The following is a 72,089-nucleotide window of genomic DNA, read 5'->3' as shown; positions in this document are numbered from 1 at the left end:
ACTAGATTACCTAAAGCATGGAACCAGGGTTAGGAAGGAGTATATAGCAAAACAGAAACAAAAAAAAAAAAAGACAATATCTACATTTAAATGAGAGAAAGGTAGAAATGTATGGTTAATAAAGACAATGTGTCATTCCTTGCTCTCCAATTCAGAGTAAATAAAATAACTTTATTTTACTTCCAACATATCAATCAAACCATTCCATGAGTACAATGACACCCTATTGTTTCTTATGGCTTCCAAAATGAATGGGAAGTTGTGTATGTTTTGCTTGGCAGAATTGAATCTTCCCCTCAAATCCCACCAGCCAGGTCTCAAGACTTACCTTTCTCTGTCAGAACCCCCTGTAAATCATTATTTTTCATTTGAAGGATCTCTCTGAAACCTTTCCTGCACTTTTCATTCCAGGCATCCTCAAGGATGTTGTGTGTTTTTGGAGCACGAGAAAGTGCTGTCTCTTTTCAGACTCTTTTGCTGTCCCCACCCAGAAGCCACTAGCATTTCTGAAGAAAAGTTGGAATACTTCCTGCAGCATCCTTCTCCTTCTGATTTTTAACTGCATGGGAATGTGAAATGAAGGCATGCACCAAGACCAAGGGCATGGCTGGAGTTCAGCTCCTGGGGAAGGAAGCAGCAGGTGAGGCTTCTCATTGCTTCCCCACACACTTTGCTGTGTTTACAGAGTTTGATTCATGGCTTTGTGGCTCCACCATATCAGACCTGACCGTGAACACAGGCTGCTAAAGCCTTATGAGGAAGGAGAGGAGCTGCTGATGTCCTTGGGGATGTCCTTGAAGACTTGACACCTCCTTGACCACAATGATGCTTACTCGTCTTGAAAAATGTCCCTCTCAGAATGCCCCAAATGGACACTGGATGGCAACAGCTCCCATTTTCCCCAAAGGGGAGAGGTGAGCACTCCTTCTGCCCAACTCAGTGCCTGAGGATCTGCACTTTGAGCTTTTCTGGAGCTTTTCATGTATCTAAAGTGATGTTAAGGAGAAACTGAATTTTTTCTCTGAGTCATACTCAGACAAGTTAACATAGCACTTAACAGACTGTGCCATCTATTGTGCTACCCATGCTCAAAAGTCAAGAAATGCAGAATCCCCTTTTTCCCAAATCTTACACAGTTAGAGCAGAAAGGCAGGATCTGTAACTGAATTTCTTATCAGAAGTGATCTGCTTAGTAATAATTTCTGACGTGTTGGACTTCCGTGCCATTGGAAATTCTTACTTCCATTTTCATAGGTGATTTAGACACATCCTTGTGAAACAAAATAGTGGAATTCATTGCCATAAGTACTAATTTGTAAATATTATCATTCAAAAAACTAATACAATTATCACATGAACAGGAAACAAAGGCCAGCCCAGATCCATAAAGTCTTCCAATTTCTGCATTTCTGTGCTTTAATCAACATTTATGCAAAAGAAATTAGATCTACCTAGTGGTTACACATTTAGCAGTCTGTCCTTCTTAAAACATTTCTTTTAATCCAGTTCACTAGCAAATAAATGTTAAAGCCATCAACATTGCTTTTACACACTGTGGTCATGCTCCTGACTTCTCTGCTTGGCTTCATCCATTTGTAGAAAGACACAATAGAGGAAGGAAGTTGTTAATGTAATTGCTCAGTCACTGATGAATGCCACTAAAACAATAAAGTAATACTAAGGATTAAGGAAAAGGACTCTGCAGTAATGTTGGTTCAGTGTTTGTGAGATGGCAGGAGAGTTGGTGAGATAGTTCTGCCAGAGAGACTCTTGGGATGTTGTGGCCTCTCTTTAAAATTTAGTTTAGCAGCAGTGGATGCAGTTGCTGCACTTGAGTGGGTCTCCTAGTGCCATAGAGTATTTGGTGTCACAATACATTTATTTCAACTACATTTATTGCATCCAAACATTTCTGTTTAGTCACATTGGAAAAATGTGAGATTGCTGGAAGTCTTCTGTATGCTCATTTCTTCTTCCAATTTCTCATTTGCTTGAGGCAAATGATTTTCTGAGAACCTTAAATGTGACTAAAGATGCAATAATTCTTCCCAGAAAAAGCAATAATACCATCCAGCAGTATCACATTCCCACTTCTTAATTACAGTTCTATGCTTTGGTTATTTGTTGACAGTAACCAACATGCACATAGCTCTGCATAATTATACCACAGGTTCATTAGGATCCATGCACATATATGTGTTTGCCATTTGGAACTCACATCCATCCAAGCCTGACAGATCATGTCAGTGAAAATAAAATTAGTCTTAAAAAATGAAATCTAGTAAGCTATGGGTAAAAGCAATTGAAAATTTTAGAGAAATTGGACTTTATGGAGATCATCATTTTTCCACACTACAGAACACAAATGTTCCTAATATAAAGTTGGAAAACGTAAAGTAACAACTGAGGTAGAAATTGCTGTATTTGTATAGGTTGAAATTTTGCTCCTGGTATTTCTCAATGTCAATTGCAGTTAGTTTGGACAATGTAACTTTGGGTGTCACATTGGGATTTAACATCACTTTTCTCAGAAAAATTTTTGCAATCAACAACAAAACCCAGAAGTGTGAAGTTTAATGGCTATGGCCTAGAGGTCATGAGAGACTTTACAGTGATGCCTAATTTGAAATGTCTTGTGCAGCTGTAACTGTCAGGGCACATCTTTAGCAAAAGACTCTAGAGACTCTTACAGACCAGACAGATTTTGCCTCAATTTAAGCATTTCAATGAGACATTTAGGAAAGGGGTTTGGTCATCATAGTCTCTTTGTTAGAGTTAATGAGGACAGATAAAGACATGCAGAGGGAGAATCAGTTGTTTAGCAGATTGAAAAAAACCTGGCACGTATCTGGAGCTGAAACACCCTCTGAGATGCTCAACTTCCTCCTGTCTATTGACTGGCACCTGAAGTGGAGAGGAAGGAATCCAGCCTCCAGAGCACCACTACTTCCTAAGCATCCTCCCCAGTGTAAATATTTCAGTGTCTGTGTCAATTCTGAGTTCTGCTTATGCTCTTTGGCAAGCAGCAGTTTGGACCCTGCTCCCTCCCTGGTCTGGAAAACTGCAACTCATTTCTCTGAAAAGTGACCTCATCACCCGTAACTGAGACTGCAGTCACTGTTTACTCCTTCCACTGAGAATATATCACTGTGCAGACACTAATGCAGAAAGGAGAAAAAAAACCCAAAAAATTACAAAGATGACTGGCTTTGGCTGAGGTACAGCAGCATGAACCTGCACTGGGCTGGAGACAATGCCTTGAAGCTAAATCCAGAAGTTTCAGGAACCTCATTGCCACCCAGCTGCTGATGTTTCACGCCCATTTCCTTTATGAGTCTGCCACTTTACCCAGTTAGGACTGGATATTGACATGGTGCAGGAATCATTGGGGAAAATAATCACCCAGGACCTGATGCACCAAGGACAATGCTGTAAAAAAGGGATGTAGAATATCTTTGCACATAGCTCTTAGGTGTATGACAGTTCAATGTGATGGATTCATCTGAATTCAGCCAGTGAGTTGGGAAGATAAAATCTACAAATTAATCTTCTATGTGTTCTTATGTTATTCTCTTGTTCTAAGAAAAAACCTTGGTAAATTGAATTTTATAGGGTTCTTTTACTATTCAAATTTCAGCAACAATTATAAAAAGAAGGGGAAAACATGATAGATAAATTTCAGCAGTACTATGTGAGGTCCCATTTCCAAATTACAAAGAAATGTTCATTTGGAGTAGGATCATGAAATGTAACTTGTTATAAGCTTCCTGGAAAAAAAATGGTACAGAAGAGATTTCCATTTAAGGACTTTGCAGGATATGCCAGCTGCTATTTTCTATCTGTACTGAACAGCTAAGGAATGCTAAAGTAAAGCCTTTAAGTATGATCACAGTTTAATTTAATTTTCTGATATTTATTGAATGTTGGCCAGTTACTAAAATCAGAATTTTTAAGTTAACCTATCTTTTTAAATTTCAAAGCCTTTTTTGATGAAGCTGATTCTGAATAATGTACCTGCTGCTAAGACAGCTCTTGTTTAGGGCAGTGATTTTTAAGAGCAGGAAACTGAAACACTTTCAAAGCAATCAGGGCACTTTCACAGATTCCCCAGGGTTTCTTGGAAATGTCTTGACTTGAATGAGCTGCTCTGAGTGCTGGTAATTCATGGATCTAAAGAGAGGGCTGTAAGGTAGTAGCTAATATTAGCCAAGAAAGCTCTGTGGTATCCTTATGTTTGAACCATGAGAGTCCCAAGAGAGTTCATAACATCTGCCTAGAACTCTAACAAGGTTAGCTCTACTCAAAGCTCACTCAGCTTTTTTCAAATAAATCATGACATAATGGTAAGTTAAGTATTCCACTTCCCCAGCTTTATGTGCAAATCACCAAGTTCAGCTATAAAACTATCATCTGTTTCCAGATACTTAACATTTATTTTTCCTTCCATAATCAAGAATTACAATCATAATAAATAAAGCTCAGTTTACTCTGCTGTTATTCCATGGCATCCCAGTGATGGGAAACACAAGCAAGCAAGGTTTTATTGTCAGATACAAATGTCCAACATCCCTTTAAACATCTCTGTGTACGTGCACTTCCTGTGGGCTGGATAAACCCAGCTAGTAAAACTGCTGCTGTAATGAGCCTGGGGTGTAAAACTCAACAGAAAACATATTTTTATTGAAGTGAAATGGAATTCATGTCTGATTATGCTGTCTTTCTAAAAAATCACTACCGTGATATGCTCTGGGGAATCTCTGCAAGGCTTTCCAGGCTATAAGAAAATAAGCTATTGAAGTAAGAATAATAAACAGTTAATTAACTGCTGCTTTTGCATGGCAGCTACTGAATACTGAAATGATATGGAATTCTCACAAGCCATATTGTCAACTTTACTGGTTTTGGAGGTTTTTTGTTGGGGTTTTTATGGGGTTTCATTGTTAATTTGTTTTGTGTTTTTTGTCTTTTTTTTTTTTTTTAAGGTGAGCATTGTGAACTTTTTAAAAGCAAATTCAGTAAGAGTGAAGCACAGATGCTTTATGGGCAGCTCATTGTCCATAGTGTTTTATTCATGCTTGGTTCACAGAATAATCCAATAACTGTTTCCTCTCAAAATTTTTTAGATGAGTAAGAAATCATTAAATGGATTTCAGAAGAGTGTTTGTAGTAGTTTTTGGGGTTTTGTTAAGTTTTTCATGCCACCATTCATTTGAAAATTTCTCTAGAACAGTTTCTGAAGACAAAAGACTTAAAAAAAGAAGGTTTTAATTGCTTATGAACAATGCTAGAACCAGGGGTGCACTCTTTTTAAACCATGCTGAGATTCAGATTGATCTTGTCAAGTTTCAGCACTAAAATTTATGTATGCAGCCTCAGTCAGCAGGGCAGGCTCATTCCACAGTGAAAATAAATGGAGAACTCCACTGGGACATTCGTTTTGTGTATTCTCAAAACCTATCTTCAGACAGATCAAATCATCTCTTAGCAGTGCCTGTATCTTTGGACTGATGAAAAAGCAAGATTTAGTGGTGAATTTAGTCCAGAAATCTATTTTAACCCACAAAAGTCCTGCCAAAATGAATCCCACCCTGAATGAGAATCTAAGTGTCTTTGTGTGTTTCTGATCAGAAGTTCAATATTTTATGTATCAATGAGATATTTCTGAAGACTTTCTGGACTTCAGAAATAAAGACATTAACCTGCTCAGTTCTGAGTGTAACCTGGATGTGTGCTCCCATCTTTTGGGACATAATTCTGAAAATCAAAACCCATGCACAGGTATGAGGTTCACTTACCTTAAACATCTCAGTTAAATACCAATAGTTTTGTTTTATATGTACTCTAATTTAATTATTTTAATGCAATTTGGTAGGAATAACTACTTCTTTGGTAATTATGTTCAGAGAGATGGTTGCAGCTACTGCAGATGTACCAAAATTAGTTTTAAACTCTGTGCTTTGGGTTTTGGTAGTAATGCACTAGCAACAGAAAGGGTGTGGTTGGAATGAAATAATTTTACTTTTTCTCGACTTTTGCAATCCTTTTCCTCTTTTCCTGTGATACAGAAGCAAGGTTCATCAATCTAGTAGGTACTGGAAAAGCATTAGAAATATTTTTATCATTACAGAATTCAGTCGCTAGTGGAAATGCTTCAGAAATTGTGAGGGGTATTATTATGTTTTGAGAGTTAAATCTTGCATGTGTTGCTTTTTTGTAGTCAGGGATTTTTTGAAAAAAGCACACTATATTGGTGAACTGACTGATATTTAGAAGATAAGCTGTCCTAAGAAGAGTAAAAATGACATATGAAAAGCAAAAAAGCAAAAAAGAAACTGCATTAAAAACAATATGAGAGAGAAAAAACATTATTCATTTAATGGAGTGACAACTGGCATTCACTTGTGATCTAGTAAAGCTGAGGTGCCTCTGTAGTAAGAGAAGAAAGTAATTTCTAAAGTTCAATTCAGTCTGAAGCAAATACCTGGAAGAGTTTAAATAAATTATGTTACAATTTCCCCCCATAGACTGCAAATAGAATCCAGAGTGACCAGCTCAGCTATTGACACCTATTAATAGAAATGCTTGGAGTTAGGTGAGACAAATCCTGCCCCAACAGTCTGCAAGAGGATGTCTTTTTTCCAATCCTCTTTTTCTGTCTCTCTTTCTATCTCTGGGGTAAGATGGAATTTCTGGGAAATCTGGACTGTCATAAGAAAGGAAGTTAAAACTCCAGCAAAAACCTTTGGGTGTATAAAGAGCCTATGAATGTTTAGGCCTCAAAACACCCTTACAAAACAGAAATGGATTGCTTTTGTTTCCTAGGATTAAAAGGATAATTATTTTCATGCATACCTAGAACCAAATTGTTGGTTAAATCCTCTCAAACATCCGTATGGCTTTTAGAGGGAAATGATTAGGCAGCCATGCTGTGCTGCAGACAATGATTGTTAGTTCCCTGGAACAGGAGGAAGCTGTTTGAGGAGGTGAAGTCCACACTGGGTTACCACTGTGCAGAGACACCATGAGTGAAGGAAATGCTTAGGGAACCTGGATCCCAGCCTCACTGCACAGAGACAATAACAGGGCAATGAGCCCAGTGCTATCCTCAGTTATACAGGGTAACAAAAACCAGCCTAGCTCAATGATTATGGGCTTCCCAGGTCTCCTGCAGGAGGGAAAGGATCATCTAAAGACCAGAGGAGAGTTAAGTTTTACTTGACTTCTGGACAATTCTGTTATTCCCTGTTAAGTCATTCTGGGAATAGAGTGCTTCCATAAATTAGCTTTCCTGAAGATATGCAGGGTCCTACATAGAGGACTGAAATGTATTTCCCTTTTTCTGGATCATTTAACTGTTATGAATCAAGCAAGAAAGTAAAGTTACATTCAGGAAAGGGTACATACTGTGCTGCTGCAACTTCCCAGCAAAGAGTTAGGTAAGTAATAAATCTGTAATCCAGTAGTGATGCTGAGAAAGGGCAAAGCACTGGCTTGTTCTCTTTCAATGATCTTATTTCATAAGGTAGATTGACTTTATTAAGAATAGAAAGTAACTTTTTATTTTTCTCTTTAACTTTGTAAGTTCTCATGTTAGTCCTAAAATATCTGTTCTTCCAAATCTGCTTGCTGAGAGCTGCACAATACCAATATACACTGTGTTAACAAGCCATCTGACCTCTTTAAATATGTGCCTATGTAGTCTAATAATATTAAAGAAAGGGATTCAAATACAAATGATAGACTGTTTTATATCTATAGAGAGAGAGAATCCAGTCATTAGGGATGGGGAATATGGGGAAAGACACACGGCTGTGTAGGTCTGGATTAGGAAACAGGTTCCAATTGCCTTTGATGCTGTGGAATTTATTTGCTTTGTTCTTGTAAAGTCATAGGAGAGCTGGTAGGTAAGAAATATAAATCTGTTTGAACCCCCAGAAATACCAGGTGTAGGGGATTAAAGTAAAGCTTTTTAAAAGTTCATATCAAGCAGACTCTATGAAGCACATAACTCCGATCTATTCTTCCCTGGGTAAAAATTCAGAAAAAAAAAAAAGATGCAGTGTGTAAGTACAGAAGGTTTACAATTTTCCCCTCTGTATTCAACATTTAAATTGGATGGACATGAGCCAGTGGCTGGAAGAGAAGAAGTTACATGGGACAAGTTAATATGCATTGGCACAGAGCTTTGTATTCAGGCCTGCTTGCATAGCTCCTGCTGTTGTTATTAAAAGCTCTGGATATCCATTATAAGAGTCATGTACTTTAGCAATCCATACTGTGGAGAGTTTTACTGAAACAAAATGATTACTTTCTTCTAGTAATGACTTTTCTAAATGCCTTTTTCTTACCATAGCAAAGTTATTTGAAAAATGTGATTTGTGCTGCAACTTCAAACCAAAGAAACAGAGATACATAAACAAACAGACTTTTTTATTTCTCCTCCATTTCTTTACAACTATAGCATTTAAGTGGCTTTAAACCATTGCACCAACTGGCTGCTTGGGGTGCCATTTCCATATTTTATATCAATAATGAAAATAAAAATATTCTATGCTTTTTCTGACCACAAGCTGAATACTAGCTGACCAACATGAAGGTTTGTTTGTTAATGCTTTGCTATTATGAAGTTGAAAATATTCTCTTTTTCACAAATTGGAGTACCTATGGTTGGATCCATTCTCCTTTTCCATTCTATGTCATCTTCCTGCTCCAATATCACTGTGTGGTTCTGCAGTTTGATTCTGGTCATGAGGCTGAGTTTATCTGTGCATGGCAATCCTCCAGTGACAATGATAATAATTATTGTGATCATGGTTAGATATGTACACAGGAAACATGTAACCAAAATAAATACTTTATCTCTCTTTCTTTGGAATAAAAATAGGAATTATTTCTGTTGTTTTTGGAAAGTAAACAAAGATTCTGACTTGAAGACTGAATTTAGGGTAGGAGTTGGCCACCACTTTGTTACAGCTCGACTTCTATATAGGAGTGAGGGATCTAAGCCTCTGCTGAAGCCCATGAAGATCTAGTCAATACAGTCAAGAGGGCTGAAGAGGGAAGGATGTCACCTTTGGTTTTACTTTTGTTAAGCTGTCTTCACTGATGTTTTTCATAAAACTTTGCTCCCTTTCTCTGTTATCTGCTCCCCCAGACATCCTGCCAAGCAGTGAGGCAATGTAGAGAGACAGTTTTGCAACAGACTGGATGTGCCCACACATGAGATGGCAACACCCCCCAGCTACTGCTACCACCTCTCTCTCTCTCACTTGTTTTCCTGCTCCATCAGCTCTGATTGCCCCCTTAGCAGAGCTGAGAAAGTGCTGCAGAGAGGAGCTGAACCGAGGGGTCAGAGCTGGGAGAAGGTCAGGGCTCAAGGTCCCACAGTACCGACCTCCAAGACCCACAGGTGGGACCTGGAGGGATGCAGCTCTGGATCCCTCTGTACAAACAGAGGTAGCTCACCCTCATTCAAAATCAATTTACTTTACTCGTGCTATCTGTCAGGAGCAGTCCTGATTTGTGCCATGTTTGAATCATAACAAGGCATTTCTGAAAGAGAGGGAATTGACGCAAATCAAATGCTTGTCAAGGATGTGAGAAATGAAACACTATTTGTAGCTACAGCACAGAGCTTGAACTGGTTTAGATTCCCCCCAGACACTCCTTGAAGACTTGAAGACCAAGGCAGCACACAATGCACACTTCAACATGCACCCAAATTGGTCATGAAAATGGCACTTTCTTTTTTTTTTTTTTTTTTTTTTTTTTTAAGGTTGGATGAAATTAATTGGTTCAATTAAAAATGCATTCAGAGAATGTAGGGGTTTTCTTCTTTTTTCCTGTCCACTGTCAAGTTGGGAAAAAGGGAGAAAAAGGATGAGCACACTGGTTTTTCAAAGAAGTAAAGCTTAAAAGAACCTTTGGGGATAAAAAAGGCAAAAGAAAACATAACCATAGCTTCAGAAAGAATCAAATGAAATATTTTTCATCATTTCTTGTGACTGGAACTATTTGCTACAGCAGTATTCATTGATTTAATTGTTCCTAAATTACATTCATGGAAACTGTTGTATTGGTCTGAAAAAGCCAACAGAAACAATTTTGATAGTTAAAGGTTACTATTAAAATGTCTTCTGGGAAATTATTTTCTTGAGTTCTCATGGTTGTCTGTGGTAATGTGGCAAAATGTCTGGTGCATGTGGGAATCCAGGTATTAAGACTCTAGTTGTGTCAAAATTCCTAACAAAATTACCTGCTTCACTTAAACCCATAGGCATTTCATTTACAAAAGAGTTCATTTTTTCAATGGCTTTACATTTTGTGTGCAAAATATATTCTTCAAATATGGATAGTAGCACCTACACCAAGTGCTAGTTTAACCTGATATTATTGGGAAATATGAAATTTCCTTCCCATCTGTTTCATTGGAAGCTCCTGCAAATTCTACTCCCTGAGAAAATTTTGTCTGGGAATTGTGGCTTGGTCTTTGCTAATTTAGGTTCTTGTTAGTGCTCCATGGGGCCGAATCACTGTCATGTCTGATAAGTTTCCCTGTTATTTGTGGTGGATATGTACATAATCTAGTTTCACCTGGGGTAAAGATTACATTATTTATTGCTGCTTCTAAAGTATTCTGGGTGCTCAGAGTTAAGTCATGCAAAAACAAAACATGAGAACTGAAATCTTGAAATCTTTCCAGTATGTGTTTGGCTCATAGAAAAAGATGAGAGAAAAAGGGAAAACCTCATCGTTCAAAGTTTTGGGGGTTTTTCCCTACAATTCCACAATATTCTGTTTATTTTAGAATGATGCTTAACTCTGTAACCAGAACAAGTGGTACATGGATGTACTTGCATTGCTCTAATTCTAATTTAAAAATGTTTAGAGATGTATATTGACAATTATATTCTGATTAACAAAAATCTTGACAAGCAAAATTGATGTAAGCACTTTTCTATCCTTCCCTGATTATTTTTTAATTTTTTCCTTTACTACCTTGGTCTGATCTCCTACACAGAGTGAGGAACAGAAATCATCTCATTTTCCTCTGTTCAGCCTTAAAACCTGATTTGGCTGAGATAAAATTAGCAATGGGTAAGGATTCAATATATTGAACACTGCTCTCCTCTTCCTGGTGTTTGGCTGGTCTGAAGTGGCAACCCTACTATTACTGCAGTGCTTGTTTCATCACGTCTCCTCAGGTTTCCAGAAGCCTCCTTGCAAAAATCACAAGAGTTCTTTGCATTTTCTGCATGCATTTTGTTAATTATACAAGTGACAGAAGTGAAACTGCATAACCAGGAAGCATCAGCTCTGTGAACTTAACAGCAAACTAGGGAAATTTGCAGAAACAGAAGAAAGCTAAGAGTGTTTCAGTCTATCCTCCACCATGCTGATGATACATCCAACCACAGCTTTCATACATATTTACCTGCACTATTTTCATTACTTTGTTCCTGTTCAACAGTTAGGACTTGGGCAAAACAAATTAACAGTGGGAGTGAAAGGGAAAAGTGGAGCTAAGTCTCAAAATCTATTATTGTCCTACAGAAAAAACTTGAGCTCAAATCCTTTTTATGGACTTGTTGAGTTTCCTACTTTGCAAGCAAGATCCTCATAATTTACATATGGTGATCTCTCATTCATAGGAAAATATCACACATTTGTGCAAACCATACTAATGGCAATACTGTTCTGCCAGTCCATATCTTATGTGTTGAGGGGGTTTTGTTTTTCCTTCCTCAAACTGCCACATGCTTTGGTGTTCTGGATGGAGAAATGGGAGAGTGGTTGGAATATTCACCTATTGTAACAGTCATTCTTCACTTTCACATGAATTCCCTACAAGCAAAAAGTTATTACATAAATTTACATGTGTAAAAAAAGAAGGAACTGTAATGGTCACTTTCTCTTGCCTACGTGCACGCTGACAGTCACACCAAAGAGCTCCACTGGCAGCTGCTGTGACCCAACTTGTGCTCATCTATTCCTGTGTCAGAGCCATTGGGGCACTGAGACTCCCTCTGTCCTGCTTGTCAGAAGCCAAGCAATGTGCAGCCAATCACAAGAGTGCAAGAAACACCTGCTTTTCTTTTGCTAAAATGTAAGATTTTTTGGCACACAATTTTAGCTTGCACTCCTGACTGCTCTGGGAGAGCACAAGGGAGTCCCTCACTACATCAGTGCACACTGAAAGTCACACCTGGTGCAGGTGGAACACATGAATATGAGCTCTGGCACAGGCCAATCATGTATATCTTGTCTCATTTTCTAAGAAAACCACATTTGCTCCAACACCATTTACATAGACTTGTGGTGTGTGTGGGTGCTAAGACAACAGTGATTCAGAGTGGAAGGCATGAATCAGTTTACCAGTGCAGATACATCTTTAGTCTCCCCTTTTGTAGCACCAGAATCATGAAGAAAACTCCCTGATGCATTGCAACCACCTTCACAGAATGACAAATCACAGAATTTCAGGATGAGTGAGGTTGGAAGGGACTTCTGGAGTTCATCTTCTCCACCCTCTTCTGTTCAAGCAGGGCCACACAGCTGCCCAGGACAGTTTTTTGTAATATCTCCAAGGATGGATATTCTACAGCCTCCCTGGGCAACCTATTTCACTGCTTGACTACCCTTACAATAAATAGAAGTGTTTCCTGATGTTCAGATGAACCCTCCAGGGTTTCATTTTGTGCCCACAGTCTCTGGTCCTGTCACTGGGCACCACTGAAAACAGCCTGGCTCTGTCCCCTTTGTATCCTCCCCTCAGTTATTTACACACATGAGAAGGATCCTCCTGAGCCTCCTCTTCTCAAGGCTAAGCAGTCCCAGCCCTCTCAGCCTTTCCTCATAAGCGAGGTGCTCCTTGCTGTCACATAATTGAAATGAGAAACACAAAGAACTGGAATTCACTAAGCATATGTCATGAGATTTTTTTGGCTTAAAAATGTTCCTTCATTTGTAGACCAGCCAAACACCAAAGGATAGTAGTTTTTAATTAGTCCAATTCATTTGCTCAGTAGTTCGAGTGTATGAACAAGATGAAAATCATCTTTCAAAAGGTTCAGACAAGGACTCTGTCTCATTGTATGATGTCTGTCTCATTTCAACAGAAACCTCTTCTAGAACTTCCCCCTGGCTACATCTTGTTGCTCTAGTCATTATTTTTTATAATCTAGTATTTCAATACAGGAGGGAAACCCAGTGATTTTTATCCTTTGTTATTAAAACACACATGGGATTTGTATTGGATGCAGACAGCCTGGTCTTTATTGCTCATTCTGGTTTGTGCCATTAGGAGAAACTCTTCTCTGGCTGGTGTTGCACTGTGTCCGTTTGGGCTTTGTTTATTTTTCCCTTCTCACAGTAATGACTACTGAATATTGAGACAGAAAAATATAAAGCAGTTGCAGACCTACTTTACAAAAGGAGATCATTGCACAAAAGAGGTCAGCAGTGGGACATATTGAGGCCACTCTCCCATTCTCAGCATATAAAAGAATGGTCTTCTCTTAGATATTCCCTATTCTGCTTCAACAGACCTACTTCATATCAGGGTTTTCTTATCAGAAAAGATATCTTGTCTTGATAAAGCTGTTTTGGTTAGGAGCTTTGGAAGGCTAAAGAAAAGGTGGGTGTGATCTTAGTGTTGCTTGTTGCAACATTTTTGTGGTAAATCCAGATGCAGGTGTGTGTGTGTGTGTGTGGGAGTAGCTTGTTGCCACTGCTTGTGTAAGCTGTGGGAGGGAGTGGAGATCAATAAATCAATCTCACTCATGTCTGTGGTCTTTTGTAGGGCCAGGAAATCTAGCCAGATGCAGCTATAATGCATCCCAGGTACCTCCTGGTTTGTGTGCTGGAATTCAAGTCAGACTGCGGTTAAACGGTAAAATAAAGCTTTCCTCCACAAGCAGACATTTAACCACTCTACAATAATTTTGTCCCAGAGGGCAGCTTGGCAAAATGCTATTAATGAGGGAGTGTAGCAACGTGGAGAGCTTCCTGGCACAGCTTCTGAATGCTGGCTGGTGTTACGCAGTTGTAACTGGAGCTGTTTGTAAATGTTGTGGTACAGCTCTGTTCCTTTGCTAAGCTAAATCTGAAATCCTCTGGTCACAACATTTGTTGAACATCTTCCACCAAACGCAGAGTGTTGACTTCTTGCCATCTGCTGCATCCAGTGGCTGACAGAGCTGCAGGCATGGATGTCTTTACCAGGGAATCGATCCAGGATCTTGGGTTGCTGGAAGTGTTGTGTCTCTGGGTCTGCCATGGGGAACACCAGAGACAGAGGGACTCCAGGGACTCTGGGACTGGCACACACCACTGGGGTGTTTAATTTAGGCATATTCAACTTCAGACAGTGAGCAAAGGCATCAGGATAAGGGAATAACATCATCAACTCCAAGGGAAAACCCAGAGTCCACAACAAGGTCTGTGGATTTTTTCCTTCTGGATTGCTGGGGATGGGTTTAGGTAAAATAGCAGCTAGACAGGGGTTTGCACCCCCTCCAAGTCTGGAGAGGAACCTGTACTGTGTGTGCATGTAAATCTTTGCAATTTTAGTGGGATTCCATTCAGAATTGAGGACTCCCCTGTCATTCAGTCACTACTAAACGTATTTCAACTGTCTCTGGTTCAAGGCCATCAAATGTAGCACTAATTTGCATTGCAGCTATCACTGCAGCTGGATTTCCCAACAGGATCAGACTTGTTAGCAAAAGCAGAAAAGGGCAGAAAATTCAGTTACACTCAGCCTGTAACCTGAGTGAGCTTTTCTGTAATTGCTACAACGATGAATTTTCTTGCAGTTAGAATGAGTGCAAAATTGTGAAGGAAAAGATCAACAACAAAACACACAATGCCATAAATGCACAGTTTGATAGAAAAACAGGTATATTACATTCCTAATTCTTTGAATTATCTGTGCATTCGCACTCTGGCTGCGAACTTTGGGCACTGTATACTTCAGGAGTCTTGTAAGATGGGTTAGAAAGAAATATTGTTTTTTCAAATGTAATTCTCTGTATTGGATAGAGCAGTGAACCTCTCCCAGTCACATCCATGTTGTAATTCCTGTATTAGTTACAGCATGAATATCACTTGCATTTTTTTCATATGTTGAAGATTGCACATGTTGGATAATTTGCCACATCTTTCATCAAACTTTTGCAATGATGAATTATTTATATTGTTAAAATGTAAATTTCTAGTCTGAATTTGCTTCTGGCTGTTAGATCTCACACATGCTATTTCTGATCTGTGAAATACATACTGTCAGAGGTGTCTCCCTTCACAGCACCTTGAGATACCAGATCTCAAAACAGCAAAATACCAAAGGAAAAGGGCTCTTTTACTGTTTGTGGTACATGTACCTTGCAGGCTGATTTTTCCTCCTATCTTCATTCAGCAGCCTGAAACCCTTCCAGCCAAAGCTGTCTATGAACAGCAGCTCTCAGCAGCCTTGTACCTTCCCTGACTTCCACTGAAAGACAGAGGCAAAAAGAAGCAAGTGTGAAAATTAACTCTCTGGACATGTTTTTCTCCTCACCTCATCTGCAGAGGGAACCTGGTGAACTTGGGAGGCCAGGCAGCTTTTAGAAAGCTGACTATAAGCGTGATGGATCTCTTTTTACGTGACACAGGCTGTTCAGAGGACAACTAGTACTTAGATACCACAGTGATTGGCACTCTCAAATGAAAATATAGGGAACAAGCCCAGCATGCCTAAAACCCTTGCTTTCTGCTTGTCAGCTGTGACATTTTAAAGTGCCAGCATTGTGAGTGCACTAGGGAGGGTCGTGGGAACCCTGAAATGTCTGGCTGCAGCCAAACTGAGTGATCCATCGATAATTTGCCATTTTTAAGGCTCATTTAAGTTTCCATCTCGGATCTCTCCAGGCCCATGCAGCGCTCAGAGGGCCCTGGTTCAGATGAGCAGCAGCATCACGGGGTGAGCCCACAGCACTGTGAGGGCTGACCACAAGCACTGAGGGATGTGTGCCCACTGGGGTGGCTGAATGAGAGGGAAGGGTTGGCACTGGAGGGCTGAGGGGCCAGATGTGCGCCTACAGCCCTGAGGAATCCAGGACAGGGGCGGAAGGAAGGGACCCGCCGTGATCCGCAAAACCAGGCACTGACCTCATCGTGTTTACAGTGGAAAGCAAATGAGAAAGGAGAAAAACAAGGCAGCAGCCTTGTTATGAGTATAGTTTTTAGTGTTGTGCATGGAAACACTGAGGTGGTGAGGGACTCTCTGCTGGCATTTTGTGGAAGGGTTTGGTAGTGTCTCAGTGTCTCTTTCTGTATCTCCTAGAACACAAAAATAATGTTGACTCCAACTATTTTCTAAAGCATCTCTGTAAGATCACTCTTCAGTGAGGCATTGTGTACAAGAGAATGGCCAGGGATGGCCAGGGCTGGGTGGAGTTCATAAAATAGTGGGCAGCTGAGAGAAAATGCCTGATTCCAGAGCCTTGGAGAAGTGAGCCAAAAACTTGATGGAGCCAGACCATAGCTAAAGCAAATCTGCCTATTGTCACCACCTGCAACTAATTTAAATTCTGAAGGCCTGCTGGGAACTCAAGGCAACCCATCAGCTTGACCAAGGCACAGAAAATATATCCATTTGTTGTGCATGCTTTTCACTTTTTTAAAGTTAAAGACAGCATCCAGAGAAGCATCAGTCTGAATCCATGGGCTGCAAAGCAGACTGGACTAGAGATCTCACAGAAGTCCCTACAAATGCTGCTGGATTTCTTTATCACTGGACCAGAGCCTGAAGATGCCTATAAGCTGATGATTAAATATGTACACAGGAGCCAGGCATCTGGGTTTTGTTCTCAGCCAAGGTAAAATGTCCCACAATTTTAGGTGAGCATCCTGACTACTGCACTATTGCACTCACCTACAAGGGGATAAAATCTCTCCCCCTTCCTCAAGTTTCTGAATTTTCTTTTTGTGTTTAGCACTTAACAAAGTACTTGCTTTCAGCATCTCCGAATTTATTACTATTTCTTGAATGAACAAAGTCCAATTTACAAACTGCATTAGTTCCCCAAACCCACATACTGAGTGAATAAATAAATTTTAGTGTGAGAGAGAGCAGAGCTACTCTGCTTTCAAACAAATTGTGGTGACACAGGCAATTCTCCATGGAGCCACCTCATTCACTGCTTTGTGAATAATCTGTGGATCAGACAAACTTTTCCTACAGTAACTCAGAATTTAGGTTATGGGAGTATGTAGTTGCTGCTTTACTTTTTTTCCTCATTGCTATTTTATTGTGCAATATCCTTTTTCCTTTGTATAAACATAACAAGTTGTCCGTTGTTATATTTAGATAGTCAATGCTCCTGAACTTTTACTCAGAGAGTGCTTGGCATATTGGGCTCTTATTTCCACTACACAGATATTTCCTAATACAAATGAGATCCTCAGCACAGCTGACAAATGCTATTTTTCTATTAGTGTAATCAAAAAAAGTCTAATTATGGTGAAAATAAAACAACCAAGACTTTCCTAAATGAAAAGACAGCAAGTTTGCTTCTGTGCTTAGAGATGTTTTCCCAGCTGCAGATGGGAGACCAGAATCATCGTCAAAGACCAGTGGCAGCATTGCCCTGCAAATGCAGTTTGCTGTGCAGGAGAATCATAGAATTATTTAGGTTGGGACAGACCTCTAAGGTCATAGGGTCCAACTGTTAACCCAGAACTGCCAAATCCACCTCTAAACCATGTCCCCAAGTGCCATGACTACACATCTTTTAAATAACTCCAGGGATGATGACTCAACCACTTCTCTGGGGAGACTGTTCTAGTGTTTGACAACCCTTTAGGTGAAGACATTTTTCCTAATATCCAATTGAAAACTCTGTAAGTACTTTATGACTGTGGTGGTGGCTACTATAGGAAAAAAAGATTTCTAGCTGAGAGATGTAGGATTTCTAGTATAATCAATGTAAACTAGTTTTCTTACTCATACATTCTCCATACTCTGAGAAAGAGCAGTATAATATTAGAAGCCCTGCTTGGAGTGGTACTGGGCTGCATTTTTTTGTTTATGGTCTGCTCTCTGAGATTTACAGCACGCTCCAGGCCGGAGCTTGGCAGGCTACAAACACCAGAGTTAAGGCAGGGAATGGATTTTTATCTCTGAGTCACCAGGACAGGGTGGGTGACCACAAAGCCCTGTGTCCACCCAGCCATAATGCTGAGTCAGGAGTCAGCTCGTGGCACAGGCCTTGCACACCCCCAGAGTGCTGAGTCTCAGCAAAAAGCTGAAAGAAGGGGACCCGAGTGAAACCACAGGAGGAGGCTCCTGCAGCCAGCACAAAGCCTCTGTGTGACACAAACAAGGAGGGCAGAAATCACCAGTAGGATTAGAGATGCATTACTTTACTTCAAGCGCTTACTGTGGGGGGAAATGCATGCCAGGGGAGTAGTAAGCACAAACACACAAAACGTGCTCCAGTTGGCTTTGTAAAATTAATCTCTCAACACAAACATACCAGAGCTATTACAAATTGTAAACCCTGTAGTGTGCAGGGCTTTTCCAGCCTGTTTACAACCTTCCTTTTTTTTTTTTGGCAAGTGCAGAGAGATGTGAAAAACCAGCGTTTAAATCATGAAATGAGCCACACAAAGGCAGAGACTGGCTGCTGTAGCTTTCAGCTTCATGGAGAGCATGACAGCTGTGGTTGAATGGGTACTGAACAAATACTGCTTCTTTCCTCTTTCCCAGTTCATTATTTGCTCCCAGCCCTCTGCCATACCTTTATCTGTTGTCTCTGAATAATAAATAAATTAATAAATAAATCTTCTGCTTTAAACCTGGACGTGTTCCTTCCTCTCATTCATAATCCATCCACTCAAGTAGATGCACAAGAAAATGAGTGAGTGAAGCATGGGCAGAAGGAAGCCGTGCCAGGAAAAGGGGAGCAAGTACTGAAGTCATGGGGTTAGCAGAGGAAACTGTAACAGAACACCAGTCTAGCTGGCCCAGTCTTTCAATCACTCCAAAGGCAGCTCATGGCATTGGTAAGAGGTACTGGGATTCCTGGTAAGAAGCCAACATGCCTTTGTGATAACAAACTTACAGTGAAAAGCTGGGTCATGCCCCGATCTGAGCCGAACTACAGACTATAATCAGTCCTGTCTTTTTGGATGCTGCAGTGGTAGTTTAGGATGCCACTGCCTCTTTCTGTTCTTTATGAACTCTCTCATCAAGCTGGCTATCCTTCCCACATCAGTAAATGCCACACAAACATCACTTACACTGCTTATTACAACCCTCAAAGCCACTTGGCCTGTTTTGCTCCTACCTGATCTTTTACCATATCTCAGTTACAGAAATGATGAACATAGGTCATGGGCAGTCACAGGCAGCTCAAGGTATTTGCTAGACAGCTTCAGTGTATTTGCTAGATCTACCAGAGGACATCTGAATGTGCCTCAAAATCAGGACAAAATTGCACCTGGCCTAGATGAAAAATGTAGTGTAAACACTGGGGTTGAGAGATGTCCATATCCACAATGTAAATCCAAGAGCTCACAAAATATTTTAGGCAGGTCTTTAGAAGTGATGTTTTACACTTGGAAATCATGAAGGCAGTGCATGATTGGTGTTATACTGCATCATTCACTTCATTCCTGTAGGATGTGTGGTGTTCATTCAATGTAGGTGTGGATTATGAAGAGAAGAAACTTCAGGAAACAGGTCCCACTCACAGACCAAGATACTCAATTTTGATGCCTGACTGTAGGTTTTGGACACATCCCTCTCACCACTGGTGATCTAGTACACATTGACCAGGAACTATTAATATTATGGAGCAGCTCTCCATAAAGTGCACACCTTTTCAGTCACCTGGTGAACTCTACTGGCATCACTAAGCAATTAGGATCTTGGCTTGGTCAGCTGGCTACTCACAGGAAGGTGATGTTATCTGTGGTGCTCCAGGGATCCTGCTTGTTCACCTATTGTCTGTCACTGTCATATTTTCTGAAAAATCCTCTTTGTCCAGGATTTTCTCCTGGCAAGCTGAGAAACTTCAGCTTCTCCTGTGTTTGCTGCTCTAGGATTGGTCTGGAGATTGTTTATCCAAACATGTGAATTGTTATAACTTAATGACCAATCACCATCAGCTGTGTCAGACTCTGAGGAGTCAGTCACAAGTTTTTCATTATCATTCTTGTTAAGCCTTCTGTCAGTATCTTTCTCTTTCTTTAGTATACTTTTAGTACAGTATTCTTTTATTATCATATAATATCATAAAGTAATAAACCAGCCTTCTGAGAACATGGAGTCAGATTTCTCATCTCTCACCTCATCCTGGGGACCCCACAAACTAAACAACTGTCTCTTCAGGAAGTTTTCCAGGTGTCCCTTGGAGCCCATGTCTTTTCTGCTCCTGTTTTGAACAACATCTAGCACCTCATGCAATAAAAGACACAGACTTAGGCAGCTGGATCACATCCCTAGTTTCTGTTTCATTCTAAAAGGGGTCACAGAATGAGTCAAGCAAATCAGTAGGGTGAAATGGCCCCGTGTAAAACTCCAGTGAAATCTAGGGGTTGCACATAAATGCTTATGAGCAGTCTGTTGTAGGTGTGGGGACCACAAACAGCACACAGTCCATGCCTTTAGGAGCTCACAACCCAGCATTGTCATGTATAAATCCAATAAATGGTTCTGCCTGTAGGTTGCAAGACCAGGAGGAGTTGTGAGTAGGGAGCCAGACCTGCTTGTGGTTAACAGAATTCTTACAGTAACTCTGGGAAGCTTACATTGGAGCATACACTGATGCCTAGCTGAATGTTTCCAAATAAGAGCCAAGAGGAGTTGCCTCTTTGCTGCCAACACCAGGATCAAGTCCACATATATTTTTATGTATTTTGTGTGTACCTTGGCTCGAGGCCATGGTTATACCTGAGGTGTAGATAAAAATCACTGGCTGCATCTGTTCTGGAGGTGCAAAGGCCCTCAGAGTTAGCTGAATACTCTGCTAACATGATGTGGAATTAAGGGTGACCCTGTACAGCACAGGCAGAGTGTATTATGAACTGTGAAGTACAATGCAAACATGTGGTAAAGGTGGTCCTTGTGTCAATAAATATACTTTTTTTCCCCAGAAGAAGTTGGGAGATAACAGCTACATAAGCAATTCTATGGGAAAGATGATAGAGCAAAGAAAACCAAGTCAGTCATTCCTGTACATGGTTGGAACCTCAACCCTCCTCTCACCTGAAAGTTTTTGCACACATCTGCAGCTTTATTTTCACATGTGTTTAGGGGAGCCTGATTTTCTTGTAAAAAATGTGTGGTTGAATTCTTAACTCTAATGAGACCTCTGGGTTCAGTTTTCTGCTCAGTCTCCAAGGATTCACAGCAATACCTGTTACTTTCTGGTGCATCTTACATGGATGACCTGTGTTATAAATGATCAAATCGAGAGCCAAATTTATAAGAAAATTTAGCAATGATTTATTAAATTGTCAGCGAAACAGAATTTCAATTGGCAAAAACCACCACAGCCAAGGGTAGCGTCGAGCCCGGGATCGGCGCTGGGTGAACACAGGGACCTGATCCCCGAATGTCAGAGTCTCCCCTGTTCACAAATGCTGCTTTGCACAGCGAGTTCTTATGCAGTTTATTCTGCCTGAGGCAGAGATCGAATGTTCCTTTGTGTCCCTTCACATGCAGAACTGGGGCTATACATGTGCAGGGGTAGACAAAAGTCCAGTCCAGGTGTCTAGATGTTGTCAGAGAACTCCGGAGAAGGCACAACCTACAGGTGGCACCCGGTGATCACTGTAGTAGATGCCATCTCCTAGGTGAAAATCACTCTTGAGTGGTCCTGGTATCCCAGGGAAGGCGGTGATCATCACCCAGGAAGGTTTCATTCTTACTGTTAAAGAACCTGATATTATCTTAACATTGTCTGGGAACTGGATGAATAAGAATAAGACACTGCTCCCGGCTGGGGTGGTCAAAAGACATACTTTGGATCTTACAATACTTCATACATTAATAGCATGGATTACCTCTACCAGATACTACACCTGGCAATGGCATTCCAAATCTTACCAGTCTGTGACACTGTTCATAAAGAAGCTAAAATTTTTTGTTAAGAAAGGAACATCTGTTCATAGCTTGGTTAGGATATTTGGATGAGAAAAGTGAGTCCTACTGATGAATCCTGTTAGCATGATGTACTTTTACATCTTGAGTAATTAAATATTAAAAAAAATCCATGGAAAAACCTCAAACTAATGATTCAACTTTCACCCTTTAAGGTTTTAGAAGGCCTTGGTGAACTCCAGCCCAAATCTTTTGCTCAGCCTTTCTGGACAGGCCACACAACATATTCTGGAGGCAAGAAAAGGCTACAGGCTGCCATCCTCCCCTAGTCTATGAGCCATATAATCAATTTGTATATGCAGTAGGTCTTATTTCTCTCGAGCAAGCTGGGCTTGCTGCTTGCTTTGCATGGCTACTGGAAATGGTTAATTTATCTATTATTTTCAATGTACACTTAGAACACCAAAGCATTGATGATCTCCCAGCTGTTTATTTATTTCTCATCAGCAGTTCTGGGACCCTCCACTACTCTCTTACCAAGGCTGGAGGATGATTTTATGTAGGCCAATTTCCCTCTGCAACCCAGTCCTTATATCTCCCAAAACTTAAGGGAGGAGGAACATGTTTACCACCAAACTACTCAGTAAGGAAGAAAACAGTGCCCAATATTTGTAAGGCACTCAGAAATAGCTTTCTAAAAAGCTATGACAGCTGTATTGCCCATGCTAACATGGACCGGCACACCTTTATTCTGGGCCACAAAACCTTTCCAAATCTTAACCAGAGTCTTTAAAAATGAGTCTTAACCAGTCTTTAAAAATGGGACTGGAGACATGGTATGATGTAAGGCCCAGCTCATTTTTATGACAAACACATAGTACAGACAAAGACACAGAGTTATGAAACTACAAAAATTTGAGCTGCTCTCATTTACAGACACGTGTTCAACATGGACATCATTTAAAGTACATTGTTTTCCATGGTGTCGGTGTTTTCCTGAAGAGTAAGCATGTCATCTAGTAATTTAATGAGCCAAGCTCTTTACATGCAAACAATTTATGAAAAAGCTGTGAGATTATATCAGAGCCTGTCTACAGCTAATATTAAGTTGGATTAATAAACATCCTTAGGCAGCATTTATTTAAATATTTAGGTTTGTATTAAGACCATTTATGAACTTATTACTTGGAAACTAAATCCTTAATGTTGCTAAACTGCAAGTCTGTGCAACCTTTTACTGTACAGAAACATAAAGAAAAAGATTTCATTTGTGTTTCCTCTTCATATTGTAAGTAAACCCAACCCAATGTTACTATAGCAATAATAAAAAAAAAATTATTCCAAAACCCGTATGATTGCACCACTTTAACATCCCAGAACAGAATCACAGCTGAAATGCAGGGCAGTCTGAGTTACTCAGTTCTGTTGTTCCAGCTCATTTCAGTATTTTAGTACAATGGTCTCTAAAACAGTGGGGAAAATACGAGTTTCACAGTGCACCTGCTGGGAGCATGTGTGACTCACTGGCTGAGCAGCCTGTGGAAGTCAGCTATCATATAGCTGCAACATTAACAGCAGATCCTATTACTGTCATCCCCCATCAAGAACATGAGTAATGTGGAAAGAGACACACAAAGAGAATAAATATACACTTTTCTTCACTTACAGTAAAAGTTGCCATTTTGAGCAGCAGCAGCCAGAATGTCTCCAAAGTAATTCATCCCTTTTGTGAGGCACCCTCTGTAACATCAATAACTGGAATTTATTTACCTTATAAAAATTACCTCAGTGCTATAGAAGCATCATTCATACTGCTATGCTTAAGGTTATGACAGTGTTTCCAGTAAAAACTTCAAACATACAGGATTCAGCTGTGCAAATCTGGGAGTTGAAATGAAAGTACACACACGGAACAGCCGCTGCCGTGGGACCTCATAGGGAGAAATGTACACAGAAGTGGTGTGGAGCTGGTAGCCTTCACATTACAGAAATCATCAACATGGGCAAAAAGGCAGGAGGACAGAGATTGTTCCACCCAGCTGGCTCTGCCCAACGTGGGAGGCGCATGGAGGCGATGGGAGCCAATGCTCTCCTCCTTCCCTCAGACCCCAGATCTGTAGGATATATCCCACCCTCTTATCTCCCAGCCTGGAAGCATTCTAGTTCACGCGTAAATGGAGCAAGCAGAGGAGAGTAATTTTGCCTTTGGGTTGCCCAAGCCAAACTCTGCCCTGGAGCAGTGGGGATCCAGGCAGAGGGACTGATCTGACACAGCTGCCCGGAGATCACAATTTACAGAACAGAAGATTAAGGCAAACCAAAACTGATGATATTTTATTTTAAAATACTCCCCCACAGAGAACGTTGTCCTTTTTTCATCAGCAGCTGGGATGTTTTGTCACACAAACTGTATTGTGTGGCCTCATGACCCCTCTAAGTACATCTTCATTAGTGTTTTAATTCACATCAGAAGTGTGAATTTGAAGCTAGACACCTATTGTCCCTAAATATTGTGCTTTTGGTTTGCTTAGAGAAGCAGTCCCAAGGCATACAAACTGTTTCTTTTCACTAAGCCACAACTGTTTTCCCAAAGCAGAAGATAAGATCTGGGGATGCTCTAATGCCAAGGGGCTTCCTGGCAGATTACAGCTAGTTTGAAGTTTTATCCTAGAGAAGCCCCCACCTTGGGCTGGATTTCAGGTATGGAACACAGTGTTAGTACTTGAATGTTAGTACTCAGATGCCCTGGAGGATTTTCTTTTGCTGGGTTTCTTTTCTTTTTTTTTCTTTTTCCTTTTTTTTTTTTTCTGCTAAAGATATCATCATTCCATGAAAATCCAAACTTTTCAGCTGACAAAAGACAGAAAGACACAAAAGACAGAAAGACATAAAAGAGATATTTTGATTGACAGTGCTGAAAAACATAATGTTCAATTGAAATAAATACCTGACAAACACTAGCTTTTTAAATTCTTTTCTTTTGAAAGGAGCTTCTTTTGTTTGCTTTAGCACATGATCAATGTCTTATCTGCCTGGGAAAAAATGTAATTTGGACTTTTTCTATACTTTGTGTACTGTTTCCCTAAACCAAGGAAAAATCTCTTCTGCCATGGCTTAGGTTACAATAGCAGGACTGTTATCTCTTGATATACATTTCTTGCATATGTTCATGTTAAATTCAACCCATACTGATGTAGTTTCACTAACAGTCAGTAGCTGGTGAAAAGGATAAACCTACTGGAGAGCACTGCAGGTGTCCAAAAAGACAAATATGGTTCCCTTAGGGAACTGAGCAGCAGTTTGAGAATTGCTGTGCCTGCTGGTGTAAATATGGAAACCATCAGAGAGTTAGGGATACATCAAAGGTCTGACAAAACTTTATTTGACTAAAGAGAAGTATAATCAAACCCTGACAATCTGCACTTATGTGGTTGTTGTTGGTCATTTAATGACATGTTAACCAAGCACAGCTGACTAAAACGTCACTAATTGGTCTAACATATATAGCCTGCTTCTCATGCAGTATAATATAACATCTAAGGGTACATGTGTTTCATATCTATCCTCAGTAGCTGTGTGTGAAGGTTGCAGCACTGTAAAGCCCTAAAATTTGTGAAGGTGCCACATAAGTGAACAAAGTATACACAAGATACAGGTCTCGCTGTGTGAAATTTTCAAATAGAAATTCCTTTTTACTCATTATACATACTCAAAATCAATTGAAAAAGTTTCAGGTTTGACCCCTGTGATGTACACTGCCACAATTTGGCCATACTGGCTAGCTACCCCTACAAGAGATTACATGCAGCAGAAAAAGTCTTTGGAAATTGGGAAAATGAGACAATAGTTGTCTCCAGCCAACAGAGACAAAAATGACTAAAAGGATTGTGCTACCTAATCCAAGATACACTTGAGATTGCTTAAGCCTTTTCAAGACCAGAGTTGCAGCCCTATGGCTCAGGGAAGATCCAGCCAAATGCAGATTCTTCCCTCCATGTACAGGAGACTCCAGACTGAACTATGTGTTTAGCCAAATCACAGCATTTTACAGGTAAGAAAATGAAGCCCAAATTCAATTCCTGTCTTTCTGGTGCTGAGTCTGTCACACAGGAAAGATGGTAGGGCTGTGCTCTCATCTCCAGTGAGGTATTTTTGTTTAAGCCCCCTAAGATAATGGAAATTACTCTCTTAATGAAACTCCACCACTGAGGGGGAAATCAACATGATTGTAGTAGTTGTTGTGTTCATCTCAACATCTGCTGCCTTAAAATAAATAAATTTGATAATTAATAGTAATATCCCATAGGACAGCAATGCCAAAACTGATCAAGCATAACAAACCCAGAAAGCCTCTGACATCCTTTGCACCATTTTGCCAAATGGGTGAAATAATAGCCACGTCTCCTATGAAAGGAATAGCTTTGTATTTTTAAGTTTGGGTTTGGTTTTTTTTTTGTTCCCTCAAGGATGAAAAGCAACGGGGACACTCCTAAAACGACTGAGTTTCTTGCCTTGCTTGTCCTTGCCACATATTTGTTAGAACAAACCTTCCCCCTTGGCTGCCTTCCTGTAAGGCTGGGCGGGGCAGGTGGGACTGAAGGCGTGTTTGACATTTAACTGTGGCCAAGCAGGGCCCGTGGAGGAGCCTTCCACTAACTGGGGGAGAAAATGTAATTTTTGGAGTTAGCTCACCCACTGTTACCATATGTAGAAGGGAAATGATGGGGTGCTGACTAACACTGTGGGGAAGCTTGGAAAATCCTCTGAAAACTGAAATAGGAGACTATCTTAGGCATTTCCTTCACCTCTGTCTTTTAGGTGCTTTCTCTTCCCATCTGCTCACCCTACAATTGCTTCTGTGTTCTTTCTGCCTTCTACATTGCTTATTTTGGGCTTCTGCTGGAAACTGCCTTGAAACTAGAAAGGTGTTTGTTTTAAACTAGACAAAACATTGGAAATACATGACTCTAGAGTGACAGGAAGAGACATAACTATTTCAATTCAGAGTTTTCCTATTCCCATTCTTTTCTTCCTTCCATTCTTTTCCATAAGTAAAAAATGCATTAAGAAACATTTAGAGACATTTTTTAAAAGTGTACTGTTTCATGCCTTTCTTCTCATAGAAACCAAAGAGAAATCACCACTGACATTAATGGAACAAATATAGAAACACTTATCTTATGCAAGGACACTTTAAATTTCCACTTTTTGGCACAGAGAGAGAAAGAAAATAGAAATGGCCACAAACACATCATTTTTATTATGATTATAGTTGTAAGTTATAAATTACAATTGCTAGGCTTACTTCTTCATTTCTATACTTCTGGTTGTCTTTTAGATAAACCTGCCAGTGTGTTACCAGGACAACCCCTGAGGGAACAGTTCTTCAGCAAAAGCAATGAAATGCAGAGATTATGCCTCACAGAAAGGGAGGAATGACAAAAGACAGAAGCCTTTCATAAAAAATCGCAATAAAATGGACATTAGCATCCCCTTGGCCAGTTCTATGTCCCTTAACATTATTTTTCCCCAATGTGCTTTCTTCCCCTCCTCCCATGGCTACTTTGCAATAGCAGAACAACAACTCCTTTCTTCTTTGGGGTAAAAATGTAATTTATACTGTGTATAGGAAACTGCTTCCCCTCACAGCTGATATTTCAGTGACTTTTTTACTCTGCAAAGTATTGGTATCTAATGTTTACAGCAATGGTGTGCCATGGGCAATTTTATAACTCATTTACTATTCTTCTGAACTAAATATATAAGGCTTTAAGATGTGTACTGAACAACATCCATGATGCCAGTTTGTTTCAGAGAACTGCATTTATTCTACTTACATACTGAACTACAAAGAAGTGTTTAGCAGTGCTCCCCACACTGTTTGCCAGGAAGTCTGTGAGGACCCCAGTCTGTGAGGACCCCAGCACTCGTCTTCTACAAAAGCAACATCTCCCTGTTCTGAGGCCATTTCACTTAGGTTGGATGGAGAGGATTTGTTAATTTTTGAAAGAGAATGATGCCAAAGCCCCCAGAGCTGGGTCCAGAGGCAGCATATCTGTGTTAGTTCAGCATTGCTGATCCCAGCCCTAAGAGCATCAGAGCTGCTTGGACAGTAAAGTTTGGTAAAGTATCAGTGCTGCTGTACCAGGCTGGTGTACACAGAGCCACGCCATGGGCTGCAGGTGAATAGATTTTCTTGGGAGGATGTCCAGCATGTATCCCTTAATTCTTGGCAGATTTTGCAAGTTTGGTCCATCCACAAACACCTAGGGATCATTGTTTAAAATCCCAACAACATCTCATGGCTTGCCTTTTGCTGGGATATATTATTAATTAGCTGATCACATGGAAATAAATACTTGGTTTATGCTCCTGGGGTGTGAAGGGAAATTATCTTAACTGCTTGTCTAAGATTTGATTTCTCATTTGTTTGCACAGCTTCTAGCACATCACTGTAACTACAACATTGATTGTAAAAGTAAATCTAACAGAAGATAAAAGCTGTGAATCCTTGGAAATACAGGGACATATTAAATAATATACCATTTTATAGGTGAAAGTATTCACTTTATAAAGGTGAGTTATTTTCTTAATTATTTTTCACCTTCTGGAAAGCTGCTTTGTCCATAAGCACACTCTGTCTTTCTCAAACATCTGGCAAATGCGTTTTAGGGATGGCCTAAAATTGTAGAACAGAGAAAATACAAATAGCATAATTATGGCTTTATTTTGGTCAGCTCATGAAATTGAAGGATTAGCTGTACGGGCCAGCTGTTAGTCAGGGAGGTGGCTCAAGGTCAGAAGGTTATTCTCTTGACTCCAAAGAAGATCCCTGTACTAGAGAAAGAAAGCTTCAGACAGTAGCAAATTGATGCTTTAGCTTAATCTCTTAAGAAATGACAGTTTATGGGATCACTTATGTATACCTACACATTTTGTCTTATCCTCTTCCTCACAATACCTTTTGAATCCAATTGCCAAATTCAGTGCATTTTAACAGAGATCTGAAGTTCTCAAAGATTTGTCCCTTCATGTGTTGAAGCAGCTGACTAAGGGGGGGACAGTATTTGTTTCCCCCTGAGTGAAAGACTTTATCAGGGGCTTAGATTCACCAGATAGGGTGAGACATAATGAAGATGCCCATTAGAAGAAGAATTTCTGTCAAAGCTCACCCTAGAGACCCCAGCTGTGAAGGATCCATCAATAAGAAAAACAGGTTTATTTAGTTATAAGTTTTGCTGTAGAGGAGATGCAGTAGTACAGATAAGAAGTTTATGTGAAATATGCAGTGCTGTGTATACAGAGATGGGTGTAGTTTGCAGTGATCTGGCTCATCCTGTCCTTTGAGCTGACAGAGGCAGCCCCAGAGCAAAAGTGTGCTAACCATCTTAATGAAGAGATTTGTTGGAGCTGATGTCTGCCTTCCAGCAAGGTCTTTATTATCTCAAACACAGAATGATATCCTCACGTTTGATCTACATGGGAAGAGAAGGTGAATGCTCAGAAAACAATTCCAACAGACATTGTGATCAAAGCTCTCCCCATTTCAGTTCAGTGGGGTGCTTTAGCCACAGCTTGCTCAGCGGCTTACATTGAGCAGAGGTTTCATCCTGCACTAGGAAAAGGCTGATGCTTAAATCAAGAGTGATGTGAAAAAGGGCATTTGGGGTTTCTTCCTCTGTTGAAAATTCTGGTGTCCAACAGGGGAGAGTTTTAACTGAGAAACTGCTTGCTGTCCCTTCTTACTTCTCTCTCTTCTGAAGTGTCCCCATAATGACCTCTTGTTTGTTACTTTGCTCACTCACCGTTCCCTTCCCCTGCTTTCTCCAATGCTCTGATCTTCTTGGAACTAACCTTCCTCAGAGACAACTGCAGTCAGCAGCTAACTTAGCTTATCTCCTCTTTTCTGTTTCTTCTGGAGACATTCCCATTTCCCATCATGTTCTGCTCCTTGTGTCTGTGGCAGTGGCCTGGTGGGACATTCTCATCAGGCAAGCCCTGTACATCTATCCCATACTGCTGCTGCAGGGATGTGTTTGCTCCAGGACCTACAGGGACATAAGGACAGGGCAAGACTCAGACTAAGCTGAGAACTGCATGGCCTCACATACTCTGTGATATGCTGGGAGCAGGGAGTGAGGTCAGGAGGAGGCAGGAAACTCCTCTTCCCTCTGGGAAGTGAGCAGCAAGAGCCACCAGATTTGGCTTGAAACTAGAACTGAGAGTCCTGGATCACTTCCTGCCTCCCCAGCAGCCAAAGTTTTACTCTGATCAATTTTCTCTATAAGAACATGTTTCTACCTGTCTCCTCAAGACAGCTTTGATATGTAGTGCACATAAATTGTGTAATAGCATGAAACAATTTTAAAAATATAATTTAACTAGAGCTGTCAAATTCAGAGACTTTGATCTTTGAACAAGGCATTCAAAGTCAGATGCCAGAAGTTAAGTACCTAAAATAAATATGTGGCTAGCTCAGTAGAAGTGCAGAAGAACCTTTCAGTGCTGTTGAAATCTGAAAATTAAACACAAAACCCAACCAGAACCAATGCTTGTCACTCTGCCAGAAAAAAAAACCAAAACAAAACAAAAAACAACAATCAATAACCCACCACCTAATTTAAACAGATCATCAGAACTACAACCTTTATATTACATTTACAAATATATTACATATTACAAAATATATTTACATTTATCACTGCAATCAGAAATAAGGAAGGCCATTAAAGTAGTAAAACAGCAAGCTCAAGAAATAGTATGTAGGTTCATAGAAAAATGGCATTCATTTACACCTGCTGATCTTGTTATCCATGATTGTGAAGGAGATAATGGATTTTAAACTTTACCTTACTTACCAGGCATGCAGAAAAGTCCAGGTGTTAAAGGAAGAAAATGTGGAAGTTTGTGAATTCTTTCATCTGCTCTCCAGACCCTTGAGGCAGTTTTTATTTAAAAAAAACCCTCTCTAAATCCTCCTTTAGTTCAGGAAGGGGGATTGCTTGAGACCTGAGGGGCTGGTTCCATGCTTGTCTGAATGACAGATTCCTGGACAATGGGATACATGATTATCCACACTCTATTCAAGAGAACAAAAAGGTAGGAGGGCTGACAGAATACAGCAGTACCTTTTCCACGGGATTATCTCAAAGTTTGCTATCAAAACTATCTTCTTTTCTTTTGAGAGTTTATTGATTGTTTTGCTGCTGCTTCTTTTCTTTATGCATGGGATTAAGAAGATTTTCTGTCAATGTCAAAAAAGAATAGATCTGCAGAAACCCGCCAAACCTGAAGGTTCCACACATAAGGAGAGGCAAAGTTTCCTAAGCCCAGGCTGATATGTTTGGATCAGGATTCTTCAACTGAACTGAATAGCATTCCTGCAAGACAAATGTCTGTCCCTGTGTTTTCAAGGGGTGCACAGAAAAATAAAATGGCTTTCAAAGGATTGAAAGAACAAAAATAGAAGTAGGAAATCATGTCTTCATGGGGTGAAATGCAATCTCACCCCATGTCAGCTATCTAAGGGCTAGGCATTGAGTTTAAGCCAGCCATGCCAGTACTCTGTAGTTTATGAAGAGGCAGGCACCTACAAAGGATAATTCATCTTCTTGAAGGACAGATGTGTATGAAGGATGAGGAGGAAGTCTGTCTTTCATCAGAGACTACTGGGGGAGCCCAGATGATGAGGTGAGGCCAGATGCCTAACCTTTGGACAGCTGATGATAAAGGAGATGAATCTGTGACTTTATCAGAAGATGAGAGGTGATAGTACTGCTGTGTGACCTGACAAACAAAATGGTTTCTGAAGAATATGTGCTATCAATTTCTTTAAAATCAAGCTGTATTCTCTCCTGATAAGAAAAACACATCAATATTTGATACTTAATTCATTGGACAGCCTTTGCATGAGTTTCTCCATTAGTTTTGGACAACTAATTTTCTGACAGCAGAACTGGAACGTGTCTAGCCAAAATGACTTACAAAGGATGAGAGAAGAGAGGATGATGGAAAGAGACAAGCTTGCTATTAAAGTACATTACACTCAATAACTGCTGCTTTAAGGATGAGGGTGTTAAGCTGCTGCTCTGATGTGTCAACTTTTTAAAGTATAGCAGGAATGGAAATAAAACAATCATAGGATATGCTGAGTTGGAAGGGACCCATCAGGATCACTGAGTCCAACTCCTGGCCCTGCATGGGACATCCCAGAAATCCCACAGTGTGCCTGAGAAAGCTGTCCAAACTCTTCTTGGACTCTGTCAGGCTGGTGCTGTGACCACTTCCCTGGGGGGTCTGTTCCAGTGCCCAGCCACCCTCTGGGTGAAGAACCTTTACCTGATATCCAACCTAAATCTCTCCTGATTCAGCTTCAGGCCATTCCCTCTGGTCCTGTCACTGGTCATGATAGTGAAGAGAATGAGGTTTACCAGCACTCCATGCAGTCATGGGAATGGATAATTGGGATCGAGGCTTTGTTGACCTCAGAACAGTACTAATGGCACAGAACAACATACCAGGCACTAGGGGGCTTCCTTCCATAACCCTCATACTGCTTCAAAGCTAGATCTAAGGATTGCAGAATCATAGAATCAGTGATTTGGAGTGGAAGGGACCATCAAAACCATCTAATCCAACCCCCCTGCTGTAGGCAGGGACACATTTCACTATTTCACATTTCACATGTTGGTCAAAACCCCACTTCCAGCAATGGGGCAACAACAGCTTCTTTGGACAACCTGTTCCAGCACCTTGTCACTCTCACAATAAAGAATTTTCTTCCAATATTTAATCTAAACCTGCACTCTTTCAGTTAGGAGCTGTTCCCCTCGTTTTGTCACTACAGACTCTTACAAATAATCTCTCCCCATCTTTCTTGCAGGCTGCCTTCAGGTACTGGAAGGCTGCAATTAGGTCACCTTTTCTTTACCAGACTGAACAATCCCAATTGTTTTAGCTTTTCCTCATAGGAGATATGCTCCATCCGTCTACTCATCTGGGTGTTTCCCTCTGGGTTTGCTCCAACAGGTCAATGTTGTTCCTGTGCTGGGCATTCCAGAGCTGGATGCTTAAGAACAATGACACAGGCACCTTGAAGTACCTAGAAAGCCATTTCTTGCTCATGGAGTCTAAGGATTCTAATAAGCAGGCCATTCACACCCTAAACCACCCAAACTTCACACCTCAGTGCTTTTTCCCTATACAGAACATCATCTTGCAGATGTGCAAGACTCAGCTGAAAGGCTTATTTCTCAAAAAGGATTTAACACACACAGGCAAACCTCATTCCATCACCTAGAACAGCTGTGTTAGCCCGATAACAGTAACACCTCCTGTTGGCTTCCTACATTAACAGAGAACCTCTGAGTCGTGAGCCATTCCCTTGAGGTCTCCAGGATGTGTTGGCACATCCTTACCAGCCACAGGGCTCACTGATAATGACAGTACTCCTAGATAGCATAAAAATACAGGAGCAAGTGGACCAGGTACTGTTCTTCCCTTTACTCTCATTAAATCATTCTTGACACCCTGCAGCTTGGCACATATCAGGGTTGTGGAACCTTTTTAGGACTTTTCTCCTCAGAATTATTCCCTTCCTATCAGCTTTTTCAAATTTGTCTTTCACTTTCATGTTCAAAGCTAACAGGTTTGCTGTATAGGCAAAATTGCAGCCATGATATTTCCTGACCTGGCATGGCAGAGCCTTGTTCTCAGGAGAAGGTCCTGAGCTTTGGACCAGCAAGAAGCAGAAGGTGACTGCTTGCAGCCTTCAGTCAAGTATCAGACTTCCCTGGATACAACCCTATGCTCCTGTTTCTATCAGGTAATTGTAAATTACCCACCTGCCACACAATGGCTTTAAATGTACTTCTTTCTCCCCAAATTTTCTATTAGAAAACTGCTTTCTGCTGTACTAAGACATTTCTGATTTCCATTTCAGGGGATAGGGAACCACTTTGGCATTTAACTTGCAGACAATGAAGCTTTTCACGGGGCCTACCTCTTTCCCTATAAATCTTGTCAGTAAAGGAGAGGAACTCACTTGTCAGTATCTAAGCCATCTACAGCTACTTATGGGTAAATCCGGGCAGGTGTGGTGCAGTTTTGGGTTTCCTCCTGTAGGCCTGCAGCCATATTATTCTCTGCAGGAGACAGACAGAAAATTTATAGCTATGCAATTATTGAATAAGCAGCAATGACTCGTGGGGAAGCCTCTATGTAAAGGAATCCCTGCAGAAAGAGATTATTTCATCTTGTTTTTATGCTAGTCTCCTGCATTGATAATCAAAGCAATTATATCTACAGAAATATCCCAGTTATTAATTTACTTGGGAGTGTTTTCATTTTCCTGACTTCAGTGAAGAACATCAAAACTGTGTTAAATCTGTTGATTCTCATTCATCTGCTTGACAAAGTAAATTCAGTTTCTACAGAATATTTCCCATCAAACTTAATTAGCCCCCTTGTAAATAACTGAAACAGCTACAATCAGTTGTCATAATTAACATATTTTACTCTCTTCTTTCTCCACCTGGGGCAGCAAAAGCTGTTCGGTTCAAAGGACCAGGGCTGTGACTTCATGAAGCAATAAATCTATTTATAACTCTTTAATACATGATCAAAAATTCTGCAATCATATGAAGTAGAGCACTGATATAGTCCGCATTTTGGGTTTACTCACTGTGCTGGTCACTTTGCTAATTTAAGCTTGTTCCAAAAAATGTGACTGGCTGACTTAATTCCAGGAGTTCAGCTGTTACCTCTGCTCCTGCTGCTGGCATCCAAATGGAATTAGCTGCTATATGATTGCATGTGCCTACCTGAATAAGTAGGCATATGCAATCATAGGTTTATAATAATTTTTAGGTTGAATAAGTTCAACCTAAAAATCCTTGTGCCACCTACCTGGACTGGACTGGAGGAGTCAGCCAGAGCCAGGACATCACTGCGGCAGCTCTCTGCACAGAGGGGCAGTGAATCTGGTCAAAGACTTTTAATGGACCATTTTTGGTCTTTTCTTATAGATGCAGAAACCAGAAAGGGAAGATGTTTGTTGGTTTGGGGTTTTTTCATGAATGTGTACTTCAGAAAATGTCTCTCAGAATTTTTTTAAACATTCTGTAACTTGAAAAAAAAAATCTTTTAGAATAAATAACTTCTGGACTAGAATTTCAGCTAGTAAAACAGATGGTGAAAAATTAGCATTGTAATCACATTACACATTTCTGATATTTTCAGAACGTTTCCACTTTCACAATTTGCATTTGTTTACTGGTATTAAAACTTGGAAATTTGCTCTTTTCATCCTGATCTGTGAAAGGGGCTCCTTGATTTGTTTGCTTATCTTTTTTCAAAAGTCTAAATCTTGCAGTTTGAGAAAAACAGCTTCTCGCTCAGCATAGCACTCCCCATCGACTTTAAAAGCCTGTCAAACATCTTTCTGTAAATCTGATTTATTGAAGCCATGCCAAAGGTGGACGGAACAACTCTGGGCTTACTTGACCAATTCAAAGAGGGTGTTTATGGGCAGACACTGTGGCCTAGAGGACGTTATCTCTTTCCCACCTCCTGCCAGGATGGAATCTGACACTTCTCACTTCGTTGATGTTTTCTTCTCCCTTGCCCCTGGCTGTGGCTAAGTGATTGTTTATGGCAGATACTTTAAATCATTATCACCTCCCGGGCCTTTGAGCACAGCTACATAATCTGCTGTTGCATCAAGGAAACTCTTCTTTCAGTACAAAACAAGGCCAAATGTTTATCTGGTGAGATGATAGTCAAAGTGTCTCCTCTAATATTTAAAAACAAACAGCAGTGTCCCTGCTCTGTCACAATGAGCATCTGCTGGCTGAAGCTGAGCAGGATTCCTGACACTCTGCAGGGTGTGACAAAGGACTCCTTGGATCTTTGGTTTTAAAACATTAATAAATACTCAGGAAACTTGGGGGGATGGTAGAATATATGAATAAGCTCCCCAAAATCTGGTTTGTTTATGGCACTGCCTTAGCACTTAGAAGCCTGGTTTGCAGCGTGGTGGTGCCATCACACCAAGAACAGATGTGCTGTGTCCAGCAGGGCAGCAGCCGACAGCTGGGCAGGGCAGAAGGAGGTGCTGGGAGCACCAGGAAGGCCATGACCTCTCTGCCCGACTTGGGAAACCAAAGCTTGTTGTTGCTCCCCGGGGGGAGATAGGAGTTCGAGGGCTGTGATTAGTGATTATCATCAGCCAGCCACATCCTGGGCTGCACCAAACCATGTTGCTCTCCCCCTCTACTCTGTTCTTGTGCGATCTCACCCGGAACACTGTGTCCAGCCCTCGGGCCCCAAATACAAGATGGGCATGGAACCGCTGGAGTGAATCCAAAGGAGGCCACAAAGATGCTCTGAAGGCTGGAGCACCTTCCTGGGAAAACAGGCTCAGAGAGCTGAGGTTGTTCAGCCTGGAGAAGGGAAGGAGCTTAGGGCATTTTGCAGGGGCTACAAGAGAGCTGGAGAAAGACTTTTTACAAGGGCATGTAGTGATAGGACAAGGGGTAATGACTCCAAACTCAAAGAGGTAGGTTTAGATATATATAATGCAGAAATTCATCACTGTAAGGGTGTTAAGACACTGGCACAGTGCTTAAAGTGACTGTCTCATCCCTGGAAGTGTTCAAAGCCAGGCTGGATGGGGCTTTGAGCACCCTGGTCTAGTGGAAGGTGTTCTTGCCTGTGGCAGAGGGGTGGGAATGATGGTCTGTTAGATCCTTGCCAACCCAAATGATTCTGTGAGTGGTTTTATTAAAACAGCCTCTCCCTGAATCCCAGTGACTACAGCTGTGACCCTCCCAGCTTCCTGGGAAAAAGTGCTCTTCCACAAACATACCCTGGTTCTTGCCTCCTTGATTGTGCCTCTCATCCTCTTAGTTCTCCACATCAAGGCAGCAACATTCAGCTTTTTAAGGGGTTTAGAGACCTTCAGCAGGGTCAGGCAACTGCCACAGCAAACCTCACAGCTCGCTAAGGGTTTGCTGTCCTTTTCAAGTAGTTTGTTGGCAGAGGGGAGTTCAAAGGAAGCAATGGAACGATCCCTGTCAGTCGGCTGGTAATAATTACATAGCTCCTCTTACACACTGAGGCCAGGGGTATTTTCTGGGAAGTTTCTATTCGAGAAGGACTTTGAAAAGAAAAGTCTCACCTATTGAAAGGGCTCAAGTGAGTGTTGAAAATTTTCTGAATTGAAATTGGCCCAAAGTTCCAAGTCTTAGGAATCTTAGATCACTTGCTACTAAGTGAATGAGAAAAACACTGTCAAATGTTACTGTATAAAACCCTAAAATTAGAGTTTACTTTAGAATTCACGTGGAATTTTGTATTGGAATTGCAGTTCAATGATTTACTTGGTAAGGAGCTGGTGTTAGAATAGGAGTTGATGTATAGGCTTAAATTCTGGTTAAAATGAAGTTCCTCAGGGCTTTGGCATGGACCAGAGCTTTTTGGAGCCTTTTTTTAAGGAAGTGGATGGAGAAAGAAGGGAGAGGAGACAGAAATCAAAGAAATAAGAAATAAGCAGGTTTCATGAATTTTCCCATTCTTCAAAGGGAAGTTTGCTGTCCAAAAACATTAACATCAACAGAAATGTAATGGGTTTACATTTTTGGTTAACCATACAACACAGCTGTTACTTCACTGTTCAATATATTGCAGGTTTAGTGCATGAAATCACTCTGACATCCAAACTAATCCAAAACATGGTAGCAGGAATAAACAAAACTAAATAAAGAAGTCCTGGTTGTGGCTTTGAAAGATTCCTACTGTTGCACTGCATTGAAAATGCCCAGAGTTGTCAGCACAGCCAAGGCTGACTCTCAGCATGGGTGCCTAGGAAATATTTTAAACAGCCAAAGGAGCTGCAGTTGCAGTTCGAGCCAGAGACACAGTAGTTGTTTTGTCCTTTCTATTATATTACCTTTCACAGCAATTGCCTGACAAAGGCAGTAGTGGGGAGCAGCATAGGAGCATTTTTGTTGACTCTGCCCCTGTGAGCATGAATTAAAGAAAAATCTCCCTGTGCATAGGAGCAGTTAAAAGGTAGCACTGTTTTCTAGCTTGGGATATCAAGGACCAGACACGGACTATAATGACCTAATGAGATTCACATTTTCAACGTTGAAAGAGAGCTTGAGTCTGGTCCTTTCCTTATTCTTTTGGCTTTGCATTTAATAACCATATTGAACGTGTTACCTTTGCACTCATGTCTTTCAGCAAAGTATTCCTGCTGTTGTAGTTATATCTCCAAAAGCTAACCCAGCAAGCTAAGCCTGAAAAGGACATTTAATCACCCTGATCCAAAGCTTTGTGAATTTGACCTGAGCAACCACATTTTCTTTCAGCTGACTGATTTATTCCTGGATAGATTTCATTCTCCTTGCTGTGCCTAAACTTCCTAAGCATTACTCTGCATATTTGTTTCTCATGCTTTATAAATAAACTATTCTTTGCCTTATTGGAGTCTCTGACACAGCCTCACATCAGCTTTCTTCTTCCCTATTTTAACCTGTATTTTTTCCTTCTGTCTAATCTTATCATTATTGACCCAGTTTTGCCTTCTTCCACTGCCTCAAAATCTTATATAGTCCATTACTTTTTGTCTTGCTTTGCATACCTCTCTCTTTAATGACCTCAGGATGTGAATGATTCCCTTAAAGTGGATCACTCATACTTACTCTTTTACCTCAGCAATTGCAGATCAGATAGTCAGTATGGAGTTATTTGTCTAATATCCCCCTTTTGAAGTTCTAATGCCAGTTAGAACTTCAATGTGTCTAAGGATAGAAGTACTAATTCCTCCTGGTATCTCTTCTGCTCACTTTTCTCCACAGCTGTTGGAAGCTTCACCTCTCCATGTTCACATTCTTCAAGTAATTTGAGTTTGTCTTCTCCTTGTCTCCCATGCTTTCAGTCTTCCAGTAATTTTTATCATCTTCCTGTCCAATATTGTCAAACTTCTCTCTCTTCAAACTTTTGTTGTTCTGCTGTTAATCAGACACACACCTGTGATATTTCTTGCTTCAGTTAAGGTAGGCTTTAGCTTTTCAGGTTTTTTTATGAAGGTGTAGATACTGTGTTTGTCCATACCTTGCTCACAATCCCTTCTGGGAATCAAACAATTTTTTCACTATTAGTGTGTGTCAGTTACTGTCAGGTTCTTGTCCAATTTATTTTTTAATTCCAGTGTCTGAACAAAAAGGTTTACAGAATGGCCTGATAATAATTTTTTAAAGCTTTTCTTACCCCCATGCTTTTCTCTCTGGTATTGAAACAATATTTAAAAGGCTGATTCCACACTGAGGAGAGGTGATGTTACAACATGTTCTTTGATGTATAAGCCAGTGTTATGTGGGACTTGAAACATCCTGAGTCAAATATTAAATCCCTGAAACAGAGCAAGAGATTTAGAATATTATTTTTTACCACCTGCTCCAGTTGGAGAATTTTTTTCCATAAACTATTCAGTCTGTGATTCCTTAATGTTGATATTTCCTGTGAAACCTGGTCTGCTCTTCAAAATACTGCAGTGCTCAAATGACAAGAAATTAGGATCTGGAAATCCAAACTGTTAGATTACAGAGTTATTTCTTTTCCTTAGTTCAATACTCCTCTGTATGACAAAGAGAACTTTCTCTGTAAACTATATTTCAGATTACCCTGACCATTGAATTATTGGGGGCCACTTGCTCTAGGGATGTCAAAATTAATTAACACAAAAGGATTATGATTTTAACAATTTTTTTTCTAAATTTGGCCATATTTTTGAAGTAACCAGAACACACTGTATAAAGTGATTGATTTTTGAAACTCACACACCTAATTCCATCTAATGTGACCGAGAAACAAACTGACTTTGGTGGTGCTTTTTTTTGCAGCAACATACCCTGATTCATGTAAATCTAAAAGAACCAGAGGAAGAATATTGAATGGCATTATTGGCATTTTTATCCTGCTGCTGGAGATCTAGAAGAGATTTGTTTGTATGTTTGGTTTGGTTTATTTCCCTACTTAAGTAACATTATTTAACTGTAATAATGGAGAAAGGCAGAGGGAGGACAAATAGAGGAAAAAAAGAAAACCACATTTGTAGATTATGAATACAAATATATTATGAATATAAATTGTTTCCAGCATGACAAAAACAATGAAACCCATTAATTAACAAAAAGGATTTACAAAAATGTATTCTCATTGGAACTTGTATGGGCAATAGTTGAGAGCTTTACTTGCCTTAAAGAGGTAGTTCTGCTGTACTCAAACTTTTATTTGAAATATTTATTGTTTTGAGTAGAAGGAAAGGGCTATCCTTTTAATTCTACCTTCTAGCTTGATGAGTATTTCTTTTTCACTGACTGTAGTCACAGCTACTTGTTAAAATAATACACAGTGCAGTGTAAAAGAACATCATCTCTGGGGTTACATCTCTGGGGAACACCGTTCATACTGTCTTAGATTATAACCCAAAATGAGCTGTTGATCTCATTTGTTTGCAGTATAAAACCACCACATGGTTTGGCACAAAAAGAATTCCCTATCCAGGGAGGGCTGTGGTTTTTGAAGGGTGTAGCAGGTTTAGTATTTAATTGAACACAAGGAATACACGAATGGCAGTGTAGTTTAATCACTGAACTAATTTACACACAGAAGAAATATGTTATTTGTGTTTTCTAACACCAGATACCTTCCTGGCTTGATTATTTTCTCCTTCTCTTTAAATTCTGTGATCCTTTCCTACCAGTATTGTGGAAACAGTCTTGTCAGAGTATCTATGAGTTCATTGTCTAGATGCTTGCATCATTTAGTAATAAACACAGCTGACACTGTTTTAGCTGATCAGGTCAAATTAAACCTTCCTTTCTCAGCAAACAAACCTGACCTGAAAGACAATAACACCTTGGTCTATAGTGTGGCCTCTCATTATTTTCTGAAATTAATGTTAAATTAATAGGATGTTGAAAAAGGTTGTTTTGGCTTTTGTGCACATGAAACTTGATTCTGCCCTGAACTGTTGCATGCTCATTAACTCTTCACTATTGGAAGTCAACACACAATTACATCTTCTATGTCAGTGTTCAAATTTTGAGGAGGAAGTATTCAATTAGCATTGTCAAATGAAAATGTAGACATTTGCTATAGAGAAGGAACCTTTTGTTGATTTAGAGTCAAGCTGTGTCAAAGGCACAGCAGGAAATTGCCATTAGCCAATCTGGACTTTCTCAACATGCTGCTCTACATCCCATAATCATCAGCTTCTGAAGGAGAGCAATTTAGGTAGCAAGTCAATCACATCTGTAACTTTGGCCAACCCATCTATGGCATGCATCCACAGATGGGATGAAGATTGCTTACACATTCCAGCTCCTGGACCTACTGCTTGACTCTTTTCTTTATCAGATGTGCCAAACACCAATGGGAGACTGTTGTTATTTTGGAGGCAAGAGATAACTGGCTTATCTTTAAAGTTAAACCAGCTGTTTCATTTTATACAGCCTATACTGCAAATATTCAAGGTTGCATTTGGTAATTGACATTTATTGCCATGTTCAGGAGATGAAATTGTTGAAAATTTGGATTAATATTCAAATGGAAGACTGAATCATATGGAATGTTTTATAAGCAAATTTAGAAAGATGTGCTGAGTATGAGTCCACAATTCATTTCCAAAACCAGTCAGTACTGGAGCTATGTGTCATGTTTATGACATCATTCCACCTCACAACTGAGGCTCTGTGATGTGGTTGCATGCAACGATTGTGAAGTCATAAGCTCTGACTGACATTGTGCAGCAGCTGTGCCATGGGGGAGGAATGGACTTCCAAATGTCCTGCTCACTCAGCTGTGTGAAAATTTAGTTCACAGAACCTTTCCGAAAGAAAAACCTTATAGACCTTAATGGAATGAAAATTTTAGAAGATGGTTATGAGGATAGATTGTACCTTTGTTTATTAGAAACTGCAGTTATTTTAGTTTTAACTGAAAAATAACTGTTATTTTAGTTTTAACTGCAGTTATTTTAGTTTTAACTGAAAAATTATTAGGCTCGACATTGAAAGGTGCAATAAAGATTTATTTGGCTTCTCTTGGAGATTCAGGATAGTTGCATTAGTTGCAAACTCAAGGATAAGAATTAAACAAATTAATTAGTTAAACACAGACTGGATGATATAAAGTATCTTCCTATTCTTACTTTTCTTTCATTTTCCTTTATATATATGTGAAATGATTCAGCTCAGATATAATTTCTATAACTTTTAAATTGAATTGAATGATTGGAGAAAATATATAAACAGTAAATACTTTATTTAAAAAGGTACCTTATCTGGAGAGGGAACTTTGCTGAAAATGAGTAGATAAGTATGGGTAGCAATAAATATCATGAGATAAATGTTAACTTAAAACAGCACCCACTGTGTATTTATTGCCTAAAGAAGGCACATATCAAGAGATAAAGCGAAATATTCCTTTAGGCTGTAGATAAAGAGTACCATAAAAGATTGAGTATGCTCCTTGCAATCAAATGCCTTAGAGGGATTCAGCAAGGCTGCCAAATAAATTCCCTGATCTTAGCCTGAATTGCTATTTTTTTCTCATGAATTTGCCTTTACATTGGTTTGAATAACTGCTGAATCCAAAGCCAGGCTAATTTTGGCAAGAAATTCCAGAAATGCTGAAAGGACTAATATATAGGGTGATAGAATCATAACTCAGCTGACAGATGGAACCAATTCTGATACACTGGTCTGTACTTGTCCATTACAAAATCATCCCTGGCTCAAAAAAGTAATTCAAATCATGGAGTACTTTTCAATTGACACATAACACAAGACCATGTGTTCTTACCTTGAATAGCCATGAAAATTGAGTTTAAATGTTTGGAAGTTGCTGTTGAGTTATAAGTTAGGTTCAGTCTACTCCTGGTGATGCAGTTGCAAATCCATGATGACAGAATAACTGATGGTATGTCACACCACTGATGAGATAATGTCATTACTGATCTACATTTTAATAACACAGCAAACACCACGATTACTCCTCTACTGGTGACCTAATCTCCCACTTCTGAAAGAGTAATAAATATCTTGCCTTAGACGATAAAACACACACAAAAGTAAACCATTTTAAACGAAGTTGAAGCCATAATCTCCAAGTTTTATGTTATGCAACCTTTTGTTATGGTATGAACAGTCATCAATTTTCCTAATTGGTAGAAATAAAACTATGTTTGTAGTACAGCAGAAAACTGGTTATTTGATTTTTATAACCTTAAAAGAAGATTTTACTAGATATTAGGTGATCAGAATCCTAATAGAAATATATTAGTATACTTTAAAAGACCCAAAATCAAAAAGTCTGTTCTGTGGGAAAATCCAGTACTTTAGGAGAAATCTTATCCTAAATCTGAACAAAACCCAGAAAGTCTGAAGTTTCTCTGGAAAACAAAATTCCTAAAACTGTTACCAAAGATTCTGGCATTGGAGGTTCAGCTGCTAACCTGACTCAGGAAGCCCCTGATACTGCTAAAGGATGAAGCATTGGTAGCATGGGGAAGAAAGATTTCCCTGCATCTGGATAAGAAGCCCAGAAGACTTAAGAGAGCCAGAAGGATCCCCCACAATCATAGATCTGTGACAGACCTAGAAAGTTTTCTATCTATCTGCACGGCAAGATGGGTGCAGAGTATAAGGTCTTGTGAACCTGAGAAATGCCTGAGCAAGTAGTCTTAGGACCAGAAAAATATTCTACTTGTAAATTATCAGGCAAGTGGGATACACTTGTGATCAGGTTTTAGGTCATCTGTCCTTCCAATCCAAGTCCCCTGTTGACCAAAGAAAAAAATATATAAAGATAGATAGATAGATAGATAGATAGATAGATAGATAGATAGATAGATAGATAGATTCGTATTACATAAACAAAAATTCATAGAAATCTGTATGATCTCCTGAAAAGAAAAAGTCTCTGCAGGAATCCAAATGGAAAAGTTCAACTGCAAGTTCTCTTTTTCAGACCTTTTCTCTTCTTTTGTTTCCTTGACTCCTCCTAGCTGAGAACAAATCTTTAGAACTGAAGCTATGAATTTTTAATTTTTCTCTCTGCTGATGAAAAATAAATAAATTTTGTTGACTTTAGTATCATATTGAAAGTATACAAAAGCAGACAGGACAAAAATAATTCAAAGGCTTCTTACTTCCTCAGGTGCTATTTAGTAGGGCTTGAGAATTAGAATGTGGCAGTGCTTTTCATGCTGATTTTTACAATGTGTTTTTGTAAAGTATGAGAAATGTTTTTCTGGCTATTTGCAGTAATGAGCTGGAGATCTCTACATCTGATAAAGTTCACCTCTCCATCATGTGAATAAGTAGTGCCATAAGTTTTTTTTTCAATTTATTAAAAATATACTTTTATATTAATATGCATTTAATTCCTGGGGTTTTTTTCATCAGGGACAAGTAAGTATCCAAAGAGTACAATTATCACTACAACTGACTGAATGCTTTATCTATATTGTTTGTAGATTAGGAAACAGAATTAACTATTGGCTCTTTCTGATCCAGTCTGGATTTTCTTCTCCCAGAGAAAAGGAAACATTTTTTCCTGAAAAACCCTGAACAAACAAAAATATTTTTCAGGTCAATTTAGAGCTTTGTCCAATTATTAAAATATTAATAAATATTTATTAGAATATGAAGAAGAGGTAATGCATATAGGATAAGGAGCCAAAGTTAGAAAGCCAGAGGAAAAGCTTTGGTAGAGATGGTAACAGATCTGTCATTCTTGGCTCTGCTGGGTGATTTCATTACTGAGAAATTAACACCCTCCTGAAGTTTAGCCTGAAAATACATGTAAAAAAGAAAACCTAAATGTACTGTGGTCTCACTGTGAGTTTTGGCATTATGAATTCTATTACTGAATTACTTTTTAAAAAGAATTTTTTTTTATTAGGTCTGCAAAATTTCAGACCATGTGACATTCCACTCAAACCAATGGAAAATATGTCACCAGCTTGGCTCTTTGTCTTTGTTATGCCCCACTTAAAAATGCCTTTCTCTTCACTGACACAATGTCATGAGGCATGAAATGAGTTTCCTTCCCCAGATTCTTGGTGCAATCCACAAGAATGTAATTAGATCTTGGTCATGTAAGCTCAAAGATGAAAAATTCTGTGTTCAGAGGTTCACTGTTTTTAGGAGAGGTACAAGTCATGAAGTGTGTCCTTCAGCAGTTTAAAATTGTCTGGAAAATAGTTAAGAATACAAATCAAATCTCCTAGTTGTTCAAATGTCTCTATTTGTCCCATTATTACCCTGTTTGTATCATTCTGCTTAGAGGCTTCTTAAAATTCATTAAGGTGAAAACTGCTTCCAAAAGCTGCCTGAATCTGATCACTCCAAAATTGCTTAAGAAGAATTATCAGTCAGGAATAACACATGTAATTTTTTTGCTGGCATTATGCAAGATGAGTGCAAGATATTTTTGGGAGTAGGTCAGGAAGGGTGGAGTGACAGGGTGGGAATAAATAAGAAAGAATGAACCTTTTATGGAGCTTCCCTGTAAGGTTAAAATACAGAATATTTGTTGTACTAGGCTATTAGCAAAGTTCATTGCATATTTTTACTGATCCCTTAGGAAGAGCTTATTACCATCACTCTTTGATAGAGATCCCAGTGATGGATGAAAAAAGTGATGGATAAAAAGATAAAATTTCTCTGCTTTTATGTGAACTTAGTGTTTTGTCATACTGGTTGTTGGAAATGATGCTTTAGATGATACAGGTTATAGTTCTGATTCAGATTTTTGTAAGCAAGTAAACTTGACATTTGTGCATCAAAACCACTTCAGCTTAGATTCACAAAGGGCTGGGTGTGACCTTATCATGAAGAATAATTTTAATAGGATTCAGTTTCATAACCTATGTTACCCTCTTTTCCCTTCAAGGCTTAGTCCTCCCACCCTCTCATCCAATCAGTGGATCTGCAGATGCAGTAAAATTCTTAGGAGTCCGACCATATTTAGTTTTATTTCAAATTAGGGAGTGGGAATTGTGGACCTGAAAAATCTTTTAATACCAGTAAGATTCCATGACATTTCGTATTTCCATAATAAACCTGAAGACAGCAGCAAGTTTTCCTGCTGCTTCTGCTCATCCTTTCTGGGAGCAGCTGTACAGAACACAACACAGCTTTAAATTCTAACTAAGTTAGTGCTTCGCTGATGAAGGAAGCAGGGAGAAAGGACTTGGCTTCACACTTGGAGAAAATGTGAATTTTCTTGTGGATTTCAGTGTCCAACCTGTAAGGGATTTTCTTCAGCAAATCCAAGGGACAGTTGCCTACAGAAACCCTGATCTGACTCAAGAGCTCTTCTGACACCACTGGCATTCACTGAGAGTTCTCCAGCTGTGATTCATTTTACTCAAAGCTGAGTTCTCCGAACGCTCATCTGACACCAGGTCTTGCCCCATTCAGCCTTTGCTAAATCCTTATTTAACAAGGATTAATCAAAATCCTTATTTTAATTAAAAATGTTAAATTCTGCTCACCGAGAGGCACTCTGGGAAGGGCTCAGCTGCAGGTCAGGTGAGAGACTGTTGAGAGTCAGTTGAACATCTGTTTAGCGGTGGTTGGAAGCCAGGCGGTGATTGGTTGGAGAGATGTGAGTGCCATATGAACAGAGAGCTGATTGGATGCAGTTGAATGTCGGTTGAGTGCCGGTTGGCAGAGAGGCAGTGATTGGCTGGGGAGATGTGAGGGATTGGATGCAGTTGAATGTCGGTTGAGTGCCGGTTGGAAGTGAGGCAGTGATTGGTTGGGGAGATGTGAGGGATTGGATGCAGTTGAATGGTGGTTGAGTGCTGGTTGCCAGAGAGGCAGTGATTGGCTGGGGAGATGTGAGGGCCATATGAACAGAGAGCTGATTGGATGCAGTTGAATGGTGGTTGAGTGCCGGTTGGCAGAGAGGCAGTGATTGGTTGGGGAGATGTGAGGGCCATATGAACAGAGAGCTGATTGGATGCAGTTGAATGGTGGTTGAGTGCCAGTTGGCAGAGAGGCAGTGATTGGTTGGGGAGATGTGAGGGCCATATGAACAGAGAGCTGATTGGATGCAGTTAATACCAACTGAACTTGCTCAGTTACGTCATCAGTGCTGCCTCCTGTTTTCAAGGCCTGAAAGAGCAGCTCAGCAACAGAAAAGACATCCACATCATTTGCCTATGCTTGCTCTTACTGAGCATTGTTTTCAATTTCCATCCTAGTGTTACTGCATACTACCCACCAGTAAAAATCAGCACCTGAGTTACACAGTAGTGTTTCAATGGCAACACTAACAGCTGTATGTTCCAGCCTTCCCCTCCCTCAGCATGTCCCTCATACACACAGCACACTTGCATCAAAACACACAGCCAGACTAGCAGTTTAACCACCTGCAATAACCCTGGCCCTGGGTGGACTGTGCAGCAGGAAGCCATGGGGGCCGTGCTTCTCCCTGACTCCAAGCACTGCTTGAGAGCCCACACAAGCTCTCTGGTCAGGCTCAATGGCACACAGAGATCGAGGCCTTTGCACTGAGAGCATGTGTCCTTGTGGAAGGGGCTGATGAGCACTGAAGCTGGGGCAAGGGAGAGGGGAGGTCTCTGCACCTGGGGGCGGAGCAGAGGGGAACAGAGTGGGTGTGTGTGTTTGGGGGAGCACAGCGGGGAGGGTTTTCTCCTCCTTCCACAAGCAGGGCCAAAGGGGCTGTGGTGCGGGCAGTTCCTGCCCAGCAAAGGAGACAAAAGGCAGGGACCTCTGCGAGTACAGTTCTCTATCAGTGGAGCAGCAAGTTCTGCTGTTGGCAGCAATCCACCTTTGGGAGGTTCCTGCTTGCTCTCCCCCAAGGGAGCTGCTTGTTCCTATCCCACAGCAGGATTCCCTCTCTGACATGAGCCACAGCAGCTTTCTTTTCCATGCCTTTAAGGAGGGGGAACTTTTATAATGACAGTGGGAGGATTGATTAATTAATATTTTAGCTGTTTCGAGCATCCATGATTTCTGGTTGAAGTCAAGAGGCAAAATTATTAGCCCTGCTTTAAAGTGCTACAGAAGTGGAATACCAAGAAATGACTGCTGAACACGAAAACCATTTGAACCACTTTGTCATTTTTTCAGGTAGCTGCACTGGATGGACATTCTTTAAGAAATAGGGGGCTAAATAAAAAGGACGACACATTTCCAGCAATTTGAGAAACTTTTCTCCTTTTATTTCTTCTTCTCACATATAAATGTATATATTACTGAAGGGCAGCTATACCAGAGAAGCTCAGTTTTTTAAGATTGAATTGTTCACCAGGAGCATATAAAGGTGACTGTGTAAAGAAAACTATTCCAAAGAATCCTAAAAAATTCAGGAGTACTCTGCTGTAAAATTTCAGGCACTTGAGGGCATTTTCAATTCAAGCTTCAAGCATTTCTATGGGCATGCTTGAGAGAGAGCATACTTAATATACCCAACATATCTGATTGCAAAAAGTATTTCGGATAGGGGTAGAGGAAGGACATCTTCTAAGATACAGAGGGTTAAATACAAAGAATGACACATTTCAGGCAATTTGAGAAACTTCTCTTCTTTTAGTATTTTTTAAACGTAGATATCCAAATATTATTTAAAAGCAGACAAGCAACTACAGTAGGGTAGTTCAATTCTCTAAAATAAGGGTAAAGAGGTAAATTTGCAAAACTGTGAACACTAAAGGGCCTCTCTAGAAGGAATGCTAATAAACAAGTCTTTTAAAGTTACAATTAAAGCTACAATTACAACAATGAAAGCTATACCTAAAGTTGCAACTACAGCTGCAACTACAACCAAAGCTACAGCTACTAAACTACATGATTACACTAAACTACAACTAAACAACTACATTAAGCCCCAGCAGGCTAGGTTGCTGTCATCGAGATGTTCCAAGCAACCTCTCTCAACTTCACTGTCTTCTGTGGGGATGTGCAGGTGGAGCCAGTTTCTGCCTCACACACTTGGTCAGCAGCTCTGTTGGAAGTGGAAGGTTAAGGGCAAGGCCACTCAGAGATGTGTGCACACAACAAATCCATGTGCTGCAGCATCTTCCTTCTGCAGGAGCAGGAAAGCAGCTTCTGGATAGCAGTGACAGATGGAGCAGCTAGGCAGAGTTCAAGTGGCTGCCATCTGTATTCTTCCTGTCCATCTACGCTGTCTTCGACCTTCATTTAAATCATCATTGTTGCCCGCCTTCATATTTGCACCACTGTTTTTTCTTCATTTCCATTTTCTTCCGCTTCCTTTCCTGCGTTCTTGTCTTGCTCCACCTGTATATCCTTGTTTTCTCCATGTTCTTCACATAGTTCTTCTGCATTTCCAGTAACATTGCCAGGTTCTTCTGCAGTTCCTTCAGCAGTGCTATCTCCTGGCTCATTCCCATCATTGCATCCTTCAGCTTTTTGTCATTGTCTTCTTCATCTGTATCCACAGCACTGCCTTCGCTGTCCTTTTCACTGCCACTGTCATCTGTCTCCACAGTCACATCACTGCTTTCTCCACCTTCCTCAGAATCAGCGCTGTCTTTTTCCTGTTTTTTCCCTCTCTCATCTTCCAAGGTCTTGCAGGAGCTCTGGTCCTTGCCACTGCTGCTGGCCTCACAGCTCCTTCTCCTGCAGCTAAACCACAGGCCCAAGAGGAGCACGACTCCAGCAAGGACCCAAAATGGCCACTGCTGCAGGGCACCAAAGAGCACGGCCCCCCAGCCCTCGTCCTGCTGCTCCAGCTCCTGCAGCAGCCGAGCCATCTCGTGGTCCAGCAGCTGCTGACGCTCCTTCATTCTCGTGTGCGTGGCCTCATCCAGCCCATCCCCAGCCGGCTGGGGGTACTGGTTCAGGCTTTGCACAAGCACGAAGATCAATGGCAGTAAAGCCATGGTCTGCAGGAGGACACACAGAAGGGGTTCAGTGGGGCCAGAATGGAGACAGACAGGGGGGTACAGGAGCCACAGGGATGTGGCGGCAGGAAGGAGAGGGCCCCGGCAGCTGGCGGGCGGCCAGGCCTGCACCGCTGCCCCAGCAAGCACCGCGCCCTCAGTGAGGCGCTGCCGCCGGGGCTGGGCCCTGGGTGTGGGGCCTGAACGCACGGCCCGGTACCGGAGCTCCTGCCCCAGCCCTCCTCCAGCCCCTGCCCTCAGCAGCCCCTGCCCTCAGCAGCCCTGTCTCCTCACTGCTGTGCACTCACCGCTTGCCCAGGCTCTACTGGGGCAGCGGCACCCACCGGGGCCTTTTAGAGCTGCCCCCATTGTGACACGGCCCCTGTGCTGTCACAGAACCCAGAGCGCATCACAGGCCAACCCTGCCCGCCCTCCCCAGCCCCCTCAGGGAACTCATCATGGCCCTGGGCACCCAAAGCCCCAACAGACACCAAGTGCAGACCCATCACTCGGGAACCTCGGAACCCCAGGGCTTCCCTTGACAAAGCAGGCAGAAGGAGCCTGCCACGCCACTCTTGTCAAATACAAATTTGGGTGACATGACCCATGGATGTTCTCGATATACAGGTGTACGTTTTTATTTAATACTGGTGGGGGACATTTTTTATTATTTGTATTCATACTTATTAGTTTTGGAGCAGGATGTCGTGTAGGCTAATGCTGTGTTACAGATTGAGTGAGAAATCTTTCTGAAAGAAATCCAGCTTGCTTGGATGATGCACAGGAAGATTTCATCCTATCTAAAAAGGCCAAATAATTTAGTTACCAAATTTTGGTGCCTTCAATAACCTCTTAGCTCTCAAACACTAGAGTTCATCACCATACAAAATTTCAGGCAGTTCAGGGGATTTTCAATTCAAGCTTCAAGCATTTCTATGGGAATTGTCGAGAGACAGCACACCTAATATATCCAACAATTCTGTTTGCACAAAGTCTTTATTTTCAGATAGGGATATAGGATGGACATCCTCTAAGATACAGAGGGTTCTATACAAAGAATGACACATTTCAGGCAATTTTAGAAACTTAACTCCTTTATTAACTTTTCAATCATAGATATATAAATATTACTGAAAAGCAGACAAGTCACTACCGTAGGGTAGTTCAATTCTCTAAACTGAGGGTAACTTTACAAAACTGTAAACAAAAAAGGGCCTCTAGAAAGAATTCTAGTGAACAAGTCCAATTAAAGCTACAGCTACAACTACGACTAAAGCTACACCTACAGCCACTAGTAGAACTACAATTACAATGAAAATTAAACAACTACATTAAGCCCCAACAGGCTAGGTTGCTGTCTTTGAGATTTTCCAAGCAACCTCTCTCAACTTCACTGTCTTCTGTGAGGTTGTGCAGGTGGAGCCAGTTTCTGCCTCACACACTTGGTCAGCAGCTCTGTTGGAAGTGGAAGGTTAAGGGCAAGGCCACTCAGAGATGTGTGCACACAACAAATCCATGTGCTGCAGCATCTTCCTTCTGCAGGAGCAGGAAAGCAGCTTCTGGATAGCAGTGACAGATGGAGCAGTTAGGCAGAGTTCAGGTGGCTGCCATCTGTATTCTTGCTGTCCATCTACGCTGTCTTCGACCTTCATTTAAATCATCATTGTTGCCCAACTTCATATTTGCACCACTGTTTTTTCTTCATTTCCATTTTCTTCCGCTTCCTTTCCTGCGTTCTTGTCTTGCTCCACCTGTTTATCCTTGTTTTCTCCAAGTTCTTCACGTAATTCTTCTGCATTTCCAGTAACTTTGCCAGGTTCTTCTGCAGTTCCTTCAGCACTATTATCTCCTGGCACATTCTCATCATTGCATCCTTCAGCTTTAAATCATGGCAATTGTCATTATAAACATTGTTGTCGTCCTTCAACTTCACATCATCATTCCCTTCAATGGCATCGTCATCGTCTTCTTCATCTGTAGCCACAGCACTGCCTTCGCTGTCCTTTTCACTGCCGCTGTCGTCTGCTTCCACAGTCACATCAGTGCTTTCTCCACCTTCCTCGGAATCAGCACTGTCTTCTTCCTGTTTTTTCCCTCTCTCATCTTCCAAGGTCTTGCAGGAGTTCTGGTCCTTGCCGCTGCTGCTGGCCTCACAGCTCCTTCTCCTGCAGCTAAACCACAGGCCCAAGAGGAGCACGACTCCAGCAAGGACCCAAAATGGCCACTGCTGCAGGGCACCAAAGAGCACGGCCCCCCAGCCCTCGTCCTGCTGCTCCAGCTCCTGCAGCAGCCGAGCCATCTCATGGTCCAGCAGCTGCTGACGCTCCTTCATTTGCTGGTGCGTGGCCTCATCCAGCCCATCCCCAGCCGGCTGGGGGTACTGGATCAGGCTTTGCACAAGCACGAAAAGCAATGACAGTAAAGCCATGGTCTGCAGGAGGACACACAGAAGGGGTTCAGTGGGGCCAGAATGGAGACAGACAGGGGGGTGCAGGAGCCGCAGGGATGTGGCGGCAGGAAGGAGAGGGCCCCGGCAGCTGGCGGGCGGCCAGGCCTGCACCGCTGCCCCAGCAAGCACCGCGACCTCAGCGAGGCGCTGCCGCCGGGGCTGGGCCCTGGGTGCGGGGCCCGAACACACGGCCCGGTGCCGGAGCTCCTGCCCCAGCCCTCCTCCAGCCCCTGCCCTCAGCAGCCCTGTCTCCTCACTGCTGTGCACTCACCGCTTGCCCAGGCTCTACTGGGGCAGCAGCACCCGCTGGGGCCTTTTATAGTGGCCCCCATTGTGACACGGCCCCTGTGCTGTCACAGAACCCAGAGCGCATCACAGGCCAACCCTGCCCGCCCTCCCCAGCCCCCTCAGGGAACTCATCATGGCCCTGGGCACCCAAAGCCCCAACAGACACCAAGTGCAGACCCATCACTCGGGAACCTCAGGGCTTCCCTTGACAAAGCAGGCAGAAGGAGCCTGCCATGCAACTCTTGTCAAATACAAATTTGGGTGATATGACCCATGGATGGTCTCGGTATACAATGTAGGCTTTTGTTTTTTACTGGTGGGGGACATTTTTTATTATTAGTATTGTCATGATTTGATGCTGGTGCAGTGCCAGGGCTTCCATGAAAATATATTCTCTCTGGTGTCTGCTGTGACATGAGACTAGGAATAGAGCAAAGCAGGCCCTTACTTGGGAATAAAGAAAAACTTTATTAACTTACAACTATATATAAAAAGAAACACACACAGAACTCAGAATGAACACCTTCTAAAAACATTCCTTCTCCCCCCACTAAATTTCTAATACATCACAGTAGTACAAAACCTTGGATTCTCCATTCAGTTACTACCCCTCAGATCACCAACTCTCAGTCTATTACCACCTTTCAGATAATCAATTCTCAAGAATTATTGTTTATTAAGAAGAGAGGAGTCCTTCTTGTACCATAGGCTTCCCCTGGAAACACAGCTGAGACTTCTTGTGTTTCCATGTCACATGTGACACCGCCTGGAGAACATTTGCCATCGTGACATCCTCCTTCCATGTACAGTGCTCTCACCACTGCACATGGACCAGAGCTGCTTCTAGGGTTCTCTTTTTAAGGATGCTTTGCTCAGTTCCAAAAAAAGCAGTTACTCACTTTTGGGACACCTGTCCCCCCCTAAATTCACCTTCTGGGGCCGAGGGGTCTTGAGAACAGAGTCCTTCTTCTTCCCTGAAGATGGAGGGCGCTACTACTCTCCTCAGGCGTCGTCTCTGTTCATGCACTCCTTCATATCCCTGCAGTCTCTTGGCTCTAAGCCACTGCCTCCCCCTAAATGCAGTCTTTGTGTCACAGGAAAAATGGTTCTGTCCATGGCTATACAAGAAAAGTCCTGCCAAAGGCCACTCCATCATCTCCTCCCACCTAGGATTCTTCTCAACTTCTCTCGGACATCTTTCACTTGCACAAACTTGCATCACACCTGCCCATTTCCTCTTATTTCATCTTTATCTCTCTTCTCATTCAGCTCTAAAAAAATTAACATTTGTAAAGTTTCTATAATCTAAAAAAAAGTTAAAATCTCAAGCTCTACCTGTCCAAAACTCCCACAGCTGCCCTGCTAATCACCTTCTTACCACACCCCCCGCTTTTCCTTCTCAACCAACTGTACTATCAAATTTCAAAGTAGCACAAACACCAGCTATCTCTCTTTCCAAAAAAAAAGAAGAAAGTAACTGCCTAATACCTCACAGTACTTCATGCTTCTATCCTGCAAAAGCCTTCACCTCCCTTCTCTGTCCAAAGCCCCAACCTACCTCACCCAGCTGCATTGCTTCCCTTCCCCCACCTAACCTGCAGCTAAACAAAAAGTCTGACTTCTTTCACAAACAAAACTCAAAAAACCTTCACCCTAACATTTCTCTGCTTTTAACCTCCTGTATTCTCAAAAGTGTACCCATGTCCGCAGTAGCCACACCAAGTGCCAATCTTCAAATCTAAACACCTATAAATTTAACCACAACATCACAAAAAACTCACTTCCTTTTCAAACAAAACCCAGTATTTATACTTATTAGTTTTGGGGCAGGATGTCAGGTAGGCTAATGCTCTCTTACAGATTTAGTGAGAAATCTTTCAGGAAGTGTTGTGTTGTGTATAAGTTGGACTGTTCTGTTCCCCCTATCATGTAATGTTTCTGCCCTGGTTCTCCCTTCCCTCCTTTGTGCTGCCAGTTATCCCAACTCCTCCCCAATTGCCTTGGAGATCAATGTACCCTTTCTCAAATCCCTCCCCAGTGCCCTGTCCATCACTCGGTGCTCCCACCCTTCTCTCTAGAACTCTCTAGAAACTTCCAGCTAGAGCATCGAGTGATTGGCTCAGGGGCCGGGGCCCCACCCTCAAGTTATCCCCATTGGTGTTCTCCCTAAGTCAATCTTTTGTATCCCACTCCCCTCTGAAACCCTATTCGTCCAAGGACTGACTCCTCCCTTGTTTCCCTCCCTCCTTATAAGCTGTTGCAACTTCCCCCTTTTTCCTCTTTGGTTGTTGGTTTCCCTTGGGACCCAATAAACCAGGATTCACCACAGCTGGAGAGCGCTCTCTTATTTCTGCTGACTGTAGCCACAAGCCAAGCCACGTCCTACCACAAGGTAGTGCTGCTGTCATAGCACAGTGTGTTTGCCTCAGGTGCTGTCCGAAACCACAGAAATCGGGATAGTGCCTCCCTACTGCTAGCGGTGCTGGATAGCTGGCCGGGACATCCGAGAAGGACAATCAAACTTTCGTCTGCTGGACCACTTCAGGAAAGAAATTCGGGTTGCTTGGATGATGCACAGGAAGATTTAATACCATCCTAAAAAGGCCAAATAACTTAATTACAAAATTTCGGTGCCTTCAATATCCTTTTAGCTCTCAAACTCCATAGTTCAAAACCATATAAAATTTCAGGCACTTCCGGGGATTTTCTATTCATGCTTCAAGCATTTCTATGGGAATGCTCGAGAGACAGCATACTTAATATATCCACCAACTCTGTTTGCAAAATGTCTTTATTTCAGATAGGGGTAGAGGAAGGACATCCTCTAAGATACAGAGGGTTAAATACATGGAATGACACATTTCAGGAAATTTGAGAAATTTAGCTCCTTTTATTAATTTTACAAACTTTGATATTCAAACATTATTTAAAAGAGGACAAGCGAATACAGTAGGGTAGTTAAATTCTTCTCTAAACTAAGGGTAACTGGGTACATTTGCAACAGTGTCCACATCAAAGGGCCTCTAGAAGAAATGCTAATGAACAAGTGTAATTAAAGCTTCAATTACAACTACAACTAAAGGTATACCTACAGCTGCAACGACAGCTATAACTACAAAAAAAGCTGCAGCAACAATACAAATACAACTACAATTGAAGCTACAGCTAGGTTTACAAGTACAGCTACAATTACAACTACAGCTACAACTACAACTAAACGACCACGTTAATCCCCAAGGGGCTACATTGCTGTCTTGAAGGTGTTCCAAGACACCTCTATACGCTTCACTGCCATTTTTGAGGATGTGCAGGTGCAGCCAGTTTCTGTCTCACACACTTGGTCAGCAGCACTGCTGGAAGTGGAAGGTGATGGGCAAGGCCACTCAGAGACGTGTCTGCACATGGAATCCATGTGCTGCAGCATCTTCCGTCTGCAGGAGAAGGCAAGCAGCTTCAGGATTGCCAGTGACAGATGCAGCAGTTATGCAGAGTTCAGGTGGCTGCCATGAGGTGTGACCATCCCAGCACAGCTCAGTGCAGGGAACTCCTCTCAGAGGCTGGAGAGCAGCACCCAGAGGCGATATCGCAGCCGACCATAAGCTTGCATCACCTCTGTGAGGGCGGCCGGATCTCGGGCCAGGTGCTCAAAGAGGTTGGGTGGCTCAACCCCTTGCATTGCCGGCAGTAAGCTGATCTCTGCAGGAAGCCTCTCACTGCCTAGCACAAAGTGCTCCAGGCGTGTCAGCTGCAGGCAGCGGTCCAGGTACGCCATGACATCCCAGAGCCGCCGTGGAAATGCGCTCCTGTGCCACCGGGACAGCGGTACTGTGGTCAGCACGTGCATGACCACAGTCTTCCAGGTAGAGCTGGAAAAACCTGTGTCCCTCAGGATGCAGGTGAAGAGCTGCAGGCATTTCAGGTGCAAGTTCTCACATGGCAGCTGCCTGGTGATGTGCCGGAAGAATTTCGCCTCTGCCACAGCGTACATCGCAGGCCACGCTGTGCTTGCAGTGATGTTGGCCTTGGTGGGCTGGCTGCTCACAAAGATGCTGGAGCCGCCTTTCTGGGCCGCTGTGGGCTGGCTGACCACAAAGATGTCAGAGTCCCCTTGGCTCACCCCAAAGAGCATCTCCACCCTCAGTCTCTTCCTGCCTTTGCTCAGCTGCAATCGGCAGGACCGGCTGCAGGGCTGAAGCACCAAGTGCCATGAGTGCCACTGAGGCACTTGCAGCCACGAGCTTCTCACCAACTGGCAGAACCAGTGGGAGGTTTTTTCCACATCCAGGTAGGAGCTGGTGCAGAGTGTCCCTAGGAGGCTGCGCTTCTGCTTCCACCGCAGCTCCTTCCGCGAGTGGTGCAGGAAGCACAACGGCTCCTCTCCCAGCTGCTCCTTCTGGCACGTGCACACCAGCTCCACATGGACGCTGAAGGTCCTTGCTGCCACCTGCCTTGCACTGTTCAGCTCCAGCTGGAAGGCGTGCCCTGGTGGGGCATTCAGTGGGACCAGCACACGGTACACCCCATCCCAGTCCCCGGGACTCCAACCCTCAAAGGCACTGCCCACCCCGATGGCTTCTTGAGGCACTGGGTAGAAGCTATTGCTCACGCTGTCCACAAAGACACGCGTCAAGCTCTCCATCAGCTCAGCTATCACTGAGCAACCTCTCTCCAGATCCTCCACAGGCCACTTTATGTGGTTCACTAAAACAATGCCTTGCTCATTCCCAACATCTCCGGTCTTTTCTGTGTTTTCCACACTGCCGCTTTTTTCCTTGCCACCATCACTGCCTTCTTTTTCAGTGGCAGCCACGTTACCTTGTTTGCCTTCTTTTCTATCCTCCTTCTTGTTTGCCTCTACATTCCCATCACCCTGTTCTTCAACCTTCACATCTGTGTATTCTTTCTTTGTATCTACTCTTTCTTCACCTTCATTTACATCATTGTTGCTGGCCTGAGGGCTCCTTCTCCTGCAGCTAAACCACAGGCCCAAGAGGAGCACGACTCCAGCAAGGACCCAAAATGGCCACTGCTGCAGGGCACCAAAGAGCACGGCCCCCCAGCCCTCGTCCTGCTGCTCCAGCTCCTGCAGCAGCTGAGCCATCTCATGGTCCAGCAGCTGCTGACGCTCCTTCATTCTTGTGTGCGTGGCCTCATCCAGCCCATCCCCAGCTGGCTGGGGGTACTGGATCAGGCTTTGCACAAGCACGAAGATCAAGGACACTAAAGCCATGGTCCGCTCACCCAGGCTCTACTGGGGCAGCGGCACCCGCTGTGGCCGTTTAGGGCTGCCCCAATTGTGACACGGCCCCTGTGCTGTCACAGAACCCAGAGCGCATCACAGGCCAGCCCCAGCCACCCTCCCCAGCCCCCTCAGGGAACTCATCATGGCCCTGGGCACCCAAAGCCCCAACAGACACCAAGTGCAGACCCATCACTCGGGAACCTGGGAACCCCAGGGCTTCCCTTGACAAAGCAGGCAGAAGGAGCCTGCCATGCCACTCTTGTCAAATACAAATTTGGGTGACATGACCCATGGATGTTCTCGGTATACAGGTGTACGCTTTTATTTAATACCGGTGGGGGACATTTTTTATTATTTGTATTCATGCTTATTAGTTTTGGAGCAGGATGTCATGTAGGCTAATGCTGTGTTACAGATTGAATGAGCAATCTTTCTGAAAGAAATCCAGGTTGCTTGGATGATGCACAGGAAGATTTCATCCTATCCAAAAAGGCCAAATAATTTAATTACCTAATTTTGGTGCCTTCAATAACCTCTTAGCTCTCAAACACTAGAGTTCAACACCATACAAAATTTCAGGCAGTTCAGGGGATTTTCTATTCATGCTTCAAGCATTTCTGTGGGAATGCTCGAGAGACAGCATACTTAATATATCCAACAATTCTGTTTGCACAAAGTCTTTATTTTCAGATAGGGATATAGGATGGACATCCTCTAAGATACAGAGGGTTCTATACAAAGAATGACACATTTCAGGCAATTTTAGAAACTTAACTCCTTTATTAACTTTTCAATCATAGATATATAAATACTACTGAAAAGCAGACAAGTCACTACCGTAGGGTAGTTTAATTCTCTAAACTGAGCGTAACTTTGCAAAACTGTAAACAAAAAAGAGCCTCTAGAAGGAATGCTAGTGAACAAGTCCATTTAAAGCTACAGCTACTACGACTAAAGCTACACCTACAGCCACAAGTAGAGCTACAATTCCAATGAAAATTCAACAACTACATTTAGCCAAAACAGGCTAGGTTGCTGTCTTCGAGATGTTCCAAGCAACCTCTCTTAACGTCACTGTCTTCTGTGAGGATGTGCAGGTGGAGCCAGTTTCTGCCTCACACACTTGGTCAGCAGCACTGCTGGAAGTGGAAGGTTAAGGGCAAGGCCAGTCAGAGATGTGTGCACACAACAAATCCATGTGCTGCAGCATCTTTCTTCTGCAGGAGCAGGAAAGCAGCTTCTGGATAGCAGTGACAGATGTAGCAGTTAGGCAGAGTTCAGGTGGCTGCCATCTGTATTCTTCCTGTCCATCTACGCTGTCTTCGCCTTCATTTAAATCATCATTGTTGCCCGCCTTCATATTTGCACCACTGTTTTTTCTTCATTCCCATTTTCTTCCACTTCCTTTCCTGCGTTCTTGTCTTGCTCCACCTGTATATCCTTGTTTTCTCCATGTTCTTCACATAGTTCTTCTGCATTTCCAGTAACTTTGCCAGGTTCTTCTGCAGTTCCTTCAGCAGTGCTATCTCCTGGCTCATTCCCATCATTGCATCCTTCAGCTTTATGTCATCGTCTTCTTCATCTGTATCCACAGCACTGCCTTCGCTGTCCTTTTCACTGCCACTGTCATCTGTCTCCACAGTCACATCACTGTTTTCTCCACCTTCCTCGGAATCAGCGCTGTCTTCTTCCTGTTTTTTCCCTCTCTCATCATCCAAGGTCCTGCAGAAGCTCTGGTCCTTGCCACTGCTGCTGGCCTCACAGCTCCTTCTCCTGCAGCTAAACCACAGGCCCAAGAGGAGCACGACTCCAGCAAGGACCCAAAATGGCCACTGCTGCAGGGCACCAAAGAGCACGGCCCCCCAGCCCTCATCCTGCTGCTCCAGCTCCTGCAGCAGCCGAGCCATCTCGTGGTCCAGCAGCTGCTGACGCTCCTTCATTTGCTGGTGCGTGGCCTCATCCAGCCCATCCCCAGCCGGCTGGGGGTACTGGTTCAGGCTTTGCACGAGCACGAAGAGCAATGGCAGTAAAGCCATGGTCTGCAGGAGGACACACAGAAGGGGTTCAGTGGGGCCAGAATGGAGACAGACAGGGGGGTGCAGGAGCCGCAGGGATGTGGCAGCAGGAAGGAGAGGGCCCCGGCAGCTGGCGGGCGGCCAGGCCTGCACCGCTGCCCCAGCAAGCACCGCGCCCTCAGTGAGGCGCTGCCGCCGGGGCTGGGCCCTGGGTGTGGGGCCTGAACGCACGGCCCGGTGCCGGAGCTCCTGCCCCAGCCCTCCTCCAGCCCCTGCCCTCAGCAGCCCTGTCTCCTCACTGCTGTGCACTCACCGCTTGCCCAGGCTCTACTGGGGCAGCGGCACCCGCTGTGGCCTTTTATAGTGGCCCCCATTGTGACACGGCCCCTGTGCTGTCACAGAACCCAGAGCGCATCACAGGCCAGCCCCAGCCGCCCTCCCCAGCCCCCTCAGGGAACTCATCATGGCCCTCGGCACCCAAAGCCCCCACAGACACCAAGTGCAGACCCATCACTCGGGAACCTGGGAACCCCAGGGCTTCCCTTGACAAAGCAGGCAGAAAGAACCTGCCACGCCACTCTTGTCAAATACAAATTTGGGTGACATGACCCATGGATGTTCTCGTTATACAAGTGTACGCTTTTATTTAATACCGGTGGGGGACATTTTTTATTATTTGTATTCATGCTTATTAGTTTTGGAGCAGGATGTCATGTAGGCTAATGCTGTGTTACAGATTGAGTGAGCAATCTTTCTGAAAGAAATCCAGGTTGCTTGGATGATGCACAGGAAGATTTCATCCTATCCAAAAAGGCTAAATAATTTAGTTTCCTAATTTTGGTGCCTTCAATAACCTCTTAGCTCTCAAACACTAGAGTTCAACACCATACAAAATTTCAGGCAGTTCAGGGGATTTTCTATTCATGCTTCAAGCATTTCTGTGGGAATGCTCGAGAGACAGCATACTTAATATATCCAACAATTCTGTTTGCACAAAGTCTTTATTTTCAGATAGGGATATAGGATGGACATCCTCTAAGATACAGAGGGTTCTATACAAAGAATGACACATTTCAGGCAATTTTAGAAACTTAACTCTTTTATTAACTTTTCAATCATAGATATATAAATATTACTGAAAAGCAGACAAGTCACTACCGTAGGGTAGTTCAATTCTCTAAACTGAGGGTAACTTTACAAAACTGTAAACAAAAAAGAGCCTCTAGAAGGAATGCTAATGAACAAGTCCAATTAGAGCTACAGCTACAACTACGACTAAAGCTACACCTACAGCCACTAGTAGAACTACAATTACAATGAAAATTATACAACTACTTTAAGCCCCAACAGGCTAGGTTGCTGTCTTTGAGATTTTCCAAGCAACCTCTCTTAACGTCACTGTCTTCTGTGGGGATGTGCAGGTGGAGCCAGTTTCTGCCTCACACACTTGGTCAGCAGCACTGCTGGAAGTGGAAGGTTAAGGGCAAGGCCACTCAGAGATGTGTGGACACAACAAATCCATGTGCTGCAGCATCTTCCTTCTGCAGGAGCAGGAAAGCAGCTTCTGGATAGCAGTGACAGATGTAGCAGCTAGGCAGAGTTCAGGTGGCTGCCATCTGTATTCTTCCTGTCCATCTACACTGTCTTCGTCTTCATTTAAATCATCATTGTTGCCCGCCTTCATATTTGCACCACTGTTTTTTCTTCATTCCCATTTTCTTCCACTTCCTTTCCTGTGTTCTTGTCTTGCTCCACCTGTATATCCTTGTTTTCTCCATGTTCTTCACATAGTTCTTCTGCATTTCCAGTAACTTTGCCAGGTTCTTCTGCAGTTCCTTCAGCAGTGCTATCTCCTGGCTCATTCCCATCATTGCATCCTTCAGCTTTATGTCATCGTCTTCTTCATCTGTATCCACAGCACTGCCTTCGCTGTCCTTTTCACTGCCGCTGTCATCTGTCTCCACAGTCACATCAGTGCTTTCCCCACCTTCCTCGGAATCAGCACTGTCTTCTTCCTGTTTTTTCCCTCTCTCATCTTCCACGGTCTTGCAGAAGCTCTGGTCCTTGCCACTGCTGCTGGCCTCACAGCTCCTTCTCCTGCAGCTGAACCACAGGCCCAAGAGGAGCACGTTGCCAGCAAGGACCCAAAATGGCCACTGCTGCAGGGCACCAAAGAGCACGGCTCCCCAGCCCTCGTCCTGCTGCTCCAGCTCTTGCAGCAGCCGAGCCATCTCATGGTCCAGCAGCTGCTGACGCTCCTTCATTCTCGTGTGCGTGGCCTCATCCAGCCCATCCCCAGCCGGCTGGGGGTACTGGATCAGGCTTTGCACAAGCACGAAGATCAAGGACAGTAAAGCCATGGTCAGCTCACCCAGGCTCTACTGGGGCAGCGGCACCCGCTGTGGCCTTTTATAGCGGCCCCAATTGTGACACGGCCCCTGTGATGTCACAGAACCCAGAGCGCATCACAGGCCAGCCCCGCCCGCCCTCCCCAGCCCCCTCAGGGAACTCATCATGGCCCTGGGCACCCAAAGCCCCCACAGACACCAAGTGCAGACCCATCACTCGGGAACCTGGGAACCCCAGGGCTTCCCTTGACAAAGCAGGCAGAAAGAGCCTGCCACGCCACTCTTGTCAAATACAAATTTGGGTGACATGACCCATGGATGCTCTCGCTATACAGTTGTATGCTTTTATTTAATACCGGTGTGAGACATTTTTTATTATTTGTATTCATGCTTATTAGTTTTGGAGCAGGATGTCGTGTAGGCTAATGGTGTGTTACAGATTGAGTGAGCAATCTTTCTGAAAGAAATCCAGCTTGCTTGGATGATGCACAGGAAGATTTCATCCTATCTCAAAAGGCCAAATAATTTAGTTACCAAATTTTGGTGCCTTCAATAACCTCTTAGCTCTCAAACACTAGAGTTCAACACCATACAAAATTTCAGGCAGTTCAGGGGATTTTCTATTCATGCTTCAAGCATTTCTGTGGGAATGCTCGAGAGACAGCATACTTAATATATCCACCAACTCTGCATAAAGTCTTTATTTCTGATAGAGATTTAGGAAGGACATCCTATATGATAAAGAGGGTTATATATGAAGAATGACACATTTCAGGCCATTTGAGAAACTTAAGTCCTTTTATTAATTTTATGAATGTTGATATCAAACATTATTTAAAAGCACAGAAGAAACTACAGTAGGCTATCTAAATTCTCTAAACTAAGGGCAACTGGGTAAATTTGCAAAACTGTCAACATTTAAGGGCCTCTGGAAGGGTTGCTAATTAACAAGTGTAATTAAAGCTACCATTAGAACTACAACTAAAATTATAACTACAGCTGCAACTACAGCTACAAGTACAACTACAACTAAAACTAAAGCTACAGCTAAGTTTAGAAGTACAATTACAATTATAACTACAGCTACAACTACAACTAAACAACCACATTACTCCCCAAGGGGCTAAGTTGCTGTCTTCAAGGTGTTCCAAGTAACCTCTGTCAGCTTCACTGTCATCTTTGAGAATGTGCAGGTGCAGCCAGTTTCTGCCTCACACACTTGGTCAGCAGCATTGCTGGAAGTGCAAGGTGATGGGCAAGGCCACTCACAGATGTGTCTGCACAAGGAATCCATGTGCTGCAGCATCTTCCTTCCGCAGGAGCAGGAAAGCAGCTTCAGGATTGCCAGTGACAAGTGCAGCAGTTATGCAGAGTTCAGGTGGCTGCCATCGGGTGTGACCATCCCAGCACAGCTCAGTGCAGGGAACTCCTCTCAGAGGCTGGAGAGCAGCACCCAGAGGCGATATCGCAGCTGACCATAAGCTTGCATTGCCTCTCTGAGGGCGGCCGGATCTCGGGCCAGGTGCTCAAAGAGGTTGGGTGGCTCAACCCCTCGCATTGCCGGCGGCAAGCTGATCTCTGCAGGAAGCCTCTCATTGCCTAGCACAAAGTGCTCCAGGCGTGTCAGCTGCAGGCAGCGGTCCAGGTACGCCATGACATCCCAGAGCTGCCGTGGAAATGCGCTCCCGTGCCACCGGGACAGCGGTACTGTGGTCAGCACGTGTATGACCACAGTCTTCCAGGTAGAGCTGGAAAAACCTGTGTCCCTCAGGATGCCGGTGAAGAGCTGCAGGCATATCAGGTGCAAGTTCTCACATGGCAGCTGCCTGGCGATGTGCCGGTAGAATTTCACCTCTGCCACTGCATATGTCTCGGGTCACGCTGTGATTGCAATGATCGTGGCCTTGGTGGGCTGGCTGCTCACAAAGATGCTGGAGCCGCCTTTCTGGGCCTCTGTGGGCTGGCTGACCACAAAGATGTCAGAGTCCCCTTGGCGCACCCCAAAGAGCATCTCCACCCTCAGGCTCCTCCTGCCTTTGCTCAGCTGCAATCGGCAGGACTGGCTGCAGGGCTGAAGCACCAAGTGCCATGAGTGCCACTGAGGCACTTGCAGCCACGAGCCTCTCACCAACTGGCAGAACCAGTGGGAGGTTCTTCCCACGTCCAGGTAGGAGCTGGTGCAGAGTGTCCCTAGGAGGCTGCGCTTCTGCTTCCACCGCAGTTCCTTCCGCGAGTGGTGCAGGAAGCACAACGGCTCCTCTCCCAGCTGCTCCTTCTGGCACGTGCACACCAGCTCCACATGGACGCTGAAGGTCCTTGCTGCCACCTGCCTTGCACTGTTCAGCTCCAGCTGGAAGGCGTGCCCTGGTGGGGCATTCAGTGGGACCAGCACACGGTACACCCCATCCCAGTCCCCGGGACTCCAACCCTCAAAGGCACTGCCCACCCCGATGGCTTCTTGAGGCACTGGGTAGAAGCTATTGCTCACACTGTCTACAAAGACACGCGTCAAGCTCTCCATCAGCTCAGCTATCACTGAGCAGTCTCTCTCCAGATCCTCCACAGGCCACTCTATGTGGTCAACTAAAAGGATGCCTTGCTCATTCCCAACATCTCTGGTCTTTTCTGTGTTTTCCACACTGCTGCTTTCTTCCTTGCCACCATCACTGTCTTCTTTTTCAGTGGCAGCCACGTTACCTTGTTTGCCTTCTTTTCTATCCTCCTTCTTGTTTGCCTCTACATTCCCATCACCCTGTTCTTCAACCTTCACATCTGTGTATTCTTTCTTTGTATCTACTCTTTCTTCACCTTCATTTACATCATTGTTGCTGGCCTGAGGGCTCCTTCCTCCTGCAGCTGAACCACAGGCCCAAGAGGAGCACGACTCCAGCAAGGACCCAAAATGGCCACTGCTGCAGGGCACCAAAGAGCACGGCTCCCCAGCCCTCGTCCTGCTGCTCCAGCTCCTGCAGCCGCCGAGCTATCTCATGGTCCAGCAGCTACTGACGCTCCTTCATTTGCTGGTGCGTGGCCTCATCCAGCCCATCCCCAGCCGGCTGGGGGTACTGGATCAGGCTTTGCACGAGCATGAAGAGCAATGACACTAAAGCCATGGTCCGCTCACCCAGGCTCTATTGCTGCAGCGGCACCCGCTGGGGCCGTTTAGGGCTGCTCCCATGGTGACATGGCCCCTTTGATGTTCATCATGGCCCTGGGCACTGGAAGCCCCCACAGACACCAAGTGCAGACCCATCACTCGGGAACCTGGGAACCCCAGAGCTTCCCTTGACAAAGCAGGTAGACGGAGCCTGCCATGCACAACTCTTGTTAAATATAAATTTGGGTGACATGACCCATGGATGTTCTTGCTATACAGGTGTACGCTTTTATTTAATACCGGTGGGGGACATTTTTTATTATTTGTATTCATACTTATTAGTTTTGGAGAAGGATGTCATGTAGGCTAATGCTGTGTTACAGATTGAGTGAGAAATCTTTCTGAAAGAAATCCAGCTTGCTTGGATGATGCACAGGAAGATTTCATCCTATCTAAAAAGGCCAAATAATTTAGCTACCAAATTTTGGTGCCTTCAATAACCTCTTAGCTCTCAAACACTAGAGTTCAACAAAATTTCAGGCAGTTCAGGGGATTTTCTATTCATGCTTCAAGCATTTCTGTGGGAATGCTCGAGAGACAGCATACTTAATATATCCAACAATTCTGTTTGCACAAAGTCTTTATTTTCAGATAGGGATATAGGATGGATATCCTCTAAGATACAGAGGGTTATATACAAAGAATGACACATTTCAGGCCATTTGAGGAACTTATCTCCTTTATTAACTTTTCAATCATAGATATATAAATGAAAAGCAGACAAGTCTACTGAAAAGCAGACAAGTCACTACCGTAGGGTAGTTTAATTCTCTAAACTGAGGGTATCTTTACAAAACTCTAAACAAAAAAGAGCCTCTAGAAGGAATGCTAATGAACAAGTATAATTAGAGCTACAGCTACAACTACGACTAAAGCTACACCTACAGCCACAAGTAGAACTACAATTACAATGAAAATTATACAACGACATTAAGCCCCAACAGGCTAGGTTGCTGTCTTTGAGATTTTCCAAGCAACCTCTCTCAATGTCACTGTCTTCTGTGAGGTTGTGCAGGTGGAGCCAGTTTCTGCCTCACACACTTGGTCAGCAGCTCTGTTGGAAGTGGAAGGTTAAGGGCAAGGCCACTCAGAGATGTGTGGACGCAACAAATCCATGTGCTGCAGCGTCTTCCTTCTGCAGGAGCAGGAAAGCAGCTTCTGGATAGCAGTGACAGATGTAGCAGCTAGGCAGAGTTCAGGTGGCTGCCATCTGTATTCTTCCTGTCCATCTACACTGTCTTCGCCTTCATTTAAATCATCATTGTTGCCCGCCTTCATATTTGCACCACTGTTTTTTCTTCATTCCCATTTTCTTCCACTTCCTTTCCTGCGTTCTTGTCTTGCTCCACCTGTATATCCTTGTTTTCTCCATGTTCTTCACATAGTTCTTCTGCATTTCCAGTAACTTTGCCAGGTTCTTCTGCAGTTCCTTCAGCAGTGCTATCTCCTGGCTCATTCCCATCATTGCATCCTTCAGCTTTATGTCATCGTCTTCTTCCTCTGTATCCACAGCACTGCCTTCGCTGTCCTTTTCACTGCCGCTGTCGTCTGTCTCCACAGTCACATCAGTGCTTTCTCCACCTTCCTCGGAATCAGCACTGTCTTCTTCCTGTTTTTTCCCTCTGTCATCTCCCAAGGTCTTGCAGAAGCTCTGGTCCTTGCCACTGCTGCTGGCCTCACAGCTCCTTCTCCTGCAGCTAAACCACAGGCCCAAGAGGAGCACGACTCCAGCAAGGACCCAAAATGGCCACTGCTGCAGGGCACCAAAGAGCACGGCTCCCCAGCCCTCGTCCTGCTGCTCCAGCTCTTGCAGCAGCCGAGCCATCTCATGGTCCAGCAGCTGCTGACGCTCCTTCATTCTCGTGTGCGTGGCCTCATCCAGCCCATCCCCAGCCGGCTGGGGGTACTGGATCAGGCTTTGCACAAGCACGAAAAGCAATGACAGTAAAGCCATGGTCAGCTCGCCCAGGCTCTACTGGGGCAGCGGCACCCGCTGTGGCCTTTTATAGCGGCCCCAATTGTGACACGGCCCCTGTGCTGTCACAGAACCCAGAGCGCATCACAGGCCAGCCCCAGCCGCCCTCCCCAGCCCCCTCAGGGAACTCATCATGGCCCTGGGCACCCAAAGCCCCCACAGACACCAAGTGCAGACCCATCACTCGGGAACCTGGGAACCCCAGGTCTTCTCTTGACACAGCAGGCACACGTGCCCTCCCATGCTCCTCTTGTCAAATATAAATTTTAGTGATGTGACCCATGGATGTTTTCAGTATACAGTTGTAAGTTTTTATTTATTATTCAAGGTGGAACTTTTTTGCTATTAATATTGATGTTTATTACTGTGGTGGTGCATCTCCCCTCCCTTGCTCCTTTCCAGGCTGCAATGTGGTCTGAGATATTCTTGTTAGGCCTTGGCCTTGACATGCCACCTGGGATCAGATCCTACTTTTTTGTGCGATCTCTAGCACACCCATTTGTGACAATTACTTTGGGGGCAACATGTCATATTTGCTGATTTTTTGCGACATGAAGAAATCCACACTACTTGAACGATGCACAGGAAGTTGTAACATCATCCAGTGTTAAGACCTACACTTTTCATGAGCGCTGTCCTGTCTCACAGATCTTTTGTGAAAACAAAGATGTGTCAGGGTTTCCCTTCTGAATTAGGAACACTTCCCAAGATCTGTTTATTGACTGAGAAAAGATCACACATAACCAACTTATGGTTTGCACAGCAGCGTAAAAATCCTCAGGCCCCTACAAACTACTTCTTACACCAGAGATGGCTCATCAATGGTCTGGCTGAAGATTGGGCAAGCCACTGTAATCAAGAAATACAACTTTTAAAATGGAAAAAGAAAAGTTCTTGAAATACAGAACTTTTGAAGCTTAGCTCATTCCACTCTAATGTGCTTTCCCCCAATAGCACATAAAAATGTGCTCATCCTGACACTTGCTGCAAATGGCTACCCTAGCATGACAGCCATTCTGAGGGAAACTTTTTTTTATATGGTATGTAGACATGTCTGCATTTGGACACCATCCTGGATACAAACCTCCTCCCTTGCTTTTTTTCTGGTTGGAGATCCTTGCTACTGCATATGATGGAGCTGTTTCTTGGGAAGAGTTTCTCTGATGCCGATCACAGCACAGTGGGAGGTTTTTGCTCCCTTGGGCTTCTCAAATTCTTTTTGGATGATCTCTTTATCAGCTGAGGGATGACAGAGCACAGAATGTCTGAATAATTGCCTTTCTCTTCTCCACCCATGACACAAGAGCTGGCTGCACTCAGAAAACAGTTTTCTGAACCATCCTATATAATAACAAACAATGCCTTCTAAATTCTGCCATCTAAATGAAGTCACTATTGAACAGCTTCATGTCCCAAGTGTTACATAGCAGGGAGGGAAGAAGAGGAAGACAGGATCAGAGCAGCGATTGATCAGTCATTCATAGGCATCACCAGGAAGAAACAGAAGAGAGACATGAATTTCACAGGCTACTGTGTTTCAGCAATCCATGTCACCCTGCTCCTTTTAAATCTCTTCTGATGACAAGCTTCCAGTCTCATCACAGTGCTCACCTGAGGCACGTGAGTAACTAAGATGAAGAATAGGGGGGGAAGTTTCTCTGACCTCCAGTCACTTGAGCATCAAGCAGACAAGAAAAAACCTCTGCCTTACTCTTAGGGAGGTGGTTTAGGCTCACTATAGCTAAAACTATTCTGAAAGCCTACATTATTAGACCCAGAGTGATAAAGAGCCTATGAATTTGCTGACCCTGGGAAAAAGGCAGCTTTAAATGAACTCTTCTACTCCTCCTCTCTCTCCTTAGAACTTCAAGTTGAGATGCTTAGGACCAACTAATGAAAAAAGTAATTTCATTCATACCCTGGTCAACTATTTCTCAGTCTCTTGTCCCTCCCAATGCACCAGCCAGTCAAACACAGAAAAAGCAAGATACCTATGGTAAGCTTCCAGCAGAAATACTGGCAAAATCCTCTTGGACTGCATCATTTGAAGGACCTGAGGTCAACTCACTGACTGTGAATCACTTTTACTGCTCTGCTTAGCCTACTACCTCAGCTCAGCCAGCTCAGCTCAGCTCAGCTCAGCTCAGCTCAGCTCAGCTCAGCAACCTCCCAGCCACCTGCAGCTGCATAAGCCCATGACCTGCAATCAGAAAGGCATGAGTCTTATGAAAAAAAAACAAACATGGGGAATGAAGGGTGGAGATTAGTCCACACTCTGAGGAACAGGCAACACTAACAAACAGTCTGGCAATAGGTTGTGTCTAGAAGCTGTGTACCTTCCAAACCACCTCAGGGGTTTGGGACTTGTGCTGAATTGCACAAAGGAACCCACTCCACCCTGCAGCAGTGGGCTCCTTCTTTCCAGCCTGGATGGAGACATGCCCTGCATTTTGCAAGCATGTCCAGGTGTTCAGAATGGAACATGCTGATCATATTTAGCACCTTAAGGCATACAGCTCTTCCTTTCTCAAAGTATGCTTTGTGAAATTATAGGTAGTGCTATCCCTACCTTTCCAAACAAATTACCCTCATTATATTGAACTTGCCTTCAAAATACTGCCACTCCTGTGTTTCAGACTTTGCTTCCCTCAGAAGGATGCACAAATAGATGGAGTAGTTGCAAGCACCTGCACCTGCAATTTTCAACTAACTGCACCTCAGAAAGGGTTCTGACAACAATACATTCTCTGACAAGAACACGGCATGCTGAGGCAAGACAGATGACTTTGCTACATCTTCTAGCCCAGATCTCTGAGGCCGGAGTCACAGTCCTTGAGATAAAATGAAAAAAAAGAACATCAGGAAATGTGTTTTTGCCAAAGGAAAATGAATTAAATCTATTGTGGGCTCTCATTCCGTTTAAGAGCAGAGTTCCATATACCTGAAAAACAGGTTTGTAAAGGAAAGGCTTCCAGACAATACTTTATAAGAATGATACCAGGCAGCACTGTGTTGAAGGCACAGATAACAGCCCAGTTAGAGAGGATTTTCTTTCATTATAGTCATACACAATTTAAAACCAGCTCCTTACTTGCTTTCTTTTGTCATATTCATTGTGAATTTTTCCTTCTAGGAAAATGTAAATCATTGTTTTCTATTTATGTTTCTTGTGAATTTGCAATTACTTTGTAACCATTGTTACTCTCAAATTAGTTTCCTTAACCATTGAAAAGATGAAGAACAGCATGGTCTTGGCTGAAGAGAGTGATGTCAAGAATAAAAAAAGCATGGATTGTTTTTACTATTCACATCTATTATTATTTTAACAAATAAATTTTCTTGTGGTTTGACTTGATATTTGATTTGAGTTGATACTGATTTATTTGAATTGGTATTACCTATAGGTTTCATAGGTCAGCATATTAATTTTTTTTCTTTGGTTCTGCCAAGAAACCCACTCATTCTAATTCTTAATGACGACACCTTTCATCTTTATTTCTGTCTTGTAAGTTATAAGCAGAAAACAAATTGTCAGTGAAAAATGTTACCTTATTATTCTCTATTTTCTCCTTTTCTCTCTTCCTCAGCACAACTGAAATGGTTTATTTAGTTCAGTAGTCCTGGAAACAAAGATAAAAATTGTCTTAACAATTCTGATAGCCATCAGTTGTTCAGCAGATATTACAAGACTGTCTTATCTCCTAATTAATCAGGAAAGCACAAATTGCACTTGTGAATTTCTATTTTAGTTGTACATACATCTTTTGCTTCCAGAGAAGCAAGATGATGGTAAAAAGATCTTCCATGGAAACCACTATGCAGCTTCCTGATCAACAGGTTTTGAAGTTTCTGATCCTGAAATTTGACTTCATTAAGGGTAAATACAAACAGCTACAGAGCTGCAATGGAGCCAGTGAAGGTCTCCTTGAGTCTGTGCATTGTAATAGATGATGGTAATGGGAGAGCTAAAATAAAATGGTTGTAAATCCACAATATAAAATCAGCATATGAAAAGGAAAGACCTGAAAGATTTAAGAGTCCATAGGAAGAAAACCTGATGGCAACTTTATTTCATCACTCTCAAAACCTATAATAAAATTTTTTAAATTGTTCTCATGAGGTAGTATGAAGGTGAAGGTTTAAATGTGTGAAGAGAAAGGAGGAGGTGTTAGGGATGGTATGAGTTTGCTGGATTAAGTGATTTGGCTCCTAAGAAGCTGTGTTGAGTGATGAGGAAGGGACAAGGAAAAATGGAGAATTCCATTCTAACCAATAAAACATTAAGGAGAAGCATTACATGAAGAGTTCATTCTCTTGCAGCTTGATTCCTCCCTGCTGAATGTAAGGGCAATAAATTCTTCGTGGTTTTCAGGAGAGAATGCACTGAAAATTTTTGTTCCAGGAACTGTTCCATTCTTTTATCAGTGATGATGTGTGCTGCATATAAACAGTTGCCAGGAAGGGTAAAGTGATAAGAAAAGGTTAAATTTACCGATGAAAAAATTGCACGATTAAGGCTTAAAGAAATTCAAGTCTGAGACATTATTTTGAGCTAACGCCAGCATGTTTCCTTCTT

At 42.6% G+C, this 72,089-nt stretch overlaps 1 protein-coding gene and 1 pseudogene across 1 annotated transcript; both read right to left on the bottom strand.

Annotated features, from left to right (window-relative positions):
- Positions 1-56,326: 56,326 nt before the first annotated feature.
- On the bottom strand, positions 56,327-58,006 carry LOC129119316 (inositol 1,4,5-trisphosphate receptor-interacting protein-like 1). Its single transcript, XM_054631253.2, has one exon. It carries the CDS (start codon positions 58,004-58,006, stop codon positions 56,327-56,329), a length of 1,680 nt encoding a protein of 559 aa, XP_054487228.2.
- A 5,726-nt stretch (positions 58,007-63,732) lies between these two features.
- Positions 63,733-65,494, bottom strand: LOC129119317 (inositol 1,4,5-trisphosphate receptor-interacting protein-like 1; annotated as a pseudogene).
- Positions 65,495-72,089: the final 6,595 nt, after the last annotated feature.

The sequence above is a fragment of the Agelaius phoeniceus genome, chromosome 5, assembly GCF_051311805.1.
Source record: "Agelaius phoeniceus isolate bAgePho1 chromosome 5, bAgePho1.hap1, whole genome shotgun sequence".
NCBI lineage: Eukaryota > Metazoa > Chordata > Aves > Passeriformes > Icteridae > Agelaius > Agelaius phoeniceus.
Note: the sequence above shows the minus strand (reverse complement) of the source record. Positions and strands in the feature narration are given on the sequence as shown.

Excerpts from the sequence above, each read along its gene's own strand:
- LOC129119316 (XM_054631253.2), bottom strand. The coding sequence starts at position 58,006 with ATGGCTTTAGTGTCCTTGATCTTCGTGCTTGTGCAAAGCCTGATCCAG.